We start from the raw sequence: 72,089 nt of genomic DNA on the forward strand, positions 1-72,089 counted from the left end.
AAGGAAGCTCTCATCTTCAGTCTAATTGACACTTGCATTTTTTATTTATTTATTGTAATGCTTCAATTTCTTTCCTACAGCCCGGAAATAACCTATAGAAAGTCCTATAGTAAATTGGTCAGGTCCTATAAAATTTCCTATAGGATTTCTTTAAAACCTTTTTAGTCCTATAGAGTGTCTACTGTAGGAAGACCCTTTTGAGTACCATAGGAGGATATTTTTTTAAAAGGATTTCTCTAAAACTTTTTTAGTCCCATAATGTCCTATAGTACCACTATAGGATCCTATACAACATTTCTTCAAGGGGCAACTCCATGGATAGATTTGATTTTCAGAGTAGTTTCTATCATCTAATTAAATGTGGCCTTCTGTGTGTGTAAAACTGATTTATCAGATTGCCGCACAGTTCTGCAGCAATAAACGCCCAAGTTGGATTCCGCCGCCATTTGAAAGTGCTCTATAGTAGTCTACTGTAAACAAAGACTACTGTTCAACTATTTGAAAACATGTACAGTAGTATGAAAATGTATTAGAACATCTCAATATTTGTTATGCATTCTACAAAATGTTGGACAAAACTACAGTAAACTATAACCGTGAATAATGGACGGTGGATTGCTAGCTATCCCTTGAAGTGGTTTTCTTTACTCATGGCTCTATACACTATCAGTGAAAGGCTGCTGTTTCTTAACAAGCATGGTTTTCATTGAGAGACAATTCAGCACACCCCTAGCTCTCCTCTCCAACTCAAACACCTTTTAAAAGCTTGTGATTAATATTAGTTTAAAAGTTTAAATTAAACCTTGTGGGTTATGTGGTCTTGAGGCCTATTATCCAATGATGTCATGGTTCTGTGCTGACATGCAGCAACAAAGTAGGGTAAAAGTTAAATTTGCTGTCAGCATAGCCTTGCAGTGAATCATCTAAACTGTGAAATAACGAGGTAGCATTGCATCGCTTGAAACCAAGAGAAGACCTTCAATACCCTCTACAGCAGGCTTGGGAAATTCTGGTCCTGGTGTTTGTTCCAACTGAACAATTAAGCTTCTAATAAGCACTTAGATGGAACAAAAACCCGGAGGGACACCTGACCTCCAGGACCAGAATTGCCCACCCCTGCTCTACAGGATAGATTTGTAATCTATCATAACAATAATCATATAGCAGGTTGAATGCATGAGAAAACTTCTGCATTCCTTTGGACCTTGGTGCCTTAGTGGGTGGTTGGGTTTATTCAACAACATATGGTGAAAGAGAACTGCCTGATTAAGAAAACTATCTGGACACCTGAGCTACTCCAGTACTGGCAGGTTTAGAATCAGCTTGTTCTATTTCCACGCCAAATTCATTTAATTTTGCTTCCCATCTGAGATTACCTGTTTTGGAAAAAGACAATGAAACGCAATTTTGAAATGCATTCAATAGGCATGTTATAAAATAGTTATGATAAGCCAAAAGCACTGCAATTTAAACACCACAGTAAATTCTGAATTAAATTAAAAGTTACTCATGTTATTCAGATAAATGTACTACAATGATCTGCATGCATTTTGTTATTGCAGTTCAATTTCTTTTTTCAATTCTCAGTTTGATTTTGACTCTAAGATTGCACCTTTACATTTTAATCAAACCAGATATCATACCTTGCACAATTTACCTTAATATTGCTTCATCTGCAGCTCAGGCTATTATCTTCATCAATATTGCTTTCTAAAAGACCCTTTCACTTTTTAAAAATTTTTCTTACAGAAATGAATAATTGGAGATCACAGTTTTGTCTACATGGAAAACAAAAAGTTAATCTTAAAAAAATGAATGACGCTTTCAGGCTTGACTCAAGGGCAAGCTCCAATGCCTTGTGAATCCTATAGAGCCTATATTGCTTTAGATTCAATGTTGCATTGTTTATTCTAATAATGATCTTTTCATATAAGTGTTTACCAAGTGAAATCTCGGGATATCAGATTTCAGACTCAACTGCTTCTCATTGCTTTGTGGTTTCATTCGGTCTAGCTTAAAGCAGTGTGGCATCACATTTACTGTGCAGTTTTTTTTTCTGGCTTCTGTTTGAAGAAAGCACTGCTGTGGTCTATGGCAGACTATGAGGAGAATTAAAGACTAATGAATGTACTGTCTGGGACTTTGTATGCACAATGATTCATTGCATTGCAGATGAAGAATGAGAATAAAACTAATTCATTTTATTTTTTGAAGATGGCACTCTGAAATCCCATTCATTGGAGCCTGCACATGAATTAATTTAATCCGGGGTGGCTGTGCACTGATTCTCTTTCCAGTCCGGCAAGCACGCACACATCCTATTGAATTTTAAGATGAACAAGCCCCTGGCCTAGCCGTTAACTGGAACCAGCCCATCTCGACCAGCTAGTGTAATACCCATCATTTGAATTGAAAGGATCTGCATTCAGCATTGGTTTCATCACATAAAGACAGAGCCTTAAATAAACTAGCAGATTTTGCAAGTGTAAAAACAGCAAGAGGCTTTTTTAACAGGATGTGGGAGTAGATGCTGAAGCATTAGTCACATGTGCAGAAACCTGTAAACACGTAAACTAAAATCAAAGGGAAAGGGCCAGTCACGTGCATCTCCTGCATAAAACCAGAGCACAGTGATTGTTAGTCCCTTTGAACATACCTGCAGCAAAACAAGGTTGTGACCAGGTGTGCAGCCAAGCACTATGTTTTCAGACAGTTTCTTTAAAGTGATGATTGCCCTACCAGCAATAACCTTTGATCCCTGAATAGGTGGTACAAGTCGATGGGTTTATAAGCAGATTTTAGCAGTTTGGAGAAAAGGCTGAACTGACCTTCAGATTCTGCTTATTGCTTGATGAAAAGACCTTTCTTTTCTCAAAAGCGAGCTCATTTTATATACATATTCAGCTGACCCTATTAAAAGGTGCCGCTAAAAATAAAAAGCCTTTGTTGTACTTAATTCTAGACAGTATTCTGCAGCACAGGATGTTCAAAAAACATCACCCTTAAAGAGCCTATAGACCGCCTTCTGGCTCCAAAGCTTAAAGGAAGGGACCAAAAAACTTATTGAAAAAAGGTCACAAAGCCTCTTCTTAATTTAAATTATTTCTAACTGTCAAAATCTCTCTATAATGGATCCCTGCAGGCATCGTCCACCAAAGCAAACTGAAAGAAATAACTGAAGATTAGTTAGCTACTTGGAGGAACGCTTCAAGAAGAATGAGAGATTCAAAGTACTGTCCTCAACTTGGCATAGAATAAACTATGTGGGATATACAGCCAATACTGTGGATTGCAATATAATGCTTTTCATGTATTGATAAATACCGTATTGGGGATATAATGCCTGCATTTATATTAACAGTCTCTATGCTGTAATAACACTGTCATTACACATATGAGTGTGTAGTTAAAATGCAGAAACATGTTTAATTACAAAATAAAAATGTTGCCGGCATCTTTTGCAATTACACTATAATTGCCCAAGTGCTTATGTATTTAGAATGCAATTACTATGTACACACACAATACAAGTTTAAATACAGTGTAATTTGGTATATTTAATGTAAAGTGTTACCATGGCAAACAAGAGGTTTTAATATTAAAGTACAGGATCCAGTTTCGCAAAGCACTGCTAGCACTTAGCAAGCTGCTAGCTAGCAAGCTATCTTATTTTTCCCTTTAGTAGATATGCATTTAGCAAGTCTATATGATTAAAATATGAAGGTGTTATTTTCTTTAATTGTTTAATTAAATTTAAATATGTTTATTTTATGGAAGTGAATTGAATTCAGCAGGCTGCTACCTGTAAGTGCTTTGTGAAACTGGCCTTTGCAGTACTTAAACTATTGGACGTCTAGTGCATATTGTATGGACATGCATACCAATGTGTTTTACAATGCAAACCCACCAAAGGCAAAGGTGATTATTTTGAGCTGTGTTGGGCAAGTAAGATTCAGCCTGGAGTTAAATCAGAGAGTGTCAGACTCAAGATCCCATGGGAAGGAATTCCAAGAACAGAGGTCACACATTTCTAAGCAGTGGAGTGACAACAACTTATAAATACACTTGTCAAACTAAACTTCAGTCCTCCAGCTGAATGAAATATATATGTATATACAAAAACAATTGAAATATTGCATAACTAAAGCTTGCTCAACAGGGGCTTCAGTTCGAAAGGAAAATGTTCAACAAGGCATCCCATTAATGATTAGTTTAATTCATCCCACGGGAAGCCCATGGATTTAAAGATTAAAGTCGAATAAAATCCCAATTTTGGCCGTGTTTTGAGTGATTTCTGCATTTTAAACTGTGCAGTACAGGAGGTGAAATGTGAGGGGGAAGAATGGGAAGTGAAGAGAAGAGGAAGGAGGTGTAGGGAAGAGGAGAGAATGGAAAGGAGAGGGAGTGTGTTCCTACCGTCAGGGCACACGAAATCAACCTAAGCAAGGCATGAAGTTTGCGTTGAATCTTAACTCGCCTTGTCAATCCTAATGTCTGCAATAGGAACACCTGTATTAGCTAGCATGCTCCAATAGGTATATTCTGGATCCACATCCTGTCATTGGCTAATACCTTTCCTAAAAGACCTCCCCAGCTCAAAAGATATGCAATCACAGAAAATATTTGTAATGTTAACCGCTTCAGTGAGGCATATGAAATACATGGTAACTACAGAAACTAGCCAACCAGAAAATGTGCCTTATTCTATATACAGTAGCACACATTGGCAGGGAGGGTGCATAAGACTCAATGTGAATGCATGGAAGGGGAGAGACATGGCTTGGTGCACGCTAATCATAATTATAACTTGACAAATGGCCACAGTGGCTTTTACATCCTCTCTCTTCAACCTCTCAACAGTATCAAATTGAGTACAAACGGACAGCAGTATCATTTAGAATTTAGATCTTACAGTGTTGCATAGCATAAGTGGAAAGCTGTACTTGTGAGTATGCCCTCCAACTAGTTACAGTTTGATATAATGTTCTCATTCCCTGCAAATAGAAATGGTACTGCTTGTCATGCATCAAGTGGGCATTATTGATTAGAAGAGCTGAGTGTTAATTCTACAAATTAGCCCCATTCTGCTTCCCTTGGGACATATGCAGCCGGCATCTTAATGATTTCTGATTACTTACACTGCTCTGAACCCCGTTTATCCAGAGGCAAAAAGTAAGTCGTGATCACTGTGCATTTATTCTGCTATTCTAAAGGAGTTTTCTGTAGCTAAGCAACATGTACTTTCAATCATTGCATAACCGTGTCTAACAGAATCCAATATAACAATAAAAAAAATACTTCCCCTATATGATCCATTTTGTGCCACTCCCACCTAAGAAGTGGCTTAGATGTGCTGAGCTTTTCATATGAATTCAGCTCATTTAAGCCCACATTAAAACATGACGGATGATCAGATGAGGACCAGCATCATTCATCCACAAACCTGTAGTTCTAGTTACTGTTAATGGATGCCAGCTGTTGTTTTTCAATGTGCCACTTATTGCCAAGGCTTACAGTGTGCTTGCTGGTTTTTTTTTTGGTTTTTTTTTGCAGTGTCCTGCATGAAATCACCGCAGGGATAATTATTGTTAGGGGGTGGGCATTACAGCCGTACATCCTTTCAATTTCAACAGGAAGCTCACAACTCTTCCCCTAGCTTCCTGCCAGCATTAGCTCCAAAATTACCTTCTGCTTTGAATTCGGCACCAATTTACATGGTCTGCTTCAGTTTATTAGTAAAAAGGGGTGGTTGCCATGCTGAACAGGCATCCAGAACCATGGTAACTAAACACCTAGTGCATCCCATGTCCAGCCTAAAACCACGGGCGTTGTGAAGTGAGGTTTATCTCATCCGTTCCATGAAGTACATAGTTTCATTCACACAAAAAATACTCTTGGTAGTGGTAAATTTAGAAATACCGAAAGAAACTTTGTAAATTCAATGCCACCTGTTTGATATTATTCTCAGTGTCTTTGAAGAAATGGTTGTCATTGAATTAAGTTTTCTTCGAGCATTTCTAAGGAAGCCCTAGACTTTGGTGGTGATGGTTAATCCAAAAACAACACCATTTAAACATCTCTTGAAGCGATGGTAATTTGTAATCTTTGGCTTGCTTAACACCTCCATTTCCTCAAAAAAAAAAGTTATTATTGGATGATTCGGAGGTGACTAATTTTTCTTGGCTGAAACACTGCTAGCAATAACGGCATATTACTGGCCCAGCCCTACTTGTAACTGCAACTGGGGAGAAAACTTACCCTGGAAAAAAAACAAAATCAAAAACTTTTGGTAAAGAAGAAACTTAAACGATTAAATAAATCCTACTGATGTCAAGAAGACATCTTTATTGCTTATACCCTCAGTCTGGAACTCCCTATCTAATATGATCATCAGATCAAAGAGTTATCGGATATCCGCTATTTCCCCAGGGGGAAAAGATCATCACAAAAGCTCTTAAATCCACTGTTTTCAAGACTGCTTTTAAACTTAGTCAGTGAACTCCACAGTGTGGGGGTTTGACAGCTTAAACGTGGTGCCATGTGTCCGAGGCTGCAATTTCTGCAAAGTCTGTGCGTGTTATTCATTTAACTTAAAGATTAATTCATGATGGCAATAAGGGAGCTTCCTTGTTAGGTATTCAGTCATGGCGCATTGGAAAACTGCTTTGAATAAATAAAAGGCGTTTCCTTTTCATTAAATGTTACATTGGAAAGGAACCTTGTCTATTAATTATTAAACATATTTATAAACACCAAAGGCTTTATTCATTAATGGTGTTTGGCTCAGCTTTTTTGTGTACGAATGTTCTCAATAGCAAAGTGAAAATACATTTTTAAGGCACACTTTACATTAATCATTGCATGATCCTCCGGGGTCTTGCTAAAGAATGCATGCACACATGCACAGGCTATTAATGCATTCTATTAAGTTTAACCTGCTAAATTCGAAACAGAAACATAATAATGACCACATAGCTTCCTATTGCAGCAGCTTTGCATTTCAGATTGTTTCTTGTAAATGCTGTTTTCTCAATTGACAAAGCTTTCACACAACCTGTAGTATTGCATCTCAAGTGTCATTAGCATTGAAGCAAAAACAGTAATTTTGTAAATTTAAAAAATGTGTTTTTTGCTTTGCAGAGCATAATGGTAAAATGACACGTATTAAAAAGCATAGAATTCCTTCTGCATGTTAATGCCCAGTTTAAAAGTTTATGTAAGGAGTTGCAGGATGTGTACGGAGATGATTTCAATACAAAAGATCACAGATAAGAAGGCCAGTTTCTCAGAAGCGTAAGAATGGTAAAATGACTATAATGGTAAATAGATAGAAACAATGGAAGCATTTCAGCAGCCACCAGTATGAGAAGACTTATAATAAAACGGTGGCGTTCACTCACAGATCTCACTCCTCCAGGGAGCCTCAGCAGAATGGACCTTTCTGATGTAATGAACCAAGATTAGTTGACCTAGAAAACGTCCTTATTGTCCATGGCAACAAGGATTGATCTTGTGCTGTGGTTGCTATTAATTAAATCGTTTTGTGCTAATTATTCTTAACAAGATGGTATAGTAACCTTATTTGGCAGAGCATAGCCTTCTCAAATTCCATTTCACCTCGCTTAAGGAATAGCATTACTTGAGGAAACAGTGATTGACAGATAATGATGAATGAAAGTACCCAGGTGATGAATTGACCCTTGTTTAAAATTCAATTCAATACAATGGAATTGAACACAATGAAATACAATAGAATTGTAAAATAACAGTTGAATAAACACTTTGTGCCCTCCTAATTAGCAAAATATTTTATTTGATATCTGTTAATTTGATATCATATTCATTGAATTTTGATGCAGGCAGACATTTTTTTTATTTTACAGAGTTTTTGCAATCTTTGTTGAAGGTGTAAGAGCAAAAAATTTAGTTGTAACCATAGCAATAAGAACCTGTCCAAGAACTTTCATTTTCATAAAGAAGTTGTTCTCTAACCCTACACATTTTTAACATTTAACAGCATAACATTTACCTGTACTTAATTGTGACAGGGTGCATATTCTTAATCAATCTTAAGAGAAAATATCAGACTTATAGAGGCAATTATATTGTATTGACGTGTGCATTTTGCAAAACGTAAGGGTTTTGGCTTTCATAAAAAACTTGTTAACATGCAATGGAAGATTGCCGCGGTTCTTCAGAATGAATTATATCAGCTGAGAATGAAGAGGTTCTAATAGGCTTCCACGTGTTGCTATGGTTTCATAGACTTCTGAAACACTTATTGCTGCTTATTGATTTATTTTAAGCCTTACATCATGAAGACTGTTAAACTCTAAAAAAGTAAACCATCTTATAACAACAACAACAACAACAACAAAGTGAGGGTGTAAAACCCAGACCAGACTGCTATTGTCTATATAATTAAGAGATAATTTAGCAATCCCCTTAAAAAACCTATTACTTTTCTCCCTGAACCCACTGTTTCTTCACTGTTTAATGAGCACTGGCATTCCTAATAAGTTTACCACAGAACTGAACCATCATTAACTAGGTGTTTTGTTTGTCTCTGGTTGCTTTTGTCGGTTCAAGCAGAGGCTACAGAACCTTGAGTATTGTCGTTTCATTTAAAAAGTGCTGGACAGCCTGGCTGATTAGTGTGACATTGACATTTGAACACACAGAGGCAAGGCAGCGCTCCTGAGCAGATGGTGATGGATAGTTTTATCAATGAGGCCTAGGCCTGCCTGGGAAAAGTCGGTGTTCCTCATCATAAAGGCATGGCTCCAATCAATCAACACATCCCCCTTCACACTGTACAGAAACATTTCATTCCAAATTGTGGAAAATAAAAAGTGGGAGTTTATAACCAAGCAATAGACCACGTCAAGATTGCAGGACCGCACTACCAAGGCAATACATTAGGGCTTTATTACTATTATTATATATTTAAAAAAATGCAATGTCTAATTTACAAGTGTAATTGCCTTTTTAATGTTTTGCTTTTCCATAATGTCAGAGTTTCTTGTAATTGTTTAAAGTACTGAATACAGCTTACTGCTGACTCACACATAATTGTAAATTGGTTTGTAAGCAGAAAATTACACTGTAAACCCGAAAAGTGATTTAATTGGTACAATTTAATAATTATAGAGAGCTGGAAGGAACAAAGACCTGGGCTGTCGCATCTCAGAGAGGACTGATTGAATCTCAAAGAAAAAATGAAAAGGTTTTTTTTTGTTTTGTTTTGTTTTTTGCTTATCAGAGGCAGGCTTTCCAATGGGGGATTTAGTCATTCTTTAGTCAAAGCAGCATCAGAGCATCTAGTGTTATTTTGGTAACACTTTACTTTAAGTGTCTCTAATTACTGTGTATTTACATAGTAGTTACTTAGTAAATACATGTGTACTTACACTGTGTAATTACTGTGCATTTACATAGTAGTTACTTAGTAAATATATGTGTACTTACAAATAATTACAATGTTATTATGCATAGTTACAATGTACTTAATGTGCAAATGTTTTTTTCATAATATAACCCTAGCCTTAACTCTAAACCTAACCCTAACCCTATCCATAACACTAACCTTAACTTTAAACCTAACTCTAACCCTAACCTTAACCCTTTTCTGAAACAATTGTGTACTTACATACAGTATATTGTGCAAAAAGATAATAATGCTTAAATGTGTGATGATAACAGAATAAAAAAAAAGAAGAATACGATAGTAAGAGATTCTGGGATTGACAGCCACAGCAATTATCATGACATGTTTTAACAGGTTGATTTGAGATTATTTAATATCAATACTCATCTGTCACCTAAGAAGTAATTAAAGTGACTTTAGCACACATTTCAGTATGATTTAGGAGTGCTATCATTAATTTATACTAATGTATGTTAACTTTGCAGGTCATGTGTACAATGTCACCCAAAATAATGAAATGTTGCATGTTTTTTTATAGAGGGATATCTCACATACAGGGTACTGTTATATCATTGCGAATATATAGTAAAAAAAACTAAATGTAAGGCTACTTCTAAGGATTACTTATTGCTTTAATCATTGGCTTTTATGTACATATAAGGTTGGTTTTGAGTCAACCAGTGTAATGTAGCACAGTCTTCAAATAACAGGCAATGTTAACAGACTACTTCACTGAAATATTGAAAGAATCAAAGTGTAATTAATTCAAGAGACAGTTTAAACATTTCAGAAGGTTTTAAAAGTCTGTCTGCATATATTTTAAAGTCCAAAAAGGATATTCCATTGTGCAACTCCTGAGGAACTAAAAATCCCATTGGGGTTTGGGATACTTGATTGTGAAGGTCATGTTCTCCATTGTGTCCTAATCTATTCCTTCTGGTATATGTCCTGTTATGCAATCATAATCTAACCATATTATTTTTAACACTGTTTTAATTAACTATACATCCCAAAGGTTTTGTACAGATTTCATTCAAAGCTTCCCATATGCTTTGAATGAAGCCAGCGCAGTGCATCGATAAGAAGCAGGAACAGATACACTTTCTGAAGGCTAGAAAATCCTGTCCCCATCCTTCATCGCTAAACTGGCTTCTGCAGAGTTTATTCTCAAGCTACCAATGTGTGAGGTAATATAATATTCATCCCTGGATTGTGTGCACATCTCAGAACAGCAGCCTGTGTTGGATTGCATATGGCTTGTGCAGGCTGAACGAGCTCTGTTTGATAATTACTGTTAAAGCTAAAATTAGATAAAGAGACATGGTGACACATCCTTCAGTGATTCAGTGCTGTTTTTTAAACCTTTAGATAGAAGGATTGACTTTTCAGATTGCTTGTCTGATTGCATGTGCACTACAGCTTTATAGGAGCTCTGTAGTTGGCAGGTAAAGTGCCAGTGAGCATAGCCCAGACACTCAACCTGTTAGGTGGTTTACACCTTTTCTTCTTGCAAATAACCCTGTTCATTTGAGAATACACCACATTGTATGTGAGTGACTGGTCCAGCAGAGTTTACCCCAGATATACAATATAATTTCAGTGTACGGCATATGCTTAGCTGGGGTAACACTACCAAAACATTTGAATGTGTAACAAGTGTTCCCCACACTGTGACTTTTTGTTCAGTGGCTTGGCTGTGTTTTACCGAGGTGTAACAGTAAACACTCAAAGCTAACTGAAATTGGAGACATTGAGGAGGTAATGCAACCTCATTAGGTTTAACACCCAGTCTCCTTGTGGGGAAATTCACTAGGCACAAGGTTGCTTTGCAAACAAAGGTCAATAGAATTTCATCTCGTGAACAGAATGAAAAACAATAATATACAATAAACAACAATGTCAATAATAGGTCCAGGATATTCTCAAGCAGGAAGTGAACCCATACAATTATTTCCCCCGAAGTCAGTGGTCCAGCTGATAGAATCGGGAACACGTACCAGGCCACCTTGTTTCAAGAGTCATATATCAAAACAATGAAAGAACTTACCTAGACTTGAAAGTCCTGAAATTAAATGTAAAGAATAGGTTCCTTCCCAAAACTGGGGCAAAACACATATTGGAATAAGAAAAAAAAAAAAAAAACTTTGATTAACAGCAGCTGCAGTGAGACGTCCAACAAAATAGAACTGAAACACTGCAATACAACAATGCGAGAGAGCACCTGAGAGAAAAGGTGATACGGTTCAAATTGAAGAGCTCCCCAGATGAGACATTATTACAGGTGATTACGTACTGAATACCTCATTGCCCTCACATGCATTCTACATTTTATTTGGCCCTGGGGCTCAAAACACCCAGTGCAATCAGGCAGTGAATTCTTCAGGGACTACTCCATTGTCATTCATGGTGTTGTTTAGTATTTGAGTGGAGACAAGCCAACATAAAGCACACAGTATTACTCCAGGCAGTGATTCGGCTATGTGAAGCTATTCAACAGCGGGGTCATTAGATTTGTGTGTGTGTGTGTGTGTTTTTTTTATCTCCATTGACTCCCAGTAAACAACTTTAACTCACTGAATATTTACTTATAACTTATAGCTGTAACCATTCGACAGTATAAAATTAAATACAAAATCACCCCATACAAGGCAGCTTACTGCAAAAGCATTAACTGTACTATACACATATCCATACTCAATTAGTGCTCATGGACCTTGTCAGTTATAGTCAATGCTTGCAGCTTGCTGCTATATTGCCCCTTTGTATTACTTCATTGACAGTTTGCATGTCTTTACATTTATCTGCTGTCCACAGACCCACTTTCCCAATGCAACCCTCTTCATTGCTACCATTGATGTCGGATTTCCTGCTACCACTGCAGTCTTTTTTCCATGCACTGTGAGACTGTTATACTGGAATTATAATGCTGGCATTAAAAGATGGGTCTCTTAACCATCATGAATGTAGGTTGCTTCTCACAGGAACGCAACATTATCTCATACGTTTGTCATAACCTTAGACACCGCAAGGCGCACACATCCTTCCAATCTTTGTCTTTTAATTAAAAAAAAAACCCACCTCATAATATTCTGCCCAGACACCTGATGTTTTTAAACACATTTTATGGTAATAATATGCTGCTTTCACACAGTTTATTTTCTGTGTCAACTTGTACAAAGTGCTTTAATAACAAGATATCCCGCTAACATACACGTCCACCACCAAAGATTATAAACAACACAATACATTGCGACAAACGACAAAATAACCTCCTCTGACAGTACATTATAATAAACATCTTGTAGCAAATGCCATGAAAACTTTCATTATCTTGGGATTAGCAGTTCCTAAGAAATATTCTTATCAGGTGTCGCACTGTGTGAACGGAGGTCACTTTGACCTTTTTTACAAGTCTATGGAATAATATCTTTTAACAAAGTTTACTAACGACTGACACGGTACAGACGTTTTCACTATATCCCTGTTGCCAGGGATAGTCATCCAGTGCAGGGATTATCAGTAAGGGGTGGGCAGAAAATCCATCACTTATAGGCGGATTGAACATGGAAGTAGGGGGGCCTAAAACAGGAAGTACAGCAAACATGCTTTTCTGGCAATGTAAAAGTGACAAACTGTGCTGTAATGTAATATGACAAAAAAAAAGCTTTGTAAAAAAAAAAAAAAAAAAAACCATGCTTGTTACGGATACTAATTTATAGTTATTACTCAGCACAACCCTATTAATAAACATAAAAACTGTATATAAATGTGAAACAACTGAAATGTAGACTCCTACCTGATTAAGTTTTTCTGATTCGAATACACCTAACGATGACGCAGCACCCCTTCTTGCAATGCATTTCTCAGTAGATAATGGGGCAGACACTCAGTGCATGTGCAACGCAATTCTGTGTAGATAATGGAGCAGACAATCTCAGTAGGGAGCACTGCAGAGAAGAAAAGAAAGAATCTTGCTCTAGAAAAAAAGGTGGAATGCCTCTTCAGGCATTCCATTTGCAGCCACACTTTGGGTTAAGGCCTATGGCTGAGGACCGCTTCCTTAATAAATTATGCAAACTTATTTGCAAAAAAGTGCTCCAGGGAAAATGTAATGCTTAACCTTTTGGCTCTGACAGAAACGGATAGAAAGGAATCTTAAAGTCACTGTTTACAGCAGCTGCCATGGGAGCTGATATCTTGCAGAGCCGTCAGAAAATACAAATGATGGGCAATCTGTAGATTCAAAGTGTATGTAAAACAGTAGTTAATTCTACAAGCAGTTAGTGCAATCATAATTAGCAGGGAATACCCAGATATTGAAAATTGGAGCATATTACTGTACCTGCTTATTTGCTGCATTGACGGCTTGTTAAAACTGTATTTCAGCAGTTTTTGGCACTGTGTTGTAGAGGTAGCTGCAGATGAGCTATAAAGTATGTAGTAGATTACTGGTTAATTAGGCAGTGATGCAGACATCATCACAAATACTATATAAATGGGCAGTAACGTGGCACTAATTACGTCTAGTCACACAATGGAACAGTACAAATGTTTTATTTATGTTTTACCTTTCAGATCTACCTAGAACACACATATGCAGAGTCATGACACAGTGTGAAAGTTCCCTTTGAAATGTAGGACATTGCTTTCAATGACATGCAAAATATTTATGCAGCAAAGACACCAGCAGGATGCAGGTGTATAGTATTTCTAGTGGCTGGGTTTCTATGAACCAGAAATTGTGTGTTTCAGTTTCGTATGCCGCCTGTTACCAGCTAACTAGCAGCTGATTTGCAGTTTCTAGCAGGCTGATATTGCCACAGCTCTCATAGCACACGTTCAGTTAATACAACTGGTGCCTGTAGGGGGCAATAGCACAAAGGCTGTTGATGTATTTCTCTGCACATCCTCCTTCTTGTTGTACTTGGTAGTCATTGGGGACAGCCTTTAAAAAATCACTTCAGTCTATTGACAGGAAGGTTTGGTATTTGCACCATTTACTTATTTCACAGTTTTCTTTTCCTCTGAGCTCTCATAGGGGAATGTTATTGGAGCTGAACAGCATATTTTAAACAGAAAAAAATACCCTCAAACATTAATAATTAAAATAAGCTTGACGAACACGTATCCAGTTAAACTCATTAGACCTCTAGGATTTGCTGCTAATGTTGTTATTTTTAATTAAAGTTTCATGTGTGGCTTTTCCAGGTGTTAGGTGGGACACGTCTCTCTCTGACTCTTCCCCTAACCTGCTGTGTGTTGCAAAGAGAATTGTCAATTAGGACCATATACTGGAGCAGTTCTGTCAGTGCTGCATGAACCATTTTTTCCTCCCAGTACAAATACGAGGGCTTAGTGTCACTGAGCTTCAACGTGTCATTTTAATTAATATCTGGGATTCGGAGGCCTTCTATCGGAGCTGGGCCAAGCGGAAGCACAGCTGAAAGTGTGTTATTAATGGGCTGAGAATGAAGATGAGATTGCTGTTAGAGGAAAGAAAAATCTACTGACAGAATGCAGAGAGAAAAATGGCAAACGGTTTAGAAATGTGATCCATACAGTAGATACTCAATCAGCCCCAGTAGATACTCAATCAGCCCCAGTAGATACTCAATCAGCCCCAGTAGATACTCAATAACCACTGCATTTCATGAACACTTTACATAGATACCCAATGTCACCTTTGGCCTGTGTCTGGGTATTCATGGTTAGTCCATGGTGGGATAATAACATCGTCCTAAGGAGATGTTCTTGTTACAACTGATTTGTATGATGCAGTGCCAGATCCTTGAATAGATAGATAGGCATGCAATTCCACATCGTATGATCCCTTGCACTTTAGATCAATCTGTTGTCTTTCACAGTGCTTGTGTGGTGTGGCAGGGTTGAGGCCATGCACCAGAACAATGTTTTGTTGTGTGTGTTTTGTTGGTATAGAAGAGCAGACAGAGCCTTTGTCCTGGGGAAAGTTAAGTCATTTTGAGAAAGAAGTGAAAGCAGCAGGTTGTGCTTCCTGTCTTAAGACTGGGTTGGGTGTGCAATTTCTTTGATTTGGTATCTTTGTTTAATTAGTTGTTAAATAAAAGTGTGCAGCTTTTGAAGCTCGATCTCTGTCTCCTGGCTGAGCTATTTGTGCCGCTAGCCAGCCTTGACCGCAATGCTCCCCTTCCCCACAGAATTTGCAAGTTCATAGATAAGCACTGTTTTTGAAGCAGGGATGATCACTATATCAACCACCATGTAATGCATCACTAGCCTCTATGCACCGTTTCCCATGTTAATTAAAAATTTGTTTAGCAAGTCATGCTGTAAACATTTTGCGCTGTAGTGATTGGTGGCTTGCACAGGTCTCAGTCTCCAGGGAGTATAATCCTTTGTATTAATCTTTTGGATTAGCATCTGATACAAATTACCTGACGCTGCACTGCTGTTACTTTGAGCTCAAGTCAGCTTTTAGATGCATTAGGGTCTGAAACGCACATTGTGAAAAGTGTTAACATGTAAATGCGGGATAGGAGATCATATGTTGCCTTAGATAAATCCAGTCTTCATTTTGCAACTTAAAAATGTTGTGATTTCGAATTAGGATAGAAGCCTCAAACAACCCAAATATAATCACTTACAGTGCAGTCCCAGTGCTTCTGATATTAAGCATCTTTCAGAGCTTGATGCAATATGCATTATTGTGACAGCAGTACTCACACCCACACAGGTGCACTCTGCATAAATACTTTCTCTTCATCTTCATCCTGACATGCGTCTTCTAGTATCCAGTCCAAAAGGAATAGGATAACGCTGGTTTCATCATTATTATTATTATTATTATTATTATTATTATTATTATTATTATTATTAGTAGTAGTAGTAGTAGTAGTATTCTGTGCTGTATCACCGATCATTTCACACTTACTGGTGCCTAATTATTTAACAGCAACAGTGGTTTCATTTATTGCCTTTTTTTGTTCTTTTGCTCCCGTGGCTCACCCAGTAGGGTGCCGTAACCAATCAATGGTTTAAAGCATTATTAGCACACTCACAAATACTAAATAATACATTGCATGTACATTTAAAGTGCTCTACATTGGGTCTCTAATTACTGTGTATTTACATATTAGTTGCTTAGTAAATACATGTGTAGTTACATATAATACAATTTGTACCATGCACAGTTACAATGTAATTAACCCTAACCCTAACCCTAACCCTAACCCTAACCCTAACCCTAACCCTTTTCTGATGCAACGGTGTATTTGCATATATCGTGCAAAAGTATTTACACATTGAGTACATTGTAACTATGCATAATAACATTGCTTTGGCAATACTTCTGCTGTAGTCTTGCCAATAAAGCATATTTGACTTGAAGAGAGAGAGAGAGAGAGAGAGAGAGAGAGAGAGAGAGAGAGAGAGCAAAAGGGCACATTTCTCTTGGCATGCCTGTTATCACTTTAACTTTTTACAAATGCTCTAGAAACAATATTAAAAGTAATTGTCAATACCTGAGCATTGTGTTAAATCGTCCCTGAGTGAACGGCTTAAATGTTTAAATCGCGAGTTCCTAATGATAACGATTATAACTTATACACAGACAGACAGACTGTAGATGAAACAGAGAGCTATAAGTAGTAGACAGCTAATTGAGGACTCATTATTCATCACTTATGTATTTCACACAGTGTTAGACGTGACTGGACTTTGGAGTGGTTAAATGTGAATGAACAACTTGGAGGCAGGTTAATTTTTTTTGTTGCATTTCTGTGCAAGACACTCCATTCAGCAGCAATGCTTGGTACTCTCACACAGATAATAGCCAGCATGAGCAGAAACATATAGTAACTCTAAATTGGTGGAGCTGCATGATCTTGTTTGTAGATTTAAAAGCAGATACCCAGGTCTGCTTTTTTGTCTCCAGGGATACTAGAGGATGGAAAGCACACGCAGCTGAAGAGACCCAGGGTATTACTCAAGCATCTGGGTTACACATCTTTGTGCTTGATGAATTAAAGGCAGAAATCCTGGCTGTTCCAGGGATTTGCAATCCCCCCCCCCCCCCCCCCCCCCCCCAAAGAGTTTTTACATTCCAATTCCAATTTTAACTGGTAAAATATAAGACTGGCAAGTTAACAGGAGCAGTTTCCATTGAGTGCCCTGTTTGTTAAATCTCCCATCGATGTTTCCTTTACCATGGCATGATTTTTCAATGATAGAATGCTGTCTCAGCAGCATCTGTGCCATAGAATGATCATAAGTTATATGGCTAAGGTAAAAGTCATTCATAACAAATGACTCTCCAGACGTCAATTTAAAAAAATCTCTCAGTGCAATTTGGAGTAAAGGTGTATATCATTGTGTTGCAGAAATAAGAAACAAAAAAATTTAAAAAATCTATATTGTGTGGACCCCAAGAAGAACAACAGCAGTTTCAGGGTGTGATTCATATATATATATATATATATATATATATATATATATATATATATATATATATATATATATATATATATATATATATATTGAACCAGAAGTTTACAGTAATTGTGTTTTTAAAGGTGAGTTTATCTGTGCTCACTGTAATGCATTTAAAAGAAGACCCCACTCTGTGACAAAGATTTTACAAAGATATTGAGGTGAGCTCAGATTCTATCAACGGGCTATACTTGTCAATGAATTTGACTTCGGACAAATGCAGTATAGCAGCAAGGATCCTGCATTAAGAGTAATTTCAAATGTCATTTAAAGGCAAATTCAGAGACACGTTCTAATAACTCATCTCTGGAGCAATAGAACCCAGAGCCACACAAAATGATTGCAAAAAAGAATAACCAATTTAAATGAAAACCGAAGCTACTGCTTTTATCTACTTGTATATGTTTTTGAAGACCCAAGACACTTCGGTCCTGTTTTGAATACCATCATTATAAAAACATTGTTCTGGGGGTTAAGCATATTATTTTAGATGTCAAAGTCCATTAGTCCGAGGTGACTTATATAACCCTTGAAAGATAATAGGGACAGTTACGCCGTTGTCAGGAATGTGTGCAAGCAAAATAAAGGCCAGGCAATAGACTTGTAAATGTCACATCATTTGTTAGCATTTCTATTTTTAAGGAATTGCTTTCATAACACTCAGACAGCATTTAAAAAAATAAAAGTTAGCAAGTTCAGTGCATGTCTGCCTGGGTCTATTCATTCTTTTTTGAGCTTTCATCTATATGTTTTGAACCACTACAGACTAATGTCACTGTGAAAAACATTAGTTTGTAATATCTTATTGAATTGAATGTGGAATCAATCTCTTTAACATTCTTTAAAACCAAGATAAAGTCATTTAGTATACCCTAGATTCAGTGACAGGCAGAGGCTGCGGGTGATTTATTAAACTTTATTTAAGCAGGAAGATACCTCATTAACACCAGCATTGTACTGGTAAGGCAGCACATATTACAGCAAGATGACATTGCACATTTTCAGCAGCAAAGCAACACAACAAATACACAATGACACACTTCAGATTAGAATAGGCATAATAAGCCTATTTACAAGGGAGTGCAATATTAAAACACATGTTTATAAAAGCCTGGGAGAACATCTATCTTCTTGAGTGCAGCACAGTGTTCCTCCACTGCATCACTGCTTGTTGTTTCCTGTTCCCACGGTATTCCATTCCTTTCAGTCACAGCACAGGCATTGCTGCAGCAGAGATGTTCTTAAGGAGAAATTCTCTTCCTCCTGGCAAAGTCTCCCAAGTAAACGGCGAGGTTAAGTTTAAAAATATGCGATATGGACAATATGAGACAGGCAAATGTGTCTCTTGCACACCCAACTGTTTGTTAAACATGACCTGGTCCCACTACTGTACTGCACATCTGTGTTCTGCAATGCAAATACAACATATATACAAAAATAACACAAACATACACAGTACTTAAGTCACATACACACAGCCTTTAAAATACTGTACCACAGCTGCGTGCATCCCTAGAATACATTAATAAAACATTATGACATCATTCATAAAACTGCAATTGTTCCCTGAATCTAAAATAGCTGCTCCCTTCGCGATTGATTATTATTATTTTTTTTTTTTAGTTAACACCATCAACAGTGATACATTCTGTTCCTGTATATTTATGGCATGCTATATTCTAAATTCTATATTTTTTATAGAAAGTATGTGGGTGAAAATGACTACAGCTATTTCTGTTATCCTTTTGGCAACAATGGATTTTCTTAGACTACTGGAAACAGCCCCATGTTGACTATAGTGTGTCTCATTTGCTCTAGGCATATCTAAAAAGCAATTTGATTGAATACATAAAAAATAAGATCATATACCAATCCTCAGATTTACAGTTTGTATAGTATGTCTGTGAGCAAAGCAAATGTATTCAACAGTATTTTTGAAAACGTATCATATTGGTACAAACAGATGGTGACTGAGAGCACTGAGGCATTGATCATTGTTCAAACTATCTACTAAACAAACTTCATTAATGTTATACTTTTGAATGCTCACTACCATCAGTTCAATAATATATCCAGAATAATTCAGAGTAGCTTCAGAATATAATCACCCATTGTTGAGTTACTTCACAAATATGTTTTTAACACTATACCTGTGTATAATCTTTCAGAAAGTGAATTAGGCTTTAAATCAAATTCCATAACACTAGCAGGTTATCGATTTGTCCACTGCCTTAGGGTGTGCATGATGCTGAATGCAGAACAATGCTGAAGTCTGGGATATACTACCACAGATTGACAGCAACTAGTGATCAAAATGAGTGACACGACTTCCTTGATACCTTCATACTCAGTAAATACCACATGGCATTGTATAGAAACTAGGTAATTAATAATTGCCTGACAGAGAGGCAGAAATTTATTTTTACCCTTTATTATAAATAAACTGCAGTACACTCATCTCTTTGAGTAAATGGCAAACAGCTTTAAAAAAGTTCCAATGACTGCTGCTTGGCAGAATGTTTCTGTGGCCTTCTGTCTGTTGTGTTATGAAGACAGATTCAAGACATGCTAACAATGAAAGATGGACAGCAAATGAGAGCGTTCTGCAGAGCACCACTATGAATATGGAAGGGCTGCTATTTTTTGCGACCTGGCATGACTACCTACCTGGAAGATGGCGATGGAATGGGCATGTGCTTGATCCCTTCTTGCTCCAGCATCTGTTAGGGGAATTCAGCATAATCAACTGAGGTTATTTTCATTTCCTGCAGAAGAGACAGTCATTGTCCATCTCTGCAACATTTTCTAAGCAGGCAAAGTCCCATCAATTATTTCTGGGTTCTTTTGTGTATTAATACCATTTGTTTGGTCTCTCCAGACCAAGACGGCAATATACCATTACTAGAATATAATAAGCTTTTGTGTTTTGACTTCAGTTGGCATCACATACCCAGTGGAAGAGTTTTGCATTATGTGATTGCTAATTGGGTATTTATACACTATCTTTATTCATTAACATCTCGGCTGAGCTTTGGTTAAAACTCAATCTGCTGCTTGAATTTAAACAATTACTGTACAATGTTTTAAAAAAGAAGATAACTAAATAGTGAGCCGAAGAGCTATGGATCCAACACTAGTGGTAGCATATATATCAATATATATTGAAGCCCATAACAAACACACACACACACACACACACACAAAACACATTTGTTTTCTGTGCCTGCTGCTTTTCATTGTTTTGTTCACAATTGATTGTGTCATTTTAATGATCTCAGTGTATCTGTATTTATTCTGTTGTGCTTTAAAAAAAGCACAGCGTCACTGCCCTTAAGAAAATTATCTATAGGTTTCTATAGACCTATCGGCCAAATGTCCCAATTCTCTATAAACACCTATAGGTTCAATGCAATAGCCTATATGTCTTCTACGGAATTCTATAGAAGTATTCTATAGGTAACCAATAGGTTAGTTTGATAAGGGTGATTACCTATTATATTTTAATTATATATTCCTATACTGAGCTGTCCTCAACCTTTTCTTATTGAGAGAGATATTCTCAAAAACCTTTTTATAATGTAAAGTAGGAATGGTATGAGTGAATGGTATGAGTGCTCATCTGTAAGAGCCTCATATTACCCTTGGTCTACTGATTTCACTATCACCTTGATACATTAAAAAAAGAGCTTGGTCAAATAGATTAATAGCAAATAAAAAACTTTCGACTCTTCACTGAGTAAAACAAGAAAACATATTCATCTAGTACTGAAGGCGTAACAACATTATGTCTAGGTTTGCGCCAGACTGTGCTGAATTATTTGTAAGTATTTAGAAAATGTAGATGTAAAGTTGCTATCACCGGCACTGATCGATTAGAAGGACTATCAGCTCAAATTAATCATGAAGAGGCCATCAGTGTTACCAGCTGCAGCATTTAACAGCCATTTCTATTGGCTCCTTCCTGCGAAACAGCAATCTGATTTTTAGATTACCTTTGAGTTATAGATGAATCCCCTGATCATATTGAATGTTGTCACACTACCTTTAATCTTTAGGCTGCTGTTTCTTTACTGCTGTAAACCTTTGAGTAGCACAAGGTGTGGCTCCCACGGTGTAGAACTCAATTGGAATCCTATTTTCTATTAAAAGCTGAATTCCTTTACAAGATAAAAGAGTTTAATATCTACTACGCAATTGACAATACATTGAAATGCTTCTTTTTAGCACCTTTTTTTTTAATTGCTGGAATATATGAACCTCAATCCTGAGGCAGTTACGTAGGACGTCTGGTTTTGAATGCTATGCAGAGCATGTAGATGTATTTCGACCACGTATCTTTCTATCATTAATCTTTCAATGTCTGATGTTGATTAAATAATTAGGAGATGAAGGCAAGAGAGAAATAAATCACTAAAATCTACTTACTACTGTGAATAAATCAGCTGTGTTGTTCGTCCCTATGCTGCATAATGCATCCAACTTGTGGGCGGTTGTAGACATGTCAAGGTTTGAACTTCAGCATGTTTGTATCTGCAGGGCCTTTCACACAATACATGCACTGATGTAATTCATCCAAAATCTTTGTTAAGGATTCTTATAGGCAGAAAAGTAAAATGCCTTTGATTGTTGTTAAAAGAGCTGTTGAGGCAATAGAATATGTGGTGCCATTCAATGACTTTTATATAATCTGTCACCCATCAGCTACCATATTACCTTGGTATCTCCAGTGCAACCTGGGTGTCAGTCTATTGGATCATATTGATGTCTGTCAGTCAAATGAGTTCTGGCCTATAAACAGGTGCAATTCATTCAGTGCATGTTCAGTTGAGAGGCGTGGCCACTTCTTTACAGGTGGTTGGAGCAATGTGTAAATCTTTTTGCATGATACAAACCTAACCTTATCCCTAACCCTTTCTAACACAATTGTGTATTTACATATATCATGCAAAAAGATTTACACATTAAGGACATTATAACTATGGATAATAACATTGTAATTATGTGTAAGCGCACATGTATTTACTAAGTAACTACTCATTTTTGAGACACAATGTAAAGTGTGATCATAAGTCCTACTTTTTTATGTTATTTTAAGAATGTCAATCCTTCCTAAGGTGAATGGTAACCATTTATTAAGCCATAAATGCAATAACACATAGTGGAGTCAGCTGCTTATTGACCTATGACCTTTGATACTAGAAACTTGTTCCACCTGATTTCTTTGGTCTGTGCTGGATGACTTTTGGTTCACCCTTCTTATTAATGTTTTCGACATTGTTGGCATGCTTATATTTGAAAAATGCATTTTGGACTTTGCAACAGAAATGTTTTCCAGGATTGTATGATTACTGTGATGTTTCATTTGTCAATAAACATAAAATAAAGATGAAACATTCAGTCATAAAGACATCTAATTAATGTACAATACATGCTGTATGGCACTGTTTTATGTGGCAAACTCATGTTTAGAGTTTAACAAATCTGTTTTCCATCTTTCTGAAGCCTGAAAAGTTCTCAGAGTGCTGCATGGTTCTTCTGTGAGAATGATTTTTTTTTTTAAATGCTCCTCTCTTGCAACCAAAATAAACACACAGAAACCTCCAGGCAGGCATGGGTGAATATGCTTGAATCATCCACTTACATATGAAAAAAAAACCTGCATTTGATTTAAACCCTTCCAAACTGCATTGCTGACTATTACCTTTAAAAGCTTACAAGACTACATTTCCAGATCTCAGTTGTACATTAGCAATCTCGCAACCAAGGGGACGTTATACCTATTAAACAAACTTTGATATCTCCTATCATTAAAACAATAAAAAAGAATGAAATGCCATGTGAAGCCACCTTGTGGAGAGGTCATGTTTTTTGCTGTTTTATTTTCGTTGGGAAGTCAAGGTACACAAGCTAACAGTGATGAATTAGAAATGGCCCACCTGACCTGCTCGCTATTTTGATGTCCTGCCATTGTCACTCAGTGGCTCCATTGTCTATTTCTGAATATGTGGGAAAGGAAGCAGAGTGACAGGGCTTTGACAGGCATGAAGCATTCAATACAGTGGGTGTCCTCTGCAGTATCTGTGCTTTGTCACACACAGTAAAAGTGGGGTCTGTGACATAGGACAGGCATGATTTCCTCAAAGCAAGTGCACTTTTTGACAGGCAGATCCCTGAAAATATATATAATGAAGTCTGGGATTACATGGCAAGCTTTTCTACCAAGGTATGCATAATAATGTGTATTCACTTTGCTGTCACTATGGGAAAGAATATTGAACAAATCCACCAGGTGTGTCTAGTTCATTATAGGAGCTGCTAAACCCTGAAAAGAATAGCTATTCCAGCATGGGATTAAAATGTCTTTCAAGGGAATGAACTTAGCTTTTTATACAAAACCCCATACTTTCATTATCACCGTCCCCATCACCCTTTTGTCTATTTTACTGAACTTTGATGCTGCTCTTTCCTCTGTAGGTGGACCAGATAGAATGTTAAGCTGCTATCGTTATAGTTTCTAGCACATGCTGCCAATGGTGATGTCAAGTAGCCTGTTGGAATGAATGGGTGGACGATCCTTGCCATTGTATAATTCATAATCTTCAACTGCTGCTCTACCTGCCTTAGAGTACAATACAAGGCTGTCATAAAGTCTGTAGCAGTATATTTCCACACATGTTGTGGCTTATCTAGCTGTAATAGAGTGCTGGCACATAACATTCCATGGGGGACACAATGACATCACAGTGCTCAATTGAGAGCTAAAACCTCAAACACACAGCTTTATTGCTGCTCATAAAAAGGCAGGTAGGAACCATTGATAATCCCCAAGCAAGCGTTTCTTAAGATGATGCTTCATATGATATATCTGTTATGTCTGGAGACCCTGTTTAATTCACACCAATGTAGAAATTGTCTCTGCATAATACTGTTGTGATCAGACTCGAGGAAAAGCAAATTAGTCATGAACCCCCCATGCACCGCTGTCATGTGCGTATTCTATTTTTAAGTTGCTTGCTCGTCAACATCTTTTTTACTCACATCAAGTGAAGGGAAAGAAAAAAAATGCTTATTTTGCGAAAGACAGTTATCGTTCCAATTATTTTTTAGAATAATAATAAAAAAAATTTAAAAATCACTCCCAGCACACTGGGTACCGCCTACTTCAGATGTGAGATTCCAGTTGCTCTTAGGTCTCCTATGTAGGATGCCATGAATAAACAAATCAGTTTATATTAGCCAATATATTGCAGGGAAGTCTGGATTTGCGATTCCACAGTTAATACATCCTAATGTGCTTTCTGATTTACTACAGAACCTAGCTCCTGGTAAATCTCTAATCAAGCCTACTATATAGCATGGTAAAGACTGCATAAAATGCAGCTTCCGTACTGCGTTCTTGCAAAGGGTAATGTGTGGAATGGCTGTAACGCCACTGCCCCCCCTTCCCAGTGGTTCTTATTGTAACGTGCTGCTCCTAATATAGATGGCATCTCATTGCACGGCACCTCAGTACAAACAAATTGACAAACAGATATTCTCAGTCATAAGTAATTTACACCTTAAAAAAAGCCCTTGACAATGCTGAACCCAGAAAGTAGCCGAAGACGCTGTGCATGAGTGTGCTGGGAGATCTCATAGGCATCTGTACAGGGACGGCTTATTTCAACTGATAGGAATTTTCTGATTAACAACAGGACGGCTTTAATTCATAAAACTAGCGGCAGCTGTTGTGACAATGGAGTTAGATGATTAAAAAATGATGACTAGAAAAAAGAAATGTCAGGGAAAGGAAGGGAAGGGAATTAGAAACCAGGGCTTAGCTATCACAGCAAGAGCTCATCAAGGAGCTAAATAATCGATACACCTTTAGTACTATGCATGCAGGACGTAATTTTGGACCCTCTTGCATGTGTTTTGTATCACATATCTGAAACATATGTGAGATAACGTTTCATATATGCTTTTACAAAAGCATTTTACAAAGAAGAGTCACTAAATATGCAATGCAATCACAAACCTTCAAAGTGACATACCTATCAAACATCTTCATTAAATATGAAAAGAAGTAGCAATAGGAAACAGCTAACTTGCTGTTAAAATCTCCCATATAGTCCTGTTTCAGATATCTAAGAACCTGAACAAGCTCATATGAAAGCTAAATCCAATTTGATAGGCAGAACGGCCAGTTGAGAGGAATTGCTGTTGCAATAGCCAACTACAGCAGGTGATTTCTTTTGTTTTGTTTTTATTTTGTTTTTAAGTTCCTGTGTTTCCCCAAACAAAGCTTCCCAACACAGCATGACAGCAAAAATCTCTCATGTGTAAAATCAAAAAATACAACTTGACAGGTATGGAAATCGACAGGCGATACCTGAATGTTATGCACCCAGACTTATATATAAATTCCCTTTCCTCTGCATAACTGACAGTCAGTCTCCAGTTTAAAAAGAAAAAAACAAAACAATAACAACAGAACACAAGAGCACTGACTCACACAGGGGCCTTGCTTATCCACTGTCAGTCATGTCCTATGTAGGTGTTTATTATACACAGGCTGGCTGGAAAGGGGTCTAGCTGACAGCTTTGCCGAAGGCCAGAACACAGCCTGGTGGGTTGAAGCTGACAACCAGCATCTGCAGTCATACTTACTGCTGGTAATTTTTAAAAAATGAATTCAGCACAGTTTGTCTGTATGCCGTTTCTAATGCTTCACCTTATTATAACTCATCTATCAGGGTTCAATCTTGTCCATTTAAAGCCTGGACTTGGAAGAACACACCAAGAATCATAAAGCAAGCCCCCTGCGGTTTCTGACTGGGACGCTCCTTGTAAATGTGTCAGTATAAGCCCATTTTACCTGGACTATACAATGCAAATTTGTCACTACATACAGCTGTAAACCAGGAACTCTAGAACCATTGTGTTGCATGCCGTTAAAAATTGAGAATGTCCCAAAAAGGTGATAATTGATCCGATTGCATACTCTGATAAGGGAAGATGATGGATGCAGATTAAAGTTACTTATGAAAGGAAGCCTCAATAAGCAAATTTACATGTAGTGAGCAAGCTGTGCAGACCAGGAGCAATCATGTTCATAATCATAATCATGGCCTCTTTTAGTACATTTTTGTTTTGTTATGAATAGCATTCTTGAGTAAAGCAAATAAATACAGACATTTGTATGGTTGCATTGACCAAAATGTGTGTGTGTGTGTGTGTTTGTATGTATTGTGCATATATATATATATATATATATATATATATATATATATATATATATATATATATGTGTGTAGCACACAACATCTATTATTTTAAAAATGACAAACATATCTCATATTGTACTAACATAGAGATATCTAATATAATAAGACGAAGGTAACCTACAGTTTTCAAACGTAACGTGTCTATAAAGTTGAACGTATATTTCCATAGGCTTGCATGTATGTTAGTTACCGGACAAGCAATACATCATTTCAGTCGTTGGCTGTTCAGATATTTTATAGTTTGATCCATACTGGATCATCTTTTCATTTCAAACAGTGTTGATGGATGAGCTCAAGGATTTTGTCAGCTTTGTGCAGTACCAGTATGCTGGTGTTTTAATATAAAACTCCAGAATATCTGATAAAAGCCCCTTCATTCCCGGCACCTCTTCAGGTCCACCAAGCGGTTACAAATGAAACATTTCTCCTGTCCTTGTCTTCTAAGTTTCAAGACAAATTAAATATATATAATTATATATATATATATATCTATATATATATATATATATATATCTATATATCATATATATATATATATATATTCTAAGACTGGTCACCAGAACCGAATAACCGTGTTGTCAGAGTCCTAATTTTTCCAAGAAGTATCACACGAACTTTATCTTGAAATGCTCTACGACCGTAATGGTGTGTCGTAGATTGACATTTTCCTCACGTACCTTTAAGGTGAATTTCATTTTGTTTTGAATCTGACTAGATTCCCTTAAACATTTTTTATAGGAGCCCACTACTCCCAGCCCTCAATGACTGTCCAAATGAGCTGATAACGAGAAACCTATAATATATGCAGAACAGATTTAGGGTACCGTTTGTTATTACTGTAGCATGTTTTGTTTTTTTTATAGTGTAACCATAGCCTTTAGCTTAAGCACACAATTCTGTGACAGGCAAACCTGTTGTGAATTGTCAGTAAATGTGTCACAACACGTGGTGTTAAGCACACCGTGTAATCCAATAATAGATTGCTACCTCCAGGACGGTTCCTGACAGTACTTGTCAAACAGTCAGGAGAAGAACTGCCATTGAGAAAAGTGCCTTAAACTGACTCTGCAGGACTGCAGGATCTCTTCAAGGTATTCACCAATATAGTATGAGCCAGTGACCGTGTAACTAGTCCCTGAGTTATCGTCAATCAGTCAGTTTAATCCAGACCCAGGTAGAGAAGTGCCTGCAGATTTGTCATTGGTGCAAACACACCTATACAGGCAGGCTCAGCATTAGTCTTTCATCTTTGTATTCTTGGGCTCAGATGAAGATTAATTGAGAGGTAAAATGAATTTGTCTCTTAAACCTCAGTGGGCATAAGTGAACTCTGCCGCCATGTATCCCAATATCTCTGGGTGGGCAGGTTCCGGGTTTAATGTCAAGAGTATTCATTCAGATTAGGATGGAGGTGCATTGGTAGAGTTGCGGGAAATTTAAATGAAACAGCCAGCTATATGCCAAACCATAGTATACATGTAAAATAACGGCTGTGATTAGCATGATTTTGATCAGCAGGTAAAAAAAATGGAACTTCAATGGAGTAACCATGTCTTGTTGATGATAATCGTCTGCATATTTTACAATGGGCCTGGGTTCCATTTCCACCAAGCATCCAGAAAGATTTAACGGCTGCTTTAAAAATATATTGTTTACCTATGAAAGTGGTATTTTTATTATTTTCCAAACTTGTTTCTATATGATTTTTAATTTATAAGAGTAATGTAAATCAATCCCCAAGAAGTTTAATAATTGAGTATAACTGTGGCCATTTGAAACAGCTTCATGATTATTGTATAACATCTGCTGTGAAATATGTGGGCAGAGAAACTTTTAAACACTCAATATTTCAATTTGCAATGACAAAGTGTAAACACCCACGGTGCGTAACAGGGCAAAATAAAGATACATTAGTATTCATATTTACAACAGTAATTAATTAAGATACATAGGGCCCATTTTAACTACAGTAACTGTTCAGCTTGGAAAAAAAGTGTTCTGGTGAAAATGTTCCCAGATAAAAAGTAAATTCAACAAAGACATCAGCGGAGAGTGTTCTAACCCTTTATGCGTTTTAGAATATCGAAACAAATAAACTAAAACATGAAATTCACCATTTACCCTAAGTCAAACTAAAAGGACTATGTGTAGTCAATTCTGTTGCGATGGTCAGGGTGATTTGTGCTTGAAGCTGTCTGCATCGGCACAGCAGGGTATTGACATCAGTCCTTTCATTTATGTCCTTTTAACAGATCAGCACGCGGATAGAGCCATATTCACCAGATGTCCATTTCGGATCTGTCTTTTTGAAAACCTGCCTTACAACATAAATAATTCAAACCACCTGCATATTAAAAGCTAAGGTTACCTGTCACTGGAAACTGTTACGTGTGGAGCCTCAGATAAATTCTTAAAGTTTGACTTTTGTCCTTGGCAGCGTAATAAACTTGTTCAGTGTCCTCTTTGACCTGTAATAAACTTTTGTCTTGATCCAAGCGATTTCAAGAGCTTGTGTTGCGACCCTGCCTCACTGTGGACCTTGCAAATGCATAAGTAATGTTGCATACATGAATAGCGTATTGGAAACACCTCAAGATGCTGTCCTTGTTTGACATTCTAGCAATGGTCATCAATGGCTTTATCTTGTTACTGTGAATCTGTGCAGATTTTGTGCAGATTGGGCACGCAGTTTTTAATTATTGTTGCACCAGCTAACCAGTGTAATAGTATACCATGTGAAACTGACTCCATCTTATTCTGTCACCCAGTCCCTTTACTTCATGCTACTGTAGATTCAGATCATTTACTGCAGGAAAGATGTATCAGATTGATGGCATGATGTAAAACTATACCAAGTTTTATTAATCTATTATCAATGAGTTATCTGGTAGCATGCAACATTATTAAGTCTGTATTTCTTGAAGCCTGAAGACTTGCTATGGTAAAGGTTACTCTTGAAATCCACAGTAAGCATACCTATCAGAACATAAGTCAGCTTTCTTAAAAGACCAAACTTGTTTCTGACTCCACTGGTAAGATGTAGCTGAGGAGGAGTATACAAATTAGTGTGCGTCGTGAAAACAGCGTTTGCCAATATTGATTGGGCTGGCTCAATGAATTCTCTCCTATTTAACCTAGATCATGTTGTAGCTGAAACAGCTCAAGCCTCTTGTCTTGTTTCTGCTGGCCATGGATCAAGGAGTGCTCACTGTTTTGAAAACAACAAGCTGTGACCAGGGCGTGACATTTTAAAAGAGAATTACATTGAGCTCACTTTTTTTCATAGAACAAAGCAAAACTGAACCTTGTGAAAGTTTGCTGCAGTATGACACTGGTAACGCATTCCAGAAAGCAATGACACTGATCTTATGTACAGTGTTTGATTTTACAATTGGTACCCTTTTCTTTAGGCTCTAATTTGCTGGTGACAACAACCTGTACCCCCAACTAAATTATAATTGGGTGGGGGAGTGCTGTAGGCTGATGTTAATTGAGTATTCATTCCTTTCTTTCACACTAGAAGAAACCCGAATTCACAATGTAAATATAGATTCAGCCATGAGATGAAAAAACGGCAGTCTAATTATACAGTAAATTCCCTCTTCATGAAGCCAACACTTGGGAGCTTAAAAATCAAAACCCATTTACAGCTCCAACAGCTCCAAGTTACGTGTTGGACATAATAATTTCCCCATTGTATTAAGACACTATTTATTATGTGCACAAATCCACTGGTGATTATAATAGTACATCGATTAAGAGGGGTCATTTTTAGAAAGGTTTTTGAAAACAGTAAAGTGAGGAGAGATACCCAGTGTCGGGGTTGGTATTTTTTTTTTTTTTTATTGCAGAGATAATAAGCAAGGTTCTGAAGACACAAGACAAAGAGTTGAACAGGAGATGGAAACCTAATTTTAAAAGAAAGCGTGACAAATGGCTGGGAGGCAGAAAGGGATTCAATGAAGTACAAAGATATATGAGACATTATGTTGGTGGGATAATGAACACAGATTAGGCTTAATTAGCAAATGATATGAGAGCCACATTTCTGGTTTTGTCTGAGTTATAATGTACCGTTTCAACCATTCAAGACTTTCTAAATGTCTGTATTTCCATTTCTAATGGATTGTTCCTGTACTAACTAAATTGTGCGTGTATTTCTTGATATTGCATCTGCTATACAAACATGATAGATGCAATATTTTAATATGATAGTGGGTACGTTAAGTAAGTGAGCGTCTCAGAGCGGCTCAGTAAAATAATCAACTTAACGACTTGTTCAGTTCCGCTCCTGCTGAGCCGCTCAGAGCGCTCCCGAGCATTTCAGTGATCAGAGTGAGCAAACGCAATGGCCACCTGCAGGAAACAAGTGGAGATGACAGGCAGGATTGACAAACATGTTTGTCAAGAACGATGAACTGGTTTTCGACTTATGAAGTTGTGTATTAATTGGCATAATAAGATGGTAAAAATTATTGTTTTCGAATTTGTATCATTTAATTTCATTTTTAAAAAAAATGTAGAGCTGTTTTACGGTTATTAATGTATTATTATTAGGCTTTTAGTATTAATATTATTCATAATTTTTTTAAATTATTAGTGTCGGTATTGTCGGTATTAAAGACAGCCAGATATGAGGTTCAGTCCAAACAGAGCGCCAAACTCAGTGAGGTACAGCAGGGGACAGTAACTTCACACAGGGCCATTTCATCCACCATCACCTGAAACACACACAAGCAAAGAATTATTATTCTCCATTTTTAAATGTCTCTCAGCGCTCTCGTGGAGCAGAGCGTTAAGTCATATAAATCTGCTCAGTGTGCTTTCTGAGCGTTCTCACTCTGAGCAGCTCATTTATTTAACGCACCCACTGTAACTACCAAAAAAAAAACTAACGGTCTGGTTATGATACAGAGCAGGTTGTGCTCAAACCCGAAGTCTGAACCCCGTGGAAAAATTGAAGGTATTTAAGCATAACTACTAGCTTTTTTTTCTTTTTAACCAACCTGATGATATAAAAATGCTTCATCTTGCTAGGCAGTGCTTTTAAAGCTCTGATTAGGATGATGAACTGAAAGGCATAAGATGCTCATTTGAATTCAAAGTTCTTTGAATCCAGAGGTCTTTAAAAGGATACACTGTACTGCTGCCATATCATTTTCAACAGCACTCCAGAGTGTGCAGGCTTTTTAGAAAAACTGAAACTTAAATAATTGGGATATGACACCATTAATCTGTGAGCTACTATGTGTACAGCAATAGGAGACTAGACTCAAAAAAATAAATAATAATAATCATAAATTATTCATTGCAGACTCAAAAGTTGAAGGTAAAGACCAATGCTGTGCTTAGCTGCACTTCTTCCAGAGCTGACTAACAATAACATTATAGAGATGGATTAGTCATGGATAAGCTTTGGAAATGCACTGCTGAATTCAAAGCAGGCACATGAACGCAAGATAAAATTACCAAGGTGTGTAAACAGCCTGTCACCTGGGAGGAAGGTTTAAATGAGCTGTACTGCTAAGAGGAGCTTTTCCGGTTTATCCCGCGTTCCTGAGAGGATGTAGTAAGGTTCTGGGAGCGCCAACAAATTATTTTTGGAAGTGACATTGATCCTTTAAAAATCAAACAAACAAACAAACAATGCACCAACAATTTCCGCTTTTTCACTGTCATAACTCTCAACGGTCTGTATAGGCTTTCTGTAAACATTGACAGTGGAAAACAATGATCACTGCTGGAAAAGGGTTCTCATTGGATACTCTTAGTCATCCTGCTATGCAAGTCCTGAATTAATATGCTTTCTAGAATAATCACTGTGGTGTCGAGTGCATAACCGAATGAAGCTATCTATTATTTATTATAATTAGAAGGCAGAGTTCAATTAGCATTGTTTTCCTTGTAGGCAAACATCATGAATAAAGCTAAAAGGTGCTGGAGAACTGTATAGCTGCATCCTTTGGTGTATTTGAGACAATGAAAAGTTCCAAACACAGGTGCTTGCTTAATAGCATGAAGGACTCACTGCATTGATAAAGGAATACCTTCTTTGCGATATAAACAATTGTATTATCCCATAAGGATTGCTGGCCTGTCATCAGCATCATCCTTCCTTTAAAACCCATCGCTCAGCGCACACTACTAATAAAAAGGGTCCCTATGCAAGCTTCAAAACAGAAATCTATAATAGGTCCCGTGAGCATTTTTATTGTTACTGATTTTGTTTTGTTTTTTTGTTGCACTAATTCAGGTCTTGAATCTTTCAGTATTTCAGCATTTAGAGTGCAGACAGGGAATGGTAAGACATAACATGTGATCAAATCATCTGAATACGAAGGAAATCTGTAAACGGCAAGGAAATCAAATACCACAAAGATGCACTGTAATGTGAAGGGACACTCATCCTGCAGCACCCAATTCTTGCCACAAAGTGTACTGACTGTACATCACTTTGTCCATATCCATTAAAATCGTTCATTCATGAAGGAAACCCTAAACATGTACATTTTAGTTACATCCTCTTAATGCACACTGAATCTGTCAGAAAGTCTCAACTAAAACCACCAAAATATTGTGATTTAAAAGTGGTAGTTAAGACAATAATGATGCTTAGAATCATGAACAACAGACCTGCTGCACTGGTAGATGCAAGACACAGATTACCGCTTTGATAAAATGATAGTCTTGTCTCAACTTTGTTCTGTTCTAGTTCTGTACATTGTTGGGTAAAGGCTCTCATTGGGTATTTAAATTCTAATTTAATTGAGGACTAAAAGACTTCATGATATAAAATAAAATTTTCCTTGTACTAGACATTACACCTTTTGACATGTACATTTTCTCAGCATCTTGCGTATGATTCACAAAGAAAATAGGTTTTACACGTCACAGTCACAATTATGTACAAAATAGTCATAGAAAATGCTTAATTTTTAACAATTAGCCTACATATTATCTATTGTTTTGCAATTCAAATGTTATTAAAATCTTAATCCCTAAAATGACATGAATTGAGCATGAGCAGGGATAATGTTATCAGGAACGCCGAAGCCTTGAATGTGTTTCCTCTTTATTTTCAATAGCTTCTTGGTTTGACATGCCCTACATTTAATTAATTAATCTTCTTATGTGTCGAATCTGCGTGTTACTTGGCATGGCTTTGCACAGGTATTAAATTACATTTTAGAATCTCAAACATCTGCTCAAGGAGCTATTTCTTTGAATGCTGGTTCGAATATTCTTCTACTAAAAGTATATACTGTAAAGTAGCAAGCAAACAGGTGTGTGTGTGTGTTCGAGAGTGTGTGCGTGTGTGTGTGTGTGTGTGTGTGTGTGCGTGAGTGTGTGTGTGTGTGGTTGTGTGTGTGCGCGAGTGTGTGTGTATGCGTGTGTGTGCGTGTGTATGTGTGTATTTATCAAAAGTGAGCAGGACGTGAAATATATGCTAATTTCAATATTACTTATTTATTAGAAAATATCTATAAGGGACAGATAATCTGAAATGCTGCATATTATTTCCATGCATTTCCTGTCCTCCCTTATTAAAGCTGGGGATGTGACGGCTTCAAATGAAATGAATCAAGGTGGATGGGGTTGAGCCAGGGCGAATATTTTTGCATGGATTTTAGCATGGACACTGTGATTTAAAACACTGATTTGCCTTGAAATATGCCTGAAAAGCATACAAATCCTTGGTTTCATATCTCAGAGAAAAGAAGGCTCCACCAACAGCAAACCAGCACATGGGCTACGTAAAAGCTCAACCCTACCAAGTAGTAGCAAAGTCTGTTAAAAACGTAACAAGACAGACAAGCTTGGAGGTGTGGAAGCAGTCCCTACCGAAGGCTTATTAGTGAGAAACATTAGTACACGTATTCTAAAAAGTGATTAAGGATTGCTTTCCCCACTTCACGCCAAAACAATCATGTTCCCAGACACCCCAATGTAAAGAAGTGCTAAAAACACATATTTTGGCCCAATCCCACATCTTGACACCATCGCTCACCCCCAAGCATTTATAATCCAGTGGCTGAACCATGGTAGAGCCCCACACGTGTAGCTAAACTTGACTGTTCTGTGATAGTCACAAAAATCTTATGGGAGGACTCAATGCAACATCTTTCTTAAATTCATCCTTGAGCAGTTCTCCAGGACACAATATGCTTGTTAAGCAGTAAGTCTTGCGGCTGGTTCTACAGTCAATAAATACATGCAATAAGAATGATAATCAATATACACAGACTGACCTCACATTTATGTGATTGGGAGCACGTATAATGACTTCAGTCTCCAAAAGCCGTTTAACAATACATGAACCAGGCCAGAAGCAGAAATGCAGGAAAACACTCTGACAAATGAAAAAGCAGATGAGGATATTGCTGCAATCTGACTTACATCCTGTAAAGTGAGTGTTAAAATATTAAAATATTAATATGTTAAAATGTTAATCTGCATTGTGGGAAGCACCTCGTAATAAATACTAGTGGTTGAAAAAATGACTGGATTATTTCTGCAGATTGTATGTTCCCACCAACACTGAATAAAAAAGACGAAAGAAAAAAAAGTGTATGTATATATATATATATATATATATATATATATATGTGTATTCTCCATGTTCTCTATGGTAATATACTATAGCTAAACCTTACAAGATCACATAAAATAAATGAATTACACTATTTGTAACAGGGATGTTGTATTGGATTTATATTATAGAGTGGACCTTAATAATAACAATACAAACATCCACACACAAGAAAATATTATTTGTGTTAAGCTGTGATGGAACAATGACAACAAAGGCTGCTTAAACAGCAAATAGTTCATATGGCACATTTCAGTGCATTATGCAGGTATTTGTGGGAAACACAGCTGGAAATGTTGTTTAATGCAGTATCCTGGTATTAAAATGCAGTGCATTCCAGAAGTTAGTCGTTTTCCTGGTAAGGGTGCCTTCTGTTTCAGAATTACATTAGGGACGAGAGGCTCGCCTGAATTGAAATCCCTCCAAACATGGCCTTGTTTTCTTTGATTAAATGAAAAGCCATCTGGGTCACACCAACACGGTGCTAATTTAAAATGCAATCTGGCCCAGATTAGTGCTTTGGCTGGTTTTATCACCATTTCCTGGATTTAGTAAACTGTGAAATGACATTTACGCACAACAAATGAACCATGTGTTTAGCACACAAGTCCTGGTTGCTTTTATTCGCCTCGGCTGTCCTTGCGAGATGCACAGCTGCTGTCCTGGAGCGGAGTTGCTTGTACATGCACCAGTGCCAAGTCATTATTTTTGTTGCTATTAGTGACCCAAAGTCATACCCTTTGGCTTGAGGGTAGCCCAAAAGGCAATTGAGTTGATTACAGACATGTTCCATTTGATTTGTGTCCAGCCCAGTCCAGTGAATGTCATTTTTTTGTTATTGTTTCGTGGTGCTGTATATTTCACTTTGCACTTTTTTTGTAAGCAAAATCCCTGATAGCCCTCACACATCAATGGAAAGCATGCAAACATAATGTAAGGCAGCAATGCATTGCGAGATGGACAGCTCATGGTCCTATTCTTGCACATGGTTTCTTTTTTATTACTGTCTAGCAATGTACATTTTAACTTTTCATTTTCTTCACATTGAAAAATGTCTCACTGCAGTAATCTCTTTGCTGGGCCCTTTCAAAAGGAAATATAAAACCCAGTAACTGGAAAGGGACTGATATTCATTGACACAATGGACCAATAAGAAAGCCAGGGCGGTCCGTAGTTTAGATTCTCTACTGCTGAAATCACTTCACTCATCCAGCACAGAGTATGGCATGTTTGCAGAGTGAGAACCAATCCAAACCTTTATTAACAACGGCCTTACTAAAAGCAGTGCTATATTTTACAAAAAGCATGGTTTTTAAGGATTGGATTTCCCTCTGTGTTGTAATTTAAACAAAAATCCTTAGTTGCCAAATACAATCAAGATAATTTTTGTCCAGGACTTTTATTCACTAGTGTTTCCAAGTGAGCGTGGAACAGTTTGGTATCTGGCTGCAACAGTTACATAGCAATGGCAAACCCTTATTCTGGTATAGTTGGATAATTAGCTACTGACCTGCTGGTATTTTCTGCTGCTGAGATTCTAATCAGGTGCTAAGAGTAATTAAGAAATGAAATGGCACCTTGATGCCTTGGATTGCAGTTTTAATCATTTAGCCTACAAGGCACAGAGAAAACAAGACGGCAGATTTGTTTGCAGATTTTCCAGTGTCTCTGGGTACATCCCACAGCTAACCACAAGAAATTCTTGACTTCTCAGCAGGAATATAGTTGTGTTTACCAGCTGGTTTTCTACCCTCTGCTCTCCAGAGCTCAGCTGCTAAACTTCCTGGTACTAAATTAATGTGAAAATGTCCTTACTGCTAAAGATAATATCACATTACATTTGATATTATCTTTAGCATTTAGCATTCCCATTAATAACCAAAACAATGACATGTGAACTAACACATATAGGTGTGCTTAATATATCACATGTGTAATAGATCAAGTTTCATTTGGAGAGTGTTAATGCACTTATAAAACAGACATTTAATATATTATATGAATGGAACTTAAAATAAACTTTACCAATAAAACAATAGAATATTCCCAAACCTTTAGACCATGTTAATCACCTGTGGTACAGCACTAAAGCTACACTAGATGTAAAGTGAACTCACAAGCGCCCCTGTGGTTTGGTATGGTTAGACAAAAAAATGTACTACATGGGGAATTGTTGCTGACTATTCTGAATTACAATATGTGTAGAGAGGATCACAGATTCTAAGAGCCATTAAAATGGGTTGAAAAAAATGAATGTATGTATTGTCTTATTAAATTTGCAATCTTATTATCTGTGCTTCATTACACTGAACAAAGTGAAGGTCTGATTTATGTTATCCTTTCATTGAAAGTGCTGCACAACATCTATATGTTTTAGTCCATAAAGTTTGGACTTTAAATGAGATACACAATAAAATGCATAAACAAGTCATTCCCTAAAATCCTATCGTGTCTTCGTTGTGACATTAACACAGCGCAAGATGAAATGAAGCAGTCTGCAGCAGTAATTACGATGCATGACTTTGAAGAACAGTCAAATCATTTTGTCACTATTAAAGTTGCAAGGCATAGTTAACCACTGCAAAACTACTATGTTATCCATAATGCTCATTTTGTTTGAAGCATTCTTCCAGTTTGCTCACAGCATTCTAGCTTCATTCTTTTCTATCATATGAACACATTTTACAATCAGCCAGTCAGTCTATATATATTCCTTTCCTGTATATCCAGGTTTATTCATATCCCATAGTTTATCAGTCTAACTAGTGATTTCTCTGCTTTGTTTATTTAACTGCATTAAATTACTTTATTTATTATTTATTTAATCTACAATGTCCCACATTATGTTAAACGATTAACAGCGTTGGTGGAAAGCACACTGTATCTGCATGTTTCTGTCTTTCTCGTTTGGAGCTCTTTTGCTACAGGGAGGAAGGCCTATTTACTTCCAGTAAAGTCTACAGAGAGACCCACATACAGCACTCTTCTCACTAGCTTTATTACATTACATTGAGTGCAGCTCTTTGCTTATTGCTTACCCATGCTCATACACTTGCTGACATTTAAACCAACAGAATTCTCTAGAATAAAGGTGCGCAATCTTAAAGAGCCAGAAGCACAATTTGTATGTTGCAGCAAAAAAAAAAGCATGTTTTCTTTTATAAGAAGCTCATAAGAACATAAGAACATAAGAAAGTTTACAAATGAGAGGAGGCCATTCGGCCCATCTTGCTTGTTTGGTTGTTAGTAGCTTATTGATCCCAGAATCTCATCAAGCAGCTTCTTGAAGGATCCCAGGGTGTCAGCGTCAACAACATTACTGGGGAGTTGGTTCCAGACCCTCACGATTCTCTGTGTAAAAAAGTGCCTCCTATTTTCTGTTCTGAATGCCCCTTTGTCTAATCTCCATTTGTGACTCCTGGTCCTTGTTTCTTTTATCAGGTCGAAAAAGTCCCTTGGGTCGACACTGTCAATACCTTTTAGAATTTTGAATGCTTGAATTAGGTCGCCGCATAGTCTTCTTTGTTCAAGACTGAACAGATTCAATTCTTTTAGCCTGTCTGCATATAACATGCCTTTTAAACCCGGAATAATTCTGGTCACTCTTCTTTGTACTCTTTCTAGAGCAGCTATATCTTTTTTTATAGCGAGGTGACCAGAACTGAACACAGTATTCAAGATGAGGTCTTACTAATGCATTGTACAGTTTTAACGTTACTTCTCTTGATTTAAATTCAACACTTTTCACAATGTATCCGAGCATCTTGTTGACCTTTTTTATAGCTTCCCCACATTGTCTAGATGAAGACATTTCTGAGTCAACAAAAACTCCTAGGTCTTTTTCATAGATTCCTTCTCCAATTTCAGTATCTCCCATATGATATTTATAATGCACATTTTTATCTCCTGCATGCAGTACCTTACACTTTTCTCTATTAAATGTCATTTCCCATAGGTTGACACTGTCTTCATGGTACATGAAAATAGTCATTTTGACAGTTTCTTTCCCATGCTTTTCCCACGGTTATATGATGCATTTCCACGGTTCACCATGTTTTTTAAATATGATTTTACCATACCTCTCTGGGCTTTGGTTTTCTGTGCTTTATCATGTTTTCACTCTGCTTTATTACTTTGCTACTCTTTACACTTTTATAAGAGGACCGTCATTCTTTCACACTAACTTTCATGCAGTTTGCAGTGAAAGGATTTTGAAAAGCAGCAAGCAGTCTGATGCAGCCTCTTTCATGGGGCTGTGAAACATTAAATGCAACATGGTCTTTGTGGAATAGGATAAGCTGTCAAAGAATTAAATTTAATTTTAAATAGTAAAAACTGTAGCAAGGTAAAATATTGCCTGGCCTACCAGCACTTGTGTTTTCAGAATTCAATCACATGAAGGAGCAAAAGGTCTCTGCATCTCGTGGATCAGCGCTTTTTTTTATCACTGAACCTTGTAACTTCAGTCAAAACACTGGCGTTTTGACAAGGGTATTCTATGATGACTAACTGATTGGTTTTGCATCAGTCCTTTGTTCACTGATACTAAACAGGAACAATTCTGTAGGCTCACTGAGAACACAGCTTGTGCTATCAAAAACTCTCCTCTGTAAAATGGATGACACATACGTCGGTCTTTCCTCATTCTGAAAGGTATTTTCATTTATCGTGGGGTCAGTACATATTTTTAGGTCACTTGTGTTAACCTTGACTGCATAAAGCTGTATAGATGTCCCTTTAAGACATTTACAGATCTGTTATACAACAAGCTATTAGACAGGCAACAATACCTAATGTATAGAAGCAATAGAGACTTGCAGCCTGGCACTTAAACTAAAGACTTTCTTGTGTGGACCTTGAACGAAAATGGAAAATTCTACAGCAGCTGTCAATGTCGAGCATGTTTCCTTCTGGAACTGTGGAGCTGTTTCCCTTCCTATTATAAATGTGAGATCCCAGCGGGTGATGTGAGTTTTATAAGCTTCATCTTTGTAGTTTAATATCACTCCTTAGATGTACAGAAACCTGAATACGTATGCTATCTGTGCAAAATATCCATTAATACAAGGTGTCCTTATGAAGAACACATGATGGGTAGCCTATTCCCCGAACCTCATTCAAGGAGTTAAAACAAGAAAAAACTCACCTGTCTCATGCCACTGCCTTTATAAGAGCATACTAATCCGAAAGCCTAGCAAAGTGTACTAAATCATATTGAAAGCCTGGTTAAGCATAGGTAAGCATTGTAAAGCCCAGACAGGTAGGGTAAATCATATTAAAAAACTTGGTAAACCAGGGTAAACTATGGCAAATGCATAGTATAACCATAGGAAAAGTATCGGGAAACTGCAAAAATACTGCAAACTTTCATAAGCAAGCGCTGGTTTGTGATGATAAACCAGCTGTTTAAAAACACAACCTCCAAAAAGCAATTGATGCAAACAGGCTCCAGCAGTTGAAGAGGTTTGAACTGGAGTTATTATTTCTTGCTTGGAAGCCATTTTAGGTGCCTTCTCAAATTCGAAGCCTCACTTTAACTCCAAGGGTATTTCAAACAAACAGCACATCTTAAGCTTAAATCTTCTCACAGACAGTGGAATAAGCGGATTACCGATGTAACTAGAAAGAAACACTGTCGCTAAGCAGATTCACATTTGAACCTTGTGTCCTGAAATGTGCTAAATGTTTCCAAACCCACAATCAGGAACGATTTATCAAACTTTAGCCCATAATGGTAAAAAAAAAACATCACAACAAAATCACACACATGCAGGAGATGCTCAGTGCACTTGTAGCGTAAGTTCCAGCACCCCTTGGGGTATGTGCCAGCAGCCCTTGGGGTTGCAATAAAAATAGATCCCTGACCTTATTTAAAAGAAAATTGAGTATGTGCACCTTTCTAATGACAACATTTATTTTATAGTGCTGTGGTTTATTCATTAAAATGTTCCATCATGGTGCATTTTAAATGAGAAACACAAACCGCACTGAAAGTGAGAGCTGGGCTCATAGCAAGCATGGGCAGACGACCTTGAGACTTCCACTGTGGATTTAACAAAACTCCAAAAAATAAATGATGCTGTTTGTGCAACAGCATAATCTAAGACTTTTTGCTATTTTGATCAGCTATATATATATATATATATATATATATATATATATATATATATATATATATATATAATAATCTGTAAGTGTAGGCAACGAGTTTGAAAATCTAAACAAATCTTTTGGTGGACTTGTACTATATAACTGATAGAGGATTAAATATCAGACTGTATTGATTGCTCAGTATATCGTTTTATACATTGATCCCCAACAAGCCTTTTAGTGACCATCATAAAGTGCTATTGATTGCTAAATGAAATTGAATTTCAGAATGAAAATAGGTGACCCTGTTTAATAGAGTGCATCGAGAGGCAATGGCTACAAAGTCTTGTTCTTTTTTCTAGCTTATTAGGTGGGCAATGTTGCAGGTAAGTATCTCTCATACAGTGGATTATGTTCAATCAGTTTCATCCAACACAATGGCTTCCCACAACATAAACAGACTTGAGGACAATGTACTGAACATCCTGTTGTTTTGGTAGACATGTAGCATGTGCTATCTCTGCTAGTACTGGTTAAAATGAGTTACGTCACAGTTTCCAATATCAGAAAGGGTAATACTTTACATTAAGTGTCTCTAATTACTGTGTATTTACATAGTCATTACTTAGTAAATACATGTGTACTTACACATAAGTACAGTGTTATTATGCATAGTTACAATGTACTTAAGTTATAGATGTTTTTGCACCATATATGTAAGAACACAAAATGTGTCAGAAAAGGATTAGGGCTAGGGTAGGGGGGTTAGAGTTAGGGTTAGGTTTAACGTTAGGGTTAGGTTTAGGATTAGGGTTATATCATGCAGAAAATGTACACATTAAGTATATTGTAACTAAGCTTAATAATAGTGTAATTATGTATAAGTGCACATGTATTTACTAAGTAACTACTAGATAAATAAACAGTAATGAGAGATACTTAACTTAAAGTGTTACCCCAAAAAGATACCAGATAGCAAGAGTACTAATTAAACGTTGGACTACAGGACACTGTACATGAACTATCTCATTGTTACAAACAAATCATTATTTTACCGTGTTTAAAATTCCATAAACACAACACAACTCCTTCTGTACTTGTTTATTGTGTGTAGAGACTGTAGTTTGTTATATCATTTTTAATGATCAATTCAATAGAACTGATCTTTTGTAGATATTATTTTTTTTATTGGTTCTGAAGGTTTGCTTGGACAGTACAGCAGGAATGAAAAACTAAGTTTTCTTTTTATTTCATGCAATTTATCTGGGGCTGAAATGTACTGATTTAAAGCACACTGGGTTTACCGAGATCTTGTTGTAATAGTTCCATGCATTATCTGTCCTGACCCCCTCAGATTATGAGGAGCATTACCCATGCATACACATACTTAAAGACATTGACCTATCCTAATGTGCTCAAAGATGAGAAACTAATTAATTATATTAGTGATTCATGAGACTGATCCTTGGAGTAAAATCAAAGCTGTCACAAGTTACAACCATAACATCTTCACTTCAGATCTGCTCCAGCCAGATTATTACTTACTGCACTTGTATCAGCTATGTTTATTTTAGATAAAAATTACGAATTCCTTATTCAAGAAGTGATTAAGTGTTTATAGGATAGGTGTAGGACCTCGCCTTTTGGCCTGAAAGGAGCTGCCCTCTAAGGAGGTGACACCTCTGACAGCTGGCAAATCCCAGTTCTAAGTTTTTAGGGTAAACCAATTCAGGGAAGAAAGAGGACCAGTTACCTTGCCTGCTGAATAGAAATACTTAAAAATGGTTTCCTGCAACAATCTGGGTATCTGTGTTTTACATGCATGACTGAAGCTACAAACCCATGTGGGCAGCGGGCTTGCAAGCTTGACTCCAGGCAAACCTGTACCCCAGGGCTTCAGTTCGAGTGGGTCACCAAGGCAGCATGTTTACGTTTTTCTGTGGATGACTAAGAGCAAAGTATAGCACACATATATGTTTGAGCTTATAAATCAGCACAATTTCCTTTGGAAATGTATTGATGATACCTGCAACAGGCTGAATTGAAACACACTCTGGAGAACGAGAAAGTTATTGGTAGTTGCTTGAAATAAATAAAATACACAAAACACATCCATACATTTTTCAAGTTTGTTAAAAAAAAAAAAAAAAAAAAAATGAATGAATGGCCAGGGATCAAACAGACTGCAGCATGAGCTCTTCACTGAAAAGCAATTACTGTTGTGGGAGTCGGCATGAGAGGGTGCAGGAAGAAAGCGAACACATCAAGTCCTGTCAAGTAGCAAGGTATATATATATATACACTGATCATTATGACCTGTCGTATAAAAACCCTTCATTCTCATTGCAGCTTGTTCTAAGGTACTGTAATTTTCGGAACATTCCACACACCTAGAATTTACATGTTTGCGTTACAGTTTTTGGATATATAGGCCTGTCACTCAAAGAATATGGCCACCGTGATGATGTATGTGCTGAAGCAGATTTCACTCGTTCTATTGGCTTAGACAGGTCTGCAACAAATATTATTTTTGTGCATTTTTGTGTGAATTGGTGGTTGTCAAAACCTTTAATTTGGATCACAACTAAGTTAAGAACAGCCATCTACTAACAGTCGTAATGTTAAATGTTTTAAATATATGTAAAATTATTTTTAATTTTTTTCTCCAATTTTTTACCCTGGTTTTCTCCCCAGTTTAGTGTGCCCAATTATTAACTGTATCCTTGGCTCACTGCTCCAAACCCCCCTGCTGACTCTGGGAATGGAGGCTGGAACATGCATTCTCTGAAACGTGCTCCTGCCAATCTGTCATCCACAGTGAGGCCACCAGACTTATAGCGCCGGAGGACAACACAGAGCTGGTGGCTCCACTGCAGAACCACAGGCGCCCTATCAGCCACAGGGGTCGCTGATGCGCGGTGAGCCGTGGATTCCCCTGCCAACCTTAGTCTTCCCTACCTGGGCAGCACTCGGCCAACTGTGCGCCACCCCCTAGGAACTCCCGGTCATGGTCGGCTGTGACATAGTCTGGACTCGAACCTGCGATCCCCAGACTGTGGGGCATATCCTGCATTCCACGTGGAGCGCTTTTACTGGATGCGCCACACGGGAGCCCCTTAGAATTATTTTTTTATGAAATAAAAAAAAACACTATAATACCATTATGAGTTTAAAATGGTAAGACATATTGATCTTAATGAGGAAATACATTAGAGTTTAATAGACAAATGTAGGACATAACAAAATGGTTCATAGTAACTTAACCAAGGTGGTCTTGCAGTAAATGGACTTCACTGCATTAAAACAAAATGCATCTTTCTTGTCTGTGTGCGCCGTGACCCATGCAACCCAGACTGAGGAATCGAGACAGTTCATGAATCAATCATGTATTTATATCCTTCAGCGACAGCTAAAATGAGGAATTAATTGTCCGAGTCGGTCACAGCCTAGATAATGTCTGCAAAGCTGGCTCCAGTTAGTTCTATTCATTATTCTTTACCCTATAAAACATCACTAAACTAGTGAGCTACATTAGTCAAATAATATGTATATATTGTTTTACAACACCATACAGGGAACAGGGAAGAAACTAGAGCCAATTACCTTTAATGGATCCCCACTGGAAACATTTTAATAAGACGTACAATAACGTATATAAATAATATATGTGTCCGTACATGTGATTGCCCTGAGACAGTCAATGCTGGTGGAGCATTCAGTCCACAGGTTACCAATGTTGCATTAGTGAGTCTAAACATTGAGGATATGTTCCTATCTACTACCCATGTGTTAAACTGCAATGCATTCTCAAAGGTCTCTTGCTCTCTTTAAGGAGTGTGTTTGCATTAGGTTTCCAGGAGAAATCCTAGAGGTAATGAGGTTCTGCAGCTGTGCATTAAGGCATCTTTTGTTTGACTTATTTGCTCTATAATGTGTATGTGTTTGTACATGCAGCTTGCTGTGTGTGTGTGCATGTGTTCCTACATTCTTATAATACATGTTTTATGTATTACATTCTCAACGTGTTAGAAAATCATTTTGGCAATAAACATATTTGCCTCCCATATATAATGCATAGTTATTTAATGTTCTTAATGTGTATATTTGTTGCATGATAAAACCTTAGCCCTAACCCTAACTCCCTAACCCTAAGTATACCCCTAACTGATACAATTGTGTAGATACATATATTGTGCAAAAAGATTTACACATTAAGTGCATTGCACCAATGCATATAAAACACTGTAATTACATGTAGGTACACATGTATTTACTGAGGAACTACTATGTCAATACAGAATAATGAGACACACTTCATGTACTGTGTTACCTAGTATTCTACAATAATATTATTTTTATTGTTTGCATTTGCCAGGCTCAAATACAGCAGAAACATCCGTGCATCCAGGAGCTACAATGAATCAAATTCTAATCTTATGGTAGCTGGAGTGGATTTCATTCTTAGAAACAGTGATTGATTGACAGCTACTGCATTCAACACAGCTGGCTAAGTGTCTTGAACCAGACAAGCCACCAGGTAAAGTGTGAAGTCACCTTACATGGATGAGCTGTTTTGAAATACAGTAGCTCGCTGATCTCATGCTCTTTAAAGCTATACATTCCCTCTGTGTTTTATGACTGTCTCATAACAACAGCTCTTCATTACTGATGCAACTGAAGGTCAGTTTATTTAGGTGGGAACGAGGAATGATTCCCAAATGTCTTCATCAGCTATAAACCTCGAAAAAAAAACTGTTTGCATTTCCTGACAATCCAATGGGTTATGATTTACTCAGATAATTAAATAAGGAACCACAATTATAGAAGTGAATATCTCACAGACCCAAAATAGATTTGAATGTTGTTTTAACATTTGTGATGAGCTTGACCATTAGAAAGCTATAGCGGTATCTCAGCTCTGTGCTGGGAGTCAGTGTGGAATCCACTCTAAATTACACAACATGTGCTTATCTGCATCTTCCATGAACCAAACAGAACAAATAAATACATACATACATGCATAAATAAACAAACCCAATGACAATGTTGCCCTTATATACAGCAGTAAGATATTGACAGTCATTCTCCCTTAAATAGTCCCAGAATATGAAAAAAAAAAAAAAAAAACATTTGAAAGCCATTTCATGTTTTACAGTAAAGATCTGCGATGCCTAGCTTGTGGAGGGCGATGTCCAGAGGGAGACCATCAGTTGAAAAGCACGCTCATTAAAGTGTTTAAATGAATTAGCTGAATAACAGTACAGTTATTCAGTTATGCAAGAGTAAGTGCATCAGATCCTAGCTACTATTTTCAGATGGTCATATGCTTGTTTGCCTTTTTATTAATTAGACATACTATTAAAGCTAATTGGCTGCTCATGCTGGTAATGACCTATCTCCAATAAATTAGATGTCATTTCAAAAGGTCCTTTTAGATTTCATTAAAGTCGTTTGAGAGCCAATAACAAAAGAGTTCTTTACAGAATCAAAGTGATGTCCTACAGGGACTTAAAAAAAGATTTGAATAAAGAGGGGTTCAGGCACCCACAGGGAGCGTGACAACTAAAACAAGCCTCATTACTTGACTTCTGCTACCTTTTATCAACACTGTGAACAAAGCAGACTTTCATCTTGTGTAAAGTTTCACATACATAATACAGCTTCTTCAAAAGACATTGATTTTTTTTTTTTTTTTTTTTTATCCACAATTGTTCCATTATTTATTGTTTGATATAACTTTATGTTTGGGCAACTGACTACAAGAGACAAAGCAGTGGTGCACAACAATAATTCAATTTTTTTCACAAAGATATAATCCCTAAATGACTGTTATTCCATTCTTTTATAGTTTTCTGTGCTCTCTACTTAATCATAAAGTATCCCTTGGTGACAATCCCTCAATGGTAGTGTTTAGTGTTAGGACACGAGCTTCATACAGAAGTAGATACTAAGCTTTAGCAGAAATACACAGAAAAGTAGCATTTTTCATTGAGACGAGGCCTCCTTTACAAGAGGGTCCTGGAAAACAATGAAACATCACTTATGTATGTATTACTGTTAATTTACCCAAATTGAAAATATGTGTTGTCTAATCAAGATAACTCATGAAAAACTATGATGTACTTGTGCAACACTCTTTGTTGATAGGTGCTTATCAAGCCAATTTAAAGCAATTTCAAATATACAGTAAAGCATAGTCCCCTTCCAAGCTTAGTGTCAGCTTGGGTTGACACTGCATTTGACAAATGACAGAATTCCTCCCATGCATGAAAAGCACCAGAGGGCTTTTGTGTGCAGTGCAGTGGTTGTTCTCATGATCCCCTGCATTCAGCATTTCCTTCTTGCAACCTTGTGCCTTTTTTTTTTTTTTACAAAAGTATCTCCAGTTGCTTTGTGATCTCTCTTTCAACTTTCTTCAAGGTTGCTGCAGCATGTTTGACTATATATATATATATATATATATATATATATATATATATATATATATATATCATTCTCATATTAATTGTCTGTCTTGCTGGGTACTTCTTGATGGGTTTCTACATCTAATGAACTCCACTTGGTCCTTTTCCGATTCTTTACCGATTCACCTCAAGTCTTACTATATAGAAAGAGCCTAATCTATAGAATAAGAAAATGGAATGTATGTACCTAAGGGATTAGCACTGTTTAACGGTCCATAATCTTTTACAGTCATTTCTAGGTCAATGATCTGCCACTGTAATGATGACAAAAACATTATATTAGGATTGTTTGACAGTGCTAAAGTAGGTCTCAGATATACCAAACCTAAAAGCTTGCAGTGATTTAATGGGATTTGAAACTCTTCCATTCGTATGTAGCTTTTGGTCAGAATTGTGTCTTGTGGTTTCAACTTTGCCTTTAATAATGTGTAACTAGGGGTTAATGTTAATGCTAAATACAAAAGTGTTGTTGGTCAGAAACACATTTTTACGCACCCTCCTTTGTACATGCCCCGCCCACTTTCTGGTTTGCTCCGCCCAGTTCTGGTTTGACAATCCGAGCACATCCCTTTTTATTACCTGTTGTAATTCTCCATTACTATTAGAAATGGCTCATGCATCATTGTTCCCTGAGCAATAATGGGATTTTTTGCTCCCATTTTTCCGTGTGAACTTGCTCATGCATTTTATTACTTTTACTAATCTTTTTCATTTATGGTTTAACTAAGTAACTTAGGTAATTAGTATCTTTAACATTTTATATCCTTCAATTAATCTTTCCACCCTCATCCATCATACTGTTAAATCCTGTATATTCATTCTTTTAAGGTTTAATAAAAGGTAACAAAGCCCATATATTACAAGCATAATTTTACATGTAACCTATTCCCAAACTAAAACAAATGTGAGGGATGTGTCTATTCAGGACTGTGTGGTACAATCATATAGTAATACAGTCATGTCAGCTCTTAGCTAGTGTAACAACCGAACACCCACAGAGCCACCCACCCTGCTGCATAATGATGAAATGTAGAAAGTAGAATTGCTGTAACTCAGAATGGTGGTTCATTCCTCTGCTTAAAATCAACCAGTAGATATCCCTTCTTTAAATTAAATTATAAAAAATAGGCTAAACACGTTTAGGTTTGGTGCTGGTTTGTGGGCGAGAATCAGCTTTAACTTTTATCTCTAGGATTTTTATGTCCTGAAACGTGAAAGTGCCTTTCTAGTTTTCCTTTTTATCACCCTGGACAGCTATGGTAATGTCAAGAGAAGATTCTGCCTGAAGGTAGAAATAAAACTGTAATGGATATAATGAAGCGAGCAAGAGGTGTGATTCATGCCTTTTTTTATTAGGCAACCTATTTTCAGCTTTAGTTCTGTAACTTTAATTTTCTGCATTAAAGAAACAGATGAAGAATTTGTTAAGCGACAGAGGGAGATACAAATAACAAATGTGTCATTAACGGGGTGATGGGGTTCAGCTGTTAAATCTCCATTTGCCAAGCATTTTAGTAAAACACGCCACTATAGCTCATATACTGTGTGTTTTAGCTTAAAGCTTACATGGCAGAACTAAACCATATCTCATTACTCTCTCAGGAGTAGCAATGAGTCAGTGGTTATAGAAACATAAACACCCCAAGCAATGTTCAGAATAAAGAATAGATCACAGTGAGGTATTTCTTACTGTAATATTTCTTGCATCCACTAGGGGCAGAGTGTTGCAGAGGGACAGGTTAAAGGTTGCATTTGAAGTCATTGCCACAATGTGATGACTGTAACAGAACAATTATAACCACACCCAGTTGCTCTTTATTATCGGTTGGCACAATATAACCTACTTATGAAGCCTACTGTGATGCTGTAGTGCTGTCTGCAACAAAGAACAGGAAGTTCAATCACCCATCACTATTATTGTGCTGTGACATATCATCTAAGGAATGTTCAGAGTATGCCTTGAGGATTTAACTAGGAGGTATTTTATGACGATATTTGTTCAGAATTTTAAGAATTGGATACGGCAGCTTTTCAAAGTTTAGATACGCATTGAAAAGTCAGTGTGAATGTTCGTATATGAAGTGTTATATAAGTCAGTGTGTCGGTGGGTGGGATTTACAAAGGAACTACAGAGGATCCTGCTGCCACTGGGCTTTTCTTAATTTTTTTTACAAATATTACTCCATGGTATTAGACATCATAAAGACAGACTTTAATTGTTTATTTAGTTATCAATTTGTTGAACTATTTCAGCTAGTTTTGAGTTTTCACGATGCAATTCTCTGCAATTTGATTATCTAAGCAGAGGAGGCCACCAGCAGTATAGGGCATACACATTCACAGGAAAAACAAGAAAAACCCAACTTTTATTGCATTTCTTTCAGTGCAAGCAGAGACATCTAAGGTGCATTGCAGCATGTAGTAGTCAACTTCATTTCTACAATTAGCACCCTGCTGAGATGCCTTAGGGACAATTCATTCGACAGTTTTTTGCTGAACAATTGCTCTGAATTCAACACAATACTGTCTTTACTGCTTATGGTTTGTGCATTATTGGGACCAGGTTTCATGTGCCAAATTTTAATTCATTTTAAATACAGAACCTATATGGCAAGTAGATATGAAACTAAAATATGGCATAACAATACCAGGTATGCATTGGATATTACAGGACATGTGGCTGGAAGACAAAGTACACAATTCCCCTCGTGCTCTGCTGATGGAAAACTTTCTTTTGCTGTTTGCTAGGATTTCTATGGCTCACAGCCTGTTAACACCGTATAATTGTGTAGCATGTATTTAGTTCGCTTTGAGCTCTTTATCTTGTTCAGATTGCCAACAACAGTTTCGCAGATTCTATTGACTTCTTTCTGTGAGTCACTCCTACTATTTACATATCTTCCAGAGAACAGGAAATTCTCCACCCCCTCTGTAACTTATGTGAGGGTGGTAATCATTGTCCTATGATTATTTCTATTGATTTTGATTTATAAACTACATAGTCCCCAATGTGGCCAACGTGGGCATCAGTCTGTTTCGAGTCACCCTACAGCTGCAGAATGCATTCTCCATTTGGATAATATGCAAGTGCAAGCATCCAAAGCCTTTATCCAGTAGCACAATATACTGAACATATATTCCACCAAAAAATAAACAGGCTTTAAAATTACTTTTTAGCTTGGGAGGAAAAAAAGAGTTCTTCAAAAAAAATAAAAAAATAAAAAAATAAAAAACCATTGTCTTCAAAGCAGTGCTGTTTGAAAACTCAAAATGAATATTAGTGACTCTGAGAAGCACTGCTGGGATCTGGCCTCATAAATACACAAAGAAAACATAAGACAGTGACAGACAAATTTGATGTAATTAGGAAAGGGGGTGTGAAGCTATTGATGCCAAGCATTTCCCAAAATGAAAACTTCGGAATAATAACAACATGCAATAAAGTACTTAACGCAAATAAAGTAATAATAATAATAATAATAATAATAATAATAATAATAATAATAATAATAATAATGTTATCTTTGCAAAAAACAACAGCAGCTTGATTTTTTGAGATTGCTATGGACCTCTTGCAATCAGCATTACAAATAAGGGCTCTGGAAAACAGCTGGTCCTGAAACCAGCATGGCTAGGGTAATGTACATGCAAAGGGTTCATCCTCTGAGATGCATCATTTCATTTCCTAGGGCTGCCTGTCACTTGCTTGAGGAATGGAAGGTGTTAAAATGTCTTAGTGCTAAGTACACGCTGCCTGGATACTGGGGTCCAGTGTCCACAGAATATAGGAGAAGGTTTATTTTTTCATTGTCAGGCTCAACAGCAATTGTTAATGCATATATCACATGACAATAACAAGAGAAGGAAAAGGAGCGCTCACCTAAATAATGCACCAGATAATGTTCTGCCTCATTTAAAATAAAAAATGCCAGACTGTTGCATTAATACTAAATGTGTATAAGAATATAAATAGTAATGATGCAATAGGAATCACAAAGCTGTCTCCCACTAAAAAAAATAATAAAATAAACTGCACTATGACCTCAAATAGATAAAACATGTTAAAAGTGGTCAGCGTTAATCAATAATCATTGCATTTATATGGATGATGTACTTTTGTATGCACTGCAATGAGCCTCTTATTGGCCACTGTCTTTGCTAAACACAGATTGCAAAGTCTTTGCAAATACCATAGCTAATAGATTTAAAATCTAGGTTTAAAATCTGTCGGTTTAAGATCCCGGTTTTAACACTGTCAACTCGAAATATGTAAGGCTGTTTTTAGTCCCAGAGTTGTATAAGATTAAATATCATGTCCCACTACATCTCTTTTCTGTCTATCAGTTTCTCTCCACTCAAGCGTGCCACCTGGGCGGATGTCATGTGTTCTTTGCTAGTTGCTTACAAGGTTGCCTGCTGAGATAAATAGTTGCTGAGCCTGTTGATGGAATGACCCAATATGTGTGATTATTTACAGCAACACAATAAAGAAACCAGCTGCAATTAATTGGCTTTGCATTAAAACCATCTTTCTTCTGTTCTTCCACATAGAGAGCCAATGTATGAATGTCTCATGTTTCTTTTTTTTTCCTGAGCATAGTTATTGGTCATGATATACCAACAAATCTGTTATTTTTTTTTTCTTTAGCAGACATTGATGCACCCGAATCCACAGCTACTGGAATCACTGCTACTGAATCTAAAACACCTGGACTTTGTGCAGCACATTAAATATGACGTGCAGTATCTAATGAACAGAGCTGTGTATCCCAGACCCTTTCAGTCTGGATGGGCAAGAAAGCTGATCTCATAGACTTCCCATTATAAAATACTATTTAAGTAAAAATATGTCAGTGCATTAAAGTACAGTAAACACTGTAAATCCCAGACAGTTATTGTAAAGTAAATTTATTAAAAAAACATGTTTAACTGGTAAATGCATAGTATTAACATGGGAAAAGCATGTAAATAAAGAAAATGTTTTGTAGTATCTGTAGCCAAGATTTCACAAATTACCAGTGGCTCACAAAAGAGATGATGTTGTGGTTCATTCTGGATAGTCTTCATCACAATTTAATATTGCTTAACTAGAGCCTCTTATTTCTATGGGATGGTTGTACACTGCATATCTCCAGAACTCTTTGGAATCTTGTCACTTTCAATGCCTTTGCAGGCCCTAAACCCTATCTACAATATCATGGCAGGTGAAACTCTGTTTCTTCACCATTCACACTGTTAAACTAAAAAAACGGTGGAGGATTTTATTGAGGCTTTTTTTTTTAATTTATGTATTTCATTTGTTGTTATAAACAGTGCAGGGATTATAATAAAGCTGTGTTACAGAGATGGCTATATGACTGTCTGACATGCTTAAATACTAGGTCCGAGTATTGTCTGCTCACATTTTCACAGTGAACTCTGATCTATTGTACCACATAACTTATTGATTTTCCAGAAGTAGATTTCATAGGGAGCTATTTTTGGATGTGAAATAGATTAATTTTCCATTAATAAAAAAAAAAGGAAAGAAAATTGGACTGAAACAAGGATGTGTGTGCTTCATAAACCTCACTGCTTGTTTCTACAAATGCAGAAACATTACATTTAAAATCATTTTTAAGACACACACACACACACATTCACACACAAATTCTAGACTTCAGTATTTTTCAGTTTCTTAGTGTTTACTTTAATCAGTTTACACACATCCTCACAATGTGGCGGATCTATTAATTAGTCAATTGAGCTGTTCTCCTTCTGCTTGGGGAGTCCAGTGGAGTATAGTTAAAGATTAATTGGCCAACTGGTTAATTAAAAAATGTTAGCGCATTATGCACAATTTGAAAGGCAGCAGAATAATGTCATGCTGTTTTTTAAAGTTTAAATTTGATGGGCATTTCATGTCTGCATGGCTATCAGTAATGAATCCACTGTCACCAATTCTTTTCTATTCGTACTATCTCAATGCCTTGTTTGTATGGTAATTAAACCTGTATGTGTCATTACAATGTCATTATGCATAGTTACAATGTACTTAATGTGGAAATCTTTTTGCACCATATATGCAAGTACGCAATTGTGTACAATTATGTCATGCACAAAGATGTACACATTAAGTACATTGTAACTATGCATAATAACATTATAATTATGTGTAAGTACACATCTATTTACTAAGTAACAACTATGTAAATACACATTAATTAGAGACACTTAAAGTAAAGTGTTATCCCCATAAATATAGTAAACTAGCTGACAGATCATCTTATCGCCCAGGTTTACTTTGCTTGCTCCAAACCTTATTGAGGTGGTTCATCTTCAAAATCTGTTTCTTCACAATTGTAGCACTATGCAGGTCACACTGAAAAACTATATGTATTATACCTTGAAACATACAAACACAACTGAAATGGCGGATCATCTTTCTGTAGGTCTTTTAGCTATTCTCTTAAAAGTTCCCCTGCTGAAACTACAAAGTTTTAATTGAAGTGGAATACCGATACTTTTACCTTGTTTCAAACATAAAAAGAAACTAAACTCAGCAACCTGAATCACAAGCCCTTTTACAATATAAAAAATAAAAAAGTCATTTTTGGCATCTGAAAGTCCCACCAGCAAGAACTGTTATTGACTTTGAATTGAGAAGCTTCAGGCAGTTATGCTGTTGAGCACTGCTCAGAAGGAACAGCTGCTGAAATGACTGTTTTTTAAGCACCACAGAATAGATAATAATGCACTGCCTCCACGTCACCTGGATACTTTATTATTTCTGCAACATGATTTCCCCTCTTTTCTGCTGGTGCAGTGCTGCTTAGATAAGCCTTTGACACAAACAAATACAAAGTGCCTTTCTGTCCTTCACTGCTGTGCATCATGAGTAGCTTGACAGCTTGGTAACCCATGTGTAAAGGGTTATCCAGTGACTCCATGTACACTAGCAATGTATTCTGGAACGTTTGTCCTGTCTCAGGTACCTTTCACAGCAGGACTACACTTACCAGAATGCATTGCGGTGTGAGTTGAAAAGCCTGAGCTGTCCCAGAATGTTATTGTGTACATGGAGTCATAGGGTAACCCAACATATGTACCATGTGAAATTAATATGCATACATTATGTACTGAATAATTCACATCACTCAGGCTTAACTGTTGCTGTTTGTAACCCAGCCAGCTGTGACACCCATGGAGTTGTTACAGTATGTAAGATTATAAACTATTTAGATGTAATTGGATGGTAATCACTATCTATAGTGTTTTCAGTATTGCCATGTAATTAGCTGTCACTAAGGCACTTACTTGCATCTAGTAATGTTGTACTGTCTGTATAATTAACCAATATTAAAGCTGTTACCGTTAATTACATAAGAATTAATTAATTAATGAATTAATTAACTTTTTTTTATTGTTAAACCTTGTCTAATTGACAGCAAACCGCAATTTGTCCAAGAATGTTGTCTTAGCTATTGAATGGCATTTCAGGGCCTATGTTTTTCTTATCCTTGAAGCCTGCCTTGCTTCAATGGGCACAAACTTGGCTGGAGTGAGATGGATTGTGCAAAATAAAATTTTAAAACAGCCTTGCAGGGTCTTCTGTTCATTCTTTCATAATTGAATGCATTATCTTTGTGGAACTATTAAATTAAACTACTTGGTGTGCTGTTGTCATGGTTTCCTTGCAAAGAAATGCCATTGCAGCAACATTTACCTTAAAACCTGATTTGTTCCAAAATGTCCATTCTTGTTGCAAAAGTAAGTGGATTCTTTTTTTTATATGGGAAATACTTGTTTTTCAAAGACATTGAAATGGCAGGATAAAGCCATGTTAGTTAAACAAATCTTCTACAGATTCACAAGACTGGAAATTAAGACTTTTTTTTTAAAGTAATTGCTCCTGATAGCATTCATATTGCATTCAAAGTGGGTTACTGATAGACATGCTTGTCTGGGGAATTTAAAACTTTTTCCTGGAACCTACAGTAATGACCACCCACAGGAATGGCTGATAACACCATATCATAAATGACACCGATCTATAGTTATAATATGAGTTCAGCAAAGATAAACCTAGTCTCTAAAAGTTACCACCCAAGCTAGCACTGTATTTATTTTATTTTTAAATACGTCTCTTTATTGGTTACTCGGGTTTACCATACCATTTATGGGGCTAGAGTTAACATGTAATGAAATACTTTAGATATGACGATATCTCCAGCTGAACATTCACTTTACAATTTGCATCAGCGTGGCTGGCCTTGGCATGCATTTTTTGCACGTGCTATACGCATACATTTTGGAACGGAAATAGTGAAGGTCGATATTTTAATCCTCATACACAGTCGAGTAATGGAAGTCAATAGGAAGCTGCCCCAGGGGGTGGGAATATGACCTCCCTGCCATCTTCAGAAAACAGCTTTGTGTATTCCACATACTTCAGAAAGGTGACATAGCAATTGTACAGGATAGCATCCATTCAACAAAAGGGCTTAAAAGGCTTGTGGCTCTATGTGTGTTGACTAAACAAACATAACTAACAATAAGTGTTAGGAAACCCTGTTCGGTATGGTACAGGGTTTTCATAGAAGCCGGTGGCCTGAGACGATGCAAAGGCTGTATTGAACCTAGTTAGTCACAGTGCAGAGCTGCATCAAGGGCATCCAGGCCTTGTCTGAACAGATTGAAAGATTCACTTTTTCACAGCTCTCAGAGGGCCATCTGTCTTTCACTGCTAGGGTCTGCATCAGGAGGTTTTGTCAGCACTTTTAAGCGTCTTTGACTCTATAAGTTATTTGAGGTATTTCTTGAATCCTGATGGTTAAGCGCCTGTGAAGGCTAGTATTGGGAATCAAGGTCATTCATATTAGCTGTTTATTTCCCAATATGTCATTTCGTGACTTTGCCATGAGTGTTTAATTACTTAACTAACATGTTACATTGTGTCTCTAATTACTGTGTATTTACATAGTAGCTACTTAGTATATGCATGTGTACTTGCACATAATTACAATGTTTTTATTCATAGGTACAATGTACTTAACGTTTACATCTTTTTGTATGGTATATTTAAGTACACAGTTGAATCAGAAAGGTTTAGGAATAGGTTTAGGATTATGGTTAGGGTTAGGGTTAGCATTAGGGTTATGGCATGCAAAAAGATTTACACATAACATTGTAATCATGTGTAAGCTTACATGTGTTCACCAAGTAACTTACATGCAAATACATAGTAATGAAAGATGCAATGTACAGTACTACTAACTACTTTACTACTGAAAGTGCTGTGGGGCAACTATTGTAGTGTCAGAGTGTTGTGATTGAAGGTCAATCTGTAAAGATAAATTAGGCTTCTCCTAGTACTTAGTTCAATGCATTTTAGGTAGCAAAGAATGTGAAAGTCTGCAGAGCAAACATAAAATGGATTATCTCTGTTTTATTTTATGCTTTAAACCCTTAATAAATATTTGCAACTAATATGATTCAAAATGTTGTATTGACTTGAGCCCATCCTACTGTATCGCCCCTGAATTTTAATGTTCACACAAACCCCTCTACAGACTCAGGCTTCACATATCTGCATTTACAACTATTTTTCACAACCTTGAAACCTTACATTGTTCACCTTCATATTATTTTTGTATTCAGAAGGATTCCAGATTTAACAGATTCAAAGCTGTTTCTGCAGACCTTAATAACCATGCAATCATATATATATATACATACACACACACACACACACACACACACACACATATATATATATATATATATATATATATATATATATATATATATATATATATATATATTAGATCTATATATATCTATATATATATTCATGTAGGGACCACAACCTTGGAATTAGATTGAACTCGGTTACATGAATTTAATTGAGTAAGGCCATGTAATAGCTTATACACAAGGGAATTACTTCAAGTTAAACATGAAAAAAAACCTCTCAGTAGCACCCATAGGTTAATGTAACCACAGACAAAGCACTAAAAGCTCAGATTCACAGTGAAAGCTGTTATTTGCAGACAGCCCTAGCTAAATTCCAAGCATCAACATGGGCCATTGCTGAATGCTGTTAAACTATAAATGTCAGGGATACGGCAATTACTTTTGATAATGCTTCGGCTTGCCAATGATATGGTAATTACTGGCACTGCCACTGAATATTACTGACATGAGCAAAGCATTACTATTGTATCATAGACATAGCCCTTAACATGTGATTTCTTCTGGATGGCTTGACAGTAACCCTTCCCAGCTTGGATATTTATTAAAATAGCGCTCACTAGAAACTCAGTATAGACTATCAACTGTAAATCAGAACATTCAGATTAAATAACACTTGATTTAGAATACTTTATGCAGCAAACAATGTGAAATCCTCAGTTCTGACTGGTGAAAAGAACCAGGAAGATGATAACTAGAGCCCCTCATACTATATGAAGTCTTTCTGTCAATGATGCTAAATGGACGCACACTGGACCCCACTCACAAGAGAACAGACAATTTCAACCCACCATACATTATCTTAGGAAATTGATATTTCAACACTTCAAACTGTTATGTAATATCACAACAAAAAAAATACCCTCAATGACATGCCGTAAAAAAGATCATATATACACTGTACGGTATTTCTAAATTTGAAGGAATACACGTCAAGATTCTCAAAGCTACTGTAATCTTCATAGGCTATCATACATTTTTGCCTGAAAGACACCGTTTACAATTCTAACATAAATAGGAACTTCAGGGGTTAAAAGTTTTGAGAAGTAAATACATTTATTTATTTATTTATTTATTTATTTATTTATTTTTTTTTTGGCAAAATGAAATAAATAAATAAATGAAAAGATGTTAAATGCAACATTGAGTTGTTTGGTTGGCAGCAGTTTTGTCCTCTAAAATGACAGCCTGGAGTAAAACACTTTGAGAAAGGGTCACTGAATGTCACTTGTTTTTCAAAAGCTGTTTTTCTTATTCTGATTACACTGTGTAACAAATTATTATTATTTTTTTGTTCCTGGGTAGTAAGTGTTATTTCCTAATTGCTTATGCCTCAAAAGTATAGAAAATGGCTATTATTCCCCACAAACTTTGCTTTTGTGACCAGGACAGTGATATTTCAAAATATCACTATTTCCAATGGGAAAACGGGCAAATGTGTGTCTTTTTGTTCACATAAAATCAGTAAAAAACAACATATGAATCCAAATTAACATGTATTTATACTAAAGTAATACAAAAATGACTACAAAAGATTTAGAAGTGAGTAGTTTTTCGAGATTTACGATTATACTGTAAATCCAGTATAAATTTGCAGTTTTCTCTCGATTGCCTGCTTAGTTTACTGATCACTTCCACGCTGCAGAAGTGCCTTGCCTTTGAGGCCCTGAGCTTGTGTGATGTGGCACTTGCTGGGAAGAGAGATTGACGACAGTAGTACTGTACGTTTCACCTGATGGATATTGTCCTCAGGAAGTAATGACAGAGTCTGCAACTAACCATATAAATATTAAGATAAAGGAAAATGAGTGAAGTGAATGGAAGGAGCCAACAGTACAGACAGACTGGAAAATAATGAGGAACAGGACTAGATGAAGTATAGTCTTAGCCACCTTCTGGACGGTCAACACATTGCATCTACACTGTCTGAGACCTGTGAGATATTTGCTTCTGATTACCAAAAAATGTACCTTTTTTCCCGTTTATGCAGTTTTTTAGGTAACACTTTCCATCAAATGCCTCTAATTAATGTGTATTTAAATAGTAGTTACATAGTAAATACATGTGTACTTACACATCATTACAGTGCTGTTGTGCATAGTTACAATGTACTTAACACTTTGAACATCTCCTTTGAGAAGTGTGACAGGCATACATACAGCACTGCCTGCCCTTTGGAAACTTTTGTAGAACCAGACTATTATGTGACCTTGACTAAAAAAAACAACCTTTTAGTCCCATTTGCATATATATTGATTAACAAGAATTTCAATGTGTATCAATCTTAATAGACTAGACACAGTCGCAGTGAATCATTTCATGTTAAACAGGCTACTTGCAGTGCGAGCCCTGTTCTGTAGTACTGCAAAGACAAATTGAACTAGGAAAGGGTATCTATGGTTAAGTAGTGTTTCACTTCCACAGCCATTTAAGTAATCCCAACAAGGGGTTGTCTTTTTCTCAGGGAGACACACGTCTTCAGTTTTGTACTATTTCATCTTTTGCTCTGAATCCCTTGAATGTTTGTAGATTTTATAGCCCCAGGTTATTGAAAAAAGATCAAATATATACCCTAATTGGCTGGTCGACCACAGTAAAATTGTCTGTACTTTTGTGAGAGAAGCCATGTACGTTATAATAAACTCATCACCCAGACACAGCCAGATACCACCAGCCAACAATATCGACTTATCATGCATAAACCAGTGTACAGCATCAGGAAACAAAACAGGGATAAAACTTTTATTTTTGGAAAACATTATACACCCCAATGTAAATGACTATGAAACTTGGCCCCGGTGGTCTGGCCACCACGACACAGATAGGGAGCTTATAATAAAGAAACTCCCTGAACAAGATCCAGCTGAGAGGCGGTGAAAGGGGAGGCGGTGGGTGAAACCATAAAAGGGGGCATGGGATATAATACGCTTGCATGTATAGTTGTATTACCAAAATATTTATACAAATATGAAAAAGAAAACTTGCCAATGCTTGTTTTGCTATATGATCTATATTTTAATTGTTGTGCGTGACTTTTGAATTTTTGCATATCACAATAAATAAATAACATCCAGCTATTATGTATAATTTGTAATCCAATTAACATGTAGTAGATATGATGGGATCTCAGCCACTTCACCCTTTAAACACTTTAGCTCCTATAATGCAACTTCCATTTCAGTTAATGGGTTTCACAAAGTGATTAATCTACAGAGGGCTTTGCTGTATGAACATTGCCAAGGGTATTAGATGTATTAACACTATAGATTATATGCATGCATGTATTGGATTTCATTAATTGAATGGCACCACTTGCATTAGAAGTCTTAAACTCCTAATTATAGGTCTTGAATATATCTGTGCAAATTATGTTTGAAAGGCTGTACATGATAAAGCTCTACTCGTGTGATTATCCATATAAAAATGTGCATTTAAACCTATGTGCGGTTTTCAGCAAAGGGAGGGGACATGGACAAAAATGTGTATTTAAACCTATGTGCAGTTTTCAGTTAAACACTGCAGGGCAAAGGGAGGGGAAATGGACCCAGTCCTCTGTGCTAAACAGTGATGTTATAGTTGCATCTCCAAATCTTTCAACAGTTAACCAAATTACAGTACCGTTTTTTCATTATTGTTCTCCTCTGTTGATTTCCCGGTCAAGGTCATCTGGCTAGAAGACTTTGGGCTAGATTATCCACACAGCCCCCTTATCAGACTTTGCCTTCATTTCCCAGTTTCACCCTTCAGGAACTGAGGACAATCTCAAATATAACCTCAGGGTAGATCCTATTCCGATGGGCCAATGGAGTCAACCTTCTAAAGCAGAGGGTCAGCAGACTGGGAGGAAAGTGTTTTAGCTGCAAACTTGCATGGTGACTCGCAGAGAAATTGAAGTTCTGGAAATGTTGAAATATTGAATTATGTGCATCCTTTTGTTACTGCACCAGACTTCCAGTGCATTGCAACAGCAAGGAAAAGGGGGGAACAGCAAGTAATGGTATCATATCATTATGATACTATTGCAACACTGTGGCTTCATTCTACAAATGGATATTATTTGCTGCCCTTGTGCTACCATTGCTGTTAAGTCCAAAACCATTGCAGTACAATGATGTCACTGCTTTGCTATTTGCACAACATATGTTTAAGTTATCATTAGAAGCAGCATTCACTGGATAATCAAATGGAACATTTGAAAGTTATCTGTGCATTTCTATCAAACAACTATATTTGAATTCTGAGAGGACAACCTCAATGTGTTGTCATGCAGTGCTAAAAAAAATTTTCTCAAGTCGACCCTGTATCACCTGCACAGAATTATGTATGTGTCATCTTAAAACTGCACAGTAACCTTTCCTGGTAATTGATGGTGTTGTTTACTGGACTGCATTTCAAGCAGTTCCCTTGGGGTGTTTTGTGTCTGAAAAATGCAAAAATCTGAGCATCATTAGAATACAACAGCAGAACTCATAAACTATGAAACACATTGAGAGACACTCTTAAATAAACCTAGAAAGAAGCTATTACTTTAGTCACTTCAACTGAAAGAAAAGTTGTGGTGTTGAAATGCTTTTCTGTGGCTCTTAAGATGCAAAGCACATGATACAACAAATTGCTGCATGGTGAGTTGGCATACAGAATTTTGAACAGCCTTGTTATTTCAAGAAAAAAAATAACTTTTGGTTTAACCTCCAGGAGTTGGTGTTTGTTTAACTTAACACTCCTCTGCATAAATCATTGTAGATCTTTTCACTGACCCATTCTAGATCCTTTGGCTGACTCATTCTAGATCCTTTGGCTGACTCATTCTAGATCCTTTGGCTGACTCATTCTAGATCCTTTGGCTGACTCACTCTATATCTTTTGGTTGATTTATTCTAGATCTTTCGGCTGACTCATTCTAGATCTTTTGGCTGATTTATTCTAGATCTTTTGGCTGACTCATTCTAGATCCTTTGTCTTTGGTATGTTTGCGTTACACATTTATCCCAGTGGTGCAGAACTATACTATGTTTAAACAAAACTATAAAACAAATATTTGTTATTGTATTTTAAATGAAAGTTACTGTAGAAAATATGTTTTTTTTGTACTGTATATGCATCTAAGCCATCTCTTCTTTGTTTTGTTACATAGCATTTCATTTAAAATTAAAGGGTCCAACCTTTTGACTGGACTGGACTTCAGCATGCATATAGCTTGTAGACAGTGCTTACTTATAAATGAAGCAAAAACTACACCAGTACAACGAAACCAATTATTCTTTTTGAATCTCAGTCAGTGCAATTAACTAAAACCTATTGCCCGTTTTTCTTATAAATAATTGATGTGCATTTGGCGATGGAGGCATGCTGTGCATTGCAATAACTAAGTCACACATCAGCGAGGGTGGTCATAATTAATTATAATAGTATTATAATTAATAGGAGAGTGCAGGATACCTACTATGATAGTAATTCAGTAGCTACAAACAAAGTTATATTCCCTTGAAAGTGCATTGGGTGCGAGGAGGCATATAAACACAATTTCCAAGCATTAACATTGACAGCATAGTGGTAATTTATTTTTATGATTTTTCATATACAGTAACAACTGGTTTCACAAATACATCTTATTTGTATTATTGCGCAGTCAGGGCCAACCCCTTGAGATTTAGTCTGCTTAACTAAGTGTCAACTTTCAATGTGTGCCCTGTGCCCAGCAGACGTCCCATGGATTCTAAGGATACATTTGACATCTGCCATGTGGCAATGAAGAGTTCTCTGAACAACAAAACAAAACAGCAATTAGTGATAATTCGATGGGTTCAAACGGGCTTGTGTGCATGCTGTTCCCAAACATCCACTTGTGTATCTGTTCTGTCATTACAAAAAGTATTTAAAACTTGTTGGGACTGGGAGATTGAGCATTAGTTGCCTGTTTCAAAATTGGTTTCTTCAGCGTTACACTTCAGCCATCAAGACTGGGCCAATAGCAAATCCATGCTAGCTGACAGAGTTAAAGCACTGAAGGCTCGTATATTACAGTGAAGCTACGTCTTGGTTGGTCTTCACCACTGCTGTCTCATCTGGAGAGCGTTCATTCACTTGCCACCGTCAATCCCCTTTCTGTATACACAGTTCTGTCTTCATTTGTCACTGTGAAAATGTGTATCTGAATGCAGGGCTTTATTGATAAATGAGCAAATGAGCAAAATAGAAGAAAAAACAACAACAACAGAGGGATGTTTAATGGACAGTCTCAATGCATGCCTGACATTGTGGATCTGAGTGTGCAGGGAATAGAGCATTATATACAGAAAATGATGTGATGCTTTAGGTGCTTTTGAATGAATCATAGCTTAAACTTATAATTCTGAATGGTTTATTGAATTGCTGGGATTAGACATGGAAAGATGCCAAGTAGCAAGCTGTGTGTTGATGCTGAGACTCATCAGGTTTTAATGAAGAACATTGCTGCTTGGTTTTGAATTGACCTTAGACAAATTACTTCTTATTAATTATAGATAGGCAGTACGTGGTTACACATGTACCACAATGAGAAACAGTTTCCTTATTCTATGAAAGCGAGAGACATGATGGTGTCAATTTCAGTATGGAGTATTAAGACTTCACATATTAAGAGGTACTTCACTGTGAAAGGTCCCCTTTAATAATTTCAATCATCTGGTAAAGGTTATAATCTCATAACAGATGTTCTAAACGTCACTTAACACTATCAATTCATGGCTTGCTCCGAAACCTGTTTTATAAAAGTAAAGTCTGTTTCTCAGGTTATATCCTGTTGTGGTTTGTGGTATTGGTGGACAGTACATTGGCTGCCTGTTTACCCTGCCCCTTACCGCCCCTTACTATATTGAGTAAATAACATCCTTTTTTTCAAAAACAGGGAAAACATTTTAATAAGCAAGGGGTCTCACTAGTGTTATTAGTATTTCACCTCAGAAAGAGGGACAACATGGAATTGTATTCCATGAGAGTAGTTGTTGATTTACTTCATGCTAGTATTGGACATGGCTTTCTCCCAGATAAAATGAGATACTGGTGGTGGGGACCAACCAAGACGTAGCTTCACTGGATTTATATTATTGGCCTGGTGCTGATGGCTGATGTGCAATGTTGGCTCCAGGGATCAGCCTATTTGCAGCCTCCCTGGAGCATACAAAACAGCAGTGATGCTGGCTCCAGAGATCAGCCATGGAAGAGCATAGAGAAAATTAAGCCAGGGTGTAAAGAACTTGGCTTCTGGTAATGAAGTCTGGTTTTAGAAGCCAATATAGTCATAAACTTGATGCAATGATATTTGGGTACTCTTTGCCTGTCTAAAGCTTGTGAGGAGATCGCAGATTCAAGCACAGATGACGGGAGCCTCCCGAACACATTAGCAAGGTTGTGTTATCTTCACCTTGCGATGAATGTTAGCCATTCGAAACAGCAAATGCAGGTCTACCAATTCAAACTGAGAGCTGAAAGTTGATGGTATGTCTCATGAGCAAGGATTTTAAAAAGCGGTCCACAGAAATATCATACCTTCAAAAAGAAAACATGTTTATTGGTGCTAAAGTTTCATGCTCTAATGGGCTAGGTTTAATTATAATATTGCAAAACCATTATCTGTATTATTTTAATACATTTTTAATAACTTTTAACAGATAAAAGCATTTAAGTCTACATTTAACACGGCTGTTCTATATCGTTAGTGAATTACATTGATCTCAATGTGGGCAGTCCTCATCATAAATTCATACATGTATATGTATGAATGTATATGTATACCAACCACAAATGTTGCAGAACTACAGGTACATTTGAAGAGGGGTTTAGCTCAGATTTGATCTGCCCTGATGAAAGTTTCAAAGCCCTGAATCAGTCTATCCTGACGATTGAATACTGTATCTGAAATATACAGCTTATATATACAAGGAACATCTTGCATCTTGCAAAACAGGCATTGCTTTTAATAATGCTTATTTTTCTCAGCCTCTACTCTTAGGTGATGAAGTGTGTTGGCGCACTGCTGTTATTTTATGCAGCAGAGGCATAAAGAAAAGGGTGATTTTTGCAAGTTGCAGCCTAATTAAAGTGATATCCGTTCGAGCCCTATGCATCAGCAGATACGAGATAGAGCTGCTGTGCTCTTGTTTAACAGATTTTCCCGTAACACACAAGGGATTCACTAACATTTAGAAACAGGGATCGTGCAGGCAGGAGCTTGCTGTGTGGTGCAGTAAAATATTGATTACATTTTTTCCCTCTGTGTTGTTGACTCACAAATAATGGATAATTTCATCAGCCAAGTGTGAATGAAAAATTGAGCTATTATTATTTCACTTTTAAAATAACTGAACATTCGAAACTTGTTAGTCTAAAAATAAAATAAATAATCAACTAAGTAGAATCTTAGCGTGGTAATGGATTTTTTTAAGTTCCGTTATTATCTGATTTCATACTAAACTCTTTGATATGTAAAGTATGTGAAGCTTATTAATTAAAAATGTCATATTATCTTATAAGTGACATTTTGATAGATTTATGGAATGGTGCATTAATTAATAGTAGTGTTGAAATTCAATTGTAATTACATTTACCCTTTGAGAGTCGGTCTTTGTTGTTTCCCCAGGTTGTTGATATCATAAGTAATAAACAGTTCAGGCTGAACTTGTGTCAGCCTTTGGTTGTTTTATGACATGACTTTATCTATTTTTTTACAGGCTTGTTTAAATTCCCAGAAGGAAATGCATTAGCTTCTGAACTGAATTCCAATTAGACACAAGAAAGTATATATAATATATATATAAATATATATATATATTAAGAGAAAGGTTGTCAACCTGTCACTGGCTTACCTTTTTCACTTTTAACCATTTTGTAGTTGAGTCACTATTTTATTTATACCCGTTAAACTGCATGTTACTTAAAATAAGTGCATTTTTCAGTTTTACAGATTTGACATGTCTGCTTTCCCTCCAGCTGTGGAGCAGATTGAGTCTGTTAAATGATTCGAAGAGCTTTCCTCAGCTCCTCCAGCAAAGAGCAGAGGCAGGCTGTTCAACCTCACGTGTCACAGCAGCTAGCTTCGTAAAGCAATGCAGAGTGCACTGAGCACCATTCACATCATAGACACGCAAAACCAAATTGACTTTGTGAGCCTTAATGAATGAATGTGTGTGCGTGTTCATGTGTGTGAGGGGGTTTTGGTTGTTTGCTTGGATATGCACAGATTTATTTACTAGGAGAGTAAACGACCCCCAAACAAAACTCAACAACAACCATAAAACAACATTAAGAGAGGTCCAAACATTTATTACCAGGATCTTTTCTTTGGGTTCTACTAAAAATATCTACATTTTTACCAGACGTCCTGTCACAGCATTTTTATTGTGTTTAGTGAAGTTGATCAGTGGTCACTAAAGCACTAAGGAGTGGCAGGGCAGGTGACTTGGTAGTCTAAAATCTAATTCAAACAGACCTGTAATCAAAGCCATGCCATTTATTAGCTTAATTTTATAACCCTAAAGTGAAAAGTATAAATTTGTTCTTTCTAACATTCTATTCAAACCCTTTCCAAATTCTGCCGGTTCCAGGATATTGTACATCATCTTAATATAGACTATTACACATTAGGATCAATGTTTTATATTCTGTCTTATATTTGTTACTTTATCCTTTTACTAAGAGCATAACGTTAAAACCAATGCACACGTGGGCTGAAATTTGTGAGCAAAAGCATTCAAAAGCAAATTTGTTTTTACAACTTTTACTCCCTATGGGCGAATCATATAAAGCAAACTGCCAGCATGCTGCGCAGAAATGTATGCAGAGATGGCTCAGCTGCAAGTAGCGAACATCTTTGTCTCCCTACCTATAGAAGAAGACTTACAAGTACTGCACAGAGCAAAATTCAAAATTCATTTGAAACTGAGGAGCCTCCTGGGCTGTTCCAGCTGTAGTTTGAGTGTAAACTGGCAAGCCTGCAGTTCAAGCCAGGCTTCAAACAACCTCTAACCAGTTTCACAGGCTGTGTGTGGAATATGAATATAACAAAACCAGTCAATAATGGGGCATGAGAAAAGCAGAATCATTGCAAGCATCTCCGTAGCGTCACCCCCCAGTGGATCACAAATCCATTTAGAGGATCACCAAGTAAAGAGTTGAAGAGTTTTAAAGTAAGGTCAGCGCTGCTTTTGTAAGTATTTCTTAAAAAATGATGCGTGTCATCTATTTAAAAAGTTTTTTTTTTTCGGAAATTGCCATGGCATAACAGCTTTTTTTTGTTAAAAGGCATTCATTGGCAGGCAAACTTGACTGTACAGCTGTACTGGGGAAAATAATAAGAAAAGTTACCTTAGTCTTCAAACTATTCTAGTCCCTAGACATTGTTATACTCCACTCTTTAGCTGAGTAAACTACAACAAAACCACAAATTTAAAAATAGAAATCAAAGCTGTTGCCGGAAATTCCCACATATGTGGCATCGCCTTTAAGCCAAGAGTTCAAGGATGGAGCTGTCTCATAAAGTGATTCTTATCTCTCAGGGAAATTGTATCAGGCTTCCGTCGGAAAAATCCATGCTTTTATATTATATCCTGGAGCTTGCTGTATCCGCCTTTGCTGAAATCTGTTACATTTTAAGTGAACGTACAAAAACATTCTTAAATTTTTTTAGTGATTCTGCATGTAGATGAGGAGCAGTTTGAATTGCCTCACTATTTTAAAAATGAATTTGATCTTGCAATGTTTGTTATTTATTTCTTTATTTTTTTATGGTAAGAGTGGGAAAGAATCAACAAATTATAGAACATCTTGAGCCTATGAAAGAGTTTACTATTACAATGGCATGTGATTTGCTCAGGGCATAACAGGAGGATGCACGCGATCTGTGTGACAGTTATAACTGAATTAATTGACGCCACAGTGTCCCACAATAAATTCATATTATGCTAGTCTGCTCTATACTGGTGAAGCCAGACAGGCTGAAAAGAAAAGGTCTCTCATGCTTATTTAGAAATGAGGACACAATGTTCACAGACAATCAACAATGGTCTCAAAACCAAAGACAAGTGTTTGATTGCAAGGCTGTCTTTTCAGGGATGCAATGAGGGATACCCTGAGGGACTGCAATGCAGAAGTTACGTATTAGAAAAAGGAAGTGTTTCTCCTTATAGACATCCCTGGGTTGGGCAAATTAATGCAGCAACTTTTAGCTAAAAGGCACTGCTTTCAACCTCTTGAACAGTTATCCCCGAAGACCAGGCAACAAGCATTAAACTCAATTAGTCATCACGGAATTAAAGAACTGTGTAAAACAGCATTAAACGGGACTAATAAAGAGTTAACATGGTGGTGGTGTTTAAATCAGCCTCTGATAAGGTCATTAAAATAAATGTAGTCTGGTCTACAACAAGGTATTGAGTACAAAACCAATTACTCGTGATGTTAGATTTAATTAAGTCATTTGTAAGGATTAAATATTACTGTGGATAAGGGGAGATCTGAATTCAAAGCTGGGCAAAGTTGGATGATGTTCACTGCTACAAGCTGAGCGTTGAAATCAAATAAATACCCTTTGTATAAATTCAGCTTAAAGCTTGTTACCTGCCCATATAATATTCAGCATCATGTCAAAGCTAAACAAAAACAAAAACAAATAAATAGGAAGCAGAAGTTCGTGTAATGATCTTTCACCTTGTGGAATAATGTGTTCACTATATTGTTCAGTGATCCCAAATCAAGTCTAGTGAGCAGGTGCACACATGAAGTGCCAGGATAGCCATGGATAGGTGGTTGGCACAGGATGATTCCTCAGTGCTGTAAAATGGTCAAAAGAAATCCAGCTTTGGCTAATCCCTGTGGGGCACAGGTTGATTTAATGAACCCCATATGGGCTTTGAAAATGCATTGCAAATGCACTTCTGTTTCTTAGCACTGGCTTTAGCTAAAAACTAATTTTGCAATGAGCATTGGTGATCTTTTGGCATATTGGTACAAGTCACTTGTGATTATGAAGCTTACAGAAGGACGTTTGCATTGTGTTTAACAACTAAGTGTGTGGGATCAAATTTAACATTACTGCTTATTGATTTCATTGTCAAATGTAAATTAGGGGAGTTCTATAGGATCATACCATGTTTCAAAGAGATCTAAATGAAGAACTGTCAGTTGACAGATTCTGATTAGTGACCATGGTGATGTTTAACCCTTTGTGCAAATCCATTTTGTCAAAATCCATTTTGTCAAGGATTACTGCTGCATCATTCTGTAATGATGGACTAACCACGTTGAACTTGGCTAGCAGAAAATAACTTCACTGCTTGCTATTATTTCACTATTTGCTATGTATTATTCATTACAGTCTGGACAGTCTGTCATGTGCAGGGTTTTAGTGCTGACAGTTTTGAACACAACGCAGAAGAGGCTACCAAATGAACTACTGTATTACCCAATGCACTATGTGTGTTTTCAGCACACATCCTATGCCACTTTCCAGTGTATCTGATGCTGCATCTTTGTATTTAGCTGCTAGACTCTGGGTTTGCAGTATTTGTCACATATCAACCTACATTCTATTTGTAACAAAATCTGTCATTAGCTGGGATGCTTACATAATTGGTTCCACATAGTATAAATTGTATTTTTAAAATTATGTTCTGAAATAGACAAAATGGTGCAATGCCTTGTAAGCTGCTGATACCTTACCCAGTTATTGGAGTGAACTGAGATGGCTTCAGGTGCTGTTTACTCAAGATGATGCACCCAGATGGAATGCAACAGGAGCCTGCTTTAGAAACTGCTGGTGATCGGCAACGAAAAGCTGACAACGGCCTCCCAGGAAAAAGGTAGAATTTTCCATTTAAATTCAATTTTATTCATGAATTATTGAACATATATACTATTCAACTATTCTGAACGACAGCTGTTAGAAATTATGCATCTCCAGAATGGCTCTTAGAACTTGGCATTTGTCCTGCTGTTTGAGACACCTGAGGCTACATCTCTTGAAAATGTGCAGTGTGGGGCATACAAGCCAACTTGGTATAGTATCTGAACACAAAAAAGTTTCAGTCACATAAATATATTTGAGGGGTCCCCTCGATTAACCTGTGTTCCTTTTAGCACAGTATACAACCTAGAGCCCAACTGCCCCTGTCATGTTATAAAAACATACCCTAACCCTATGCTACAATATTGAGAAGAAATGTATCTTGCTTACAATGTACAACTCTGTAGATTACCCAATTACAGTAAATTGGAAGCACCTTGGTAAAAACAGACCGCTCATATAACCTGGGAACTTTGGATCAATAAATCTATCTCATTGCTGGATTTCTTTTACAAAATTATATAAAAAGGGGCCATTTTAAAAATACACTATTTAGCCATATAAGGCCATATGCAAGCTATTGTTATCATTAACTCATTTTTAAAAGCTGCATAAATAAGGTTTGACTGAATAATAATGTAGCCATGTATGGCTGACCCCTGGTAAATGGATGGTTTGTTCAAGCATGTCTTTTACTGGGGTGCAAACTTTTATAGGAGATATATATATATTTCTGGGTTTAATGTTCTGGATGGATGTTTACTCATTGCAAATCCATTTAAAATATGGAAGATCGATATATCCCACATATCCCAGATCCAGTACTGTTGGGACTGAACCTACTATACTGTAGCTACAGGGTGCCATGACCCACAGTGGGACACAAACAGGAGAATCTCTACCAGTAAGTCCAATCCTCTTTCAGAAAGACGTTACAAAAGACATGCACTACAGAATAACATTTAGTGAATGCAGTATGTGTCAAACAAAAGACTATTCACAGCGACAAAAAGATACCGTGTCTCATTATTTCAATGACCTTGTTAAGAAAGATAGCCAGACAAATGACAATCATTCTATTTCTGTAAAGCATTTGAACAGGGGATTAGTGCCTACGATCTTTGTTCAGGTCGCTACATGTGTTCTGAATTTTCAGAGTCTAAATTCAACCAATTTAGTAGCATTGATAGACCTTACCTATGAATTAAACCTCTGTAAATTTCCAGTAAGCCTTGGG

This window comes from Polyodon spathula, chromosome 25 (assembly GCF_017654505.1).
Source record: "Polyodon spathula isolate WHYD16114869_AA chromosome 25, ASM1765450v1, whole genome shotgun sequence".
In the NCBI taxonomy this organism is placed as follows: Eukaryota; Metazoa; Chordata; class Actinopteri; order Acipenseriformes; family Polyodontidae; genus Polyodon; species Polyodon spathula.